Source organism: Pogoniulus pusillus, chromosome Z, assembly GCF_015220805.1.
Source record: "Pogoniulus pusillus isolate bPogPus1 chromosome Z, bPogPus1.pri, whole genome shotgun sequence".
In the NCBI taxonomy this organism is placed as follows: Eukaryota; Metazoa; Chordata; class Aves; order Piciformes; family Lybiidae; genus Pogoniulus; species Pogoniulus pusillus.
Window position 1 is genome coordinate 40,926,675 of NC_087309.1, and position 70,466 is coordinate 40,997,140.

At 50.5% G+C, this 70,466-nt stretch overlaps 1 protein-coding gene across 1 annotated transcript; it reads right to left on the reverse strand.

Moving 5' to 3' along the window:
• Window positions 1-3,712: 3,712 nt before the first annotated feature.
• Window positions 3,713-52,686, reverse strand: PCSK1 (proprotein convertase subtilisin/kexin type 1). Its single transcript, XM_064176469.1, has 14 exons — window positions 52,297-52,686; window positions 49,398-49,502; window positions 44,442-44,552; window positions 39,932-40,078; window positions 39,368-39,444; window positions 35,436-35,524; window positions 25,233-25,405; window positions 20,851-21,063; window positions 17,321-17,421; window positions 15,551-15,784; window positions 12,744-12,901; window positions 10,592-10,725; window positions 7,440-7,601; window positions 3,713-5,162 (listed from the first exon to the last, which is right to left on the reverse strand). The coding sequence occupies exons 1-14, from the start codon at window positions 52,477-52,479 to the stop codon at window positions 4,803-4,805; spliced, it is 2,247 nt and encodes a 748-aa protein (XP_064032539.1). The 5' UTR covers window positions 52,480-52,686; the 3' UTR covers window positions 3,713-4,802.
• Window positions 52,687-70,466: the final 17,780 nt, after the last annotated feature.

Consider the following 70,466-nt stretch of genomic DNA (forward strand, 5'->3'; position numbering starts at 1 on the left):
AAAGTCCCTAAAAAGCAAATTTCCACAGCTGTTTTCAGGGTTCCAGGGTGTATAGAAGGTTCTTTTAATGCCCTCTGGCTTGAAAAGGGGGGAGGGGGGAGATAGGGGAGGAAGTGGGCAGGGAAATAATTATTTTAACTGCTGCTGCTAAGATGCAAGGAAGTGGTGACCTGCATGTTGTATGTGACCTCCTGACTCACTCTGCTCTGTTTCACTGCAGTGCTTCTGACACCTGTGTCTGCATGGGAAACATGTAAGATCCTGTAGTTCACAGCTGCCAGGTCTCAACTCCATCCAAGAGCTGCTGTTCTGGATGCCCAGAGCAGATCTTACTGCAGCTGCAGCTGTGAAAAGCAAGCACTGTGGTGTTTCTGGCCAAGAAATCCTCTGCAAGTCTTCATAGAACCAAAGGATTGGGCTGGAAGGGATCAGTTAGAATCGACCAGGTTGGAAGAGACCTCCAAGATCATCCAGGCCAACCTAGCACCCAGCCCTAGCCAGTCAACCAGACCATGGCACTAAGTGCTTCATCCAGGCTTTTCTTCAACACCTCCAGGGACGGTGACTCCACCACCTCCCTGGGCAGCCCATTCCAATGCCAATCACTCTCTCTGCCAACAACTTCCTCCTAACATCCAGCCTAGACCTCCCCCGGCACAACTTGAGACTGTGTCCCCTTGTTCTGTTGCTGCTTGCCTGGGAGAAGAGACCAACCCCACCTGGCTACAGCCTCCCTTCAGGGAGTTGTAGACCTTCAAGATCATCCAGTTCCAACTCCCTGCCATGAGGAGGGACACCTCCCACCAGCCCAGGTTGTCCAAGGTACTCATAGAATGAGTTGGATTGGAAGGGAACTGGATGATCTTCAATGGGTTACAACCTCCCAGGTTGCTCAAGACTTCATCCAACCCAGTCTGAAACATCTCCAGCAAAGGGGCATCCACAGCCTCCCTGGGCAACCTGTGCAGTGTCTCCCCACATTCATAGGGAACAATTTCCTCCTAATGTCTCATTTCAGTAGGGCTTCTTCCAGTTTGGGGCCATCACCCCTTGTCCTGTCACTCCAAGTCTGTCAACAGTCCCTCCCCAGCTCTCTTGAAGCCCCCTTGAAATCCTGCAAGGCCACCAGAAGGTGTTCGTGGAGCCTTCTCCTCTCCAGGCTGAACACCCCCAACTCTCCCAGCCTGGCCTCACAGCAGAGGGCTTCCAGCCCTGCCAGCACTGCTGTGGCCTCCTCTGGCCCTGCTCCAACAGGTCTCTCTGTGCTGTGCTGAGGACTACAGAGCTGCCCCAGCAATGCAGGGGAGGTCTTAGCAGATCCCAGCAGAGGGGCAGAATCCCCTCCCTGTCCTTGCTGCCCACACTGCTGGGGATCAGCCCAGGGCAGGACTGGCAGTACTCAATGCTGCTCATGTTGAGCTCCTCCCCCAGCATCCCCAAGCCCTTCTCCTCAGCTCTGCTCCCACTCCATTCTCCACCCAGCCTGGATGTGTACTTGGAGACACAGGATATGGGCTCCCAGCTCTGCCTTTTGCCAGCAGCAATATTCATTGATTGCACCCCTCAAGGATCACCCTGACCCCTTGGCACTCGGGTTCGGCACATTTTCTCCACCCAAGCCCCCCCTGGTGCATTTCCTCGGGCCATGATTTTTAGCTCTCTCTTTCCAAGCCGTTTTTTAGGCTTGGGCACTGCTTCTGTGCTCTTCACAAAGGCTACGACCAGACACTGAGCTCTGCTCACACACTGTATTATGCTAGCAGTAGACAACGTTTCACATCACATCACATACATGTTGCAGTTGCTTGTTTTGGGACATGTCTTTTAAAAAATACCTTTATTGGGTGAAATTGCCTCTTTTTTTTTTCCCTTTCTTTTTTTTTTTCCTTTTTTTTTCCCTTTTTTTTATTTTTTTTTTTTTTTTTTTTTTTTTTTTTTTTTTTTTTTTTTGTGCTTTCTTTATTTTATTTTTTTTCCCAAGGAAAAAAAATTTCAGGTTCTTCAATGTAATTTATTATGCCTTTTAAAATCCTCTGTTCAATATTTTTTTTTTTCTTTGCTGTTATAAATACCTGTAAAGAAAATATAATTTAAAATTCGGAGAGATTTTTTTTTCCTCTTTTTTTTTTTTTTTGTCGCTTTTTTGTTTTGTTTTGTTTGTTGTTTTTTTTTTAATATTTTAAAAATTTATTTTTTTTCCCACACAAAACCCACACAGGCACCACAGGAAAGGGGAAAAAAAAAAACCCACTGACAGAAAAAAATAAGTAATTTATCTCCTGGGTATTGGAGAAAACGTTCCAAAAAAAGAGAGATTTTGTGTTGTTTTGGTTTTGTTTTTTTTCCAACTTGTCCTCTGATGAAGCTTTGGTGTCAGCAGGGGAGCTGAGCTTAAAACAAAAGAGAGTCCTCTGTTTTCCACTCCTTTTTTTAACCTGTGCTCTTCCCAAGGGCTGGCTGAGTGTTGCTGTCCTTTCCTCCCTGTCACATAACCTGAGCCTGCCTACAAATCACTGCCCAGCCTCTGGAGCTTCATTGCAGAGGGCTCACTGTGGTCCTGCCTCACCAGATTGGGTGGGGTGGGGGTGGGGGAGTATTTCTCATGGAGGTGAACTCTGAACACCGAACGTGGGTTGGGAGCATTAGTTAGTGCTCTCAGCCCTGCAAGTTAAGACACAAATCTTGTGTGCTTGGTGGGACTGCACAAGAAACCTTTCTGCTTTGGAGCATTTAGAAAAGGTTTGGTTAATCACTTCTCATTCTAAGCAGAGAAGGGATGACAAAGAGACATTCAATGGTGGAGTTGTTGTCCTTGAAATACAGCCTAGGAACATGGAAGAATTCTTCAGATCAGCTAAGCTCAATCTATCTAAAGCTGGCAGGAAAGCAGGCTAAGCCCAAGACAGGCATGAAACCACCACAAAGAGCGAAGAAGCAGAGGTTTTAAAATCTTGTTTGGTAAGACATCCTTCAAAACTGCCTTTGAGCAGTCCCTTTTTTTTTTCCCCATCCAAGGCTTAAGTGCAGTTGCAGGCCACAGATTTACCTTTAAATAGCATCATTTAGCACGAAGTTTGACAAAAAACCTCCTTCTGAACTGAGGAACTGCAAGCCCAAACTGCAAACTTCTTGGGGACGCTGGCATCACTTTAAGGAGTAGGCAGTGCAGGAGAATCGGTCTAGAGTGTCTGGAGAACGCACAGGAGCAGCAGATGAGAGGGAAATAGAAGTCACAAGCAGTTGGCACTGGTTCAGATTATCTGCAGCACTGCAGGGAGGGAACTGTTCCCCTGGGGAGTTTCATTTCCTTGCACCAGACCTCCTCCCATTTCTGAGCATCCAGCTCTGCATGATGGTTGTTAACCACGGAAGGCAAAGTGATGCTAATCCTGACTGGCTTTGAAGAGCTACGTGTAGGGAACTTCCTCCTGTGCTACCGCCAAGGAGCCACCCACCCTTGCTGCTTGCTGGCAGCCACCTGTCTCCTCTGCCACCTGACCCTGCCTCCTCTTCCTCTCCATCCTCCACACTCCATTTGCTCTTTCCCTCTGAGTCCCTTCTCCAGGAATATTATTGGCTTTTTTTCCCACTCAGTGACTTTTAAAGGTGCCCTCCAATCCAAAACATTCTGTAATCTCACACCTCTCCCCATCCACTTTTTTGCCTTAATTTACTAGATATTTGGCAAATTTACCACAGACACTCCAAGAGGGACTCTGCTGGGGCAGTTGCCCTTTCCATTCCACTTTGGTCATAGTTCCAGAGAAGGATAAAGTGATCCCAGCTTTGTTGTCCTGACTACTGCAGACATCAGCATCTCAGAAAGCATTTGTGTTACTTTAGAAATCTACCTGAGGCTCCATAGGTAGGAGGTTGATCCCCATAGCTCATGTAGTCAGTACAAACAGACCAGGGCTCCATCAAGGAATTCAGAGCCAGCCTGAGGACCAGGCAGCTGCTCTGAAAAGCCTTGGTGGGAACCTCTGTCTTCACTGACTTCACGCAGCCTAGAAAGAGTAGGCTCATAATACAGGCACTTCACTTAAGTAGTTGAAGGTCAGGTGGTAAGAACATCATCTCACATCCAGGGATGCCTCATCTGGGGGCTCTTTTATGTTAGTTGCATGTCTGTCTGTGGTCTGCATTGTTAACAACTTCACTGATGCCCCAGCCCAACTCCCAGCTGGTTCCTTTGTGGGAGAAGAGGAGGGTAAGGGACCACTGGAACCGAAACCAAAAGCCTCATGCTGGAAGCAGCACTGGCTGCAAGTATTAAATCTGGAATAAATACCCAAAAAAACCAAACAACAAACCCAAAACCCAAACCAGACAAAATAAAGACTGCAATATTGATCACAAATCTAGGTATGAGAGTATATATCCCCATAGCTTTGGCAGCTGACTTCAAACCAACCAGGTCTGAATCCTGCTGCATGCTAAAACAAAGAGTGTGGAGGAAGAAATCAAGGTGGTTTACAAGAGCACTGCTGTTTCCAGGGGAATACTATTGCATGTCCTGCCTGAGGGGCAAATCTGCTCTGATGGTGATGAGGAGAGGCTGGGAAAACAGCTGTTCCTAAATAGCATCCATTTACTGCCTTATCCTCCCAACCCATTTGCCTTTTGGTGTTGGTTTGTTTCTTTTCTTCCCTCCCTTGATATTTGTATTAAATATGAAGCAATCAAAGCAGCAATCACACAACTAAGAGCACACAACAGACTTCTGAAAAGAAACCACAGGTTGTTTTGGGGGTGCAATGGGGAGAGTGAGGATCCCCAGCTCTGTGCCATGCCCTGTAGGTTCAGTTGCCTTCCTTGATGATGTCGACCAAGGCCTGCAGCAGTCTGTCATCCCTGTGCTTGTATGGTTTGGCATTGTAAAAAAGGTCAACGTAGTCACTGTAGAGGCTTTCCTCTGAGTCTCTCAACTGGGAAGGCTTGTTGAGTTTCTCCAGGGCTTGATAGAAGTGTTCATAGGGGATGCTGGACTTCTCACTGGCAGTCTTCTTGGGCAGTCTCTTGGGAGCCTTCTGTCTGCTAAAAGCACTTTGCAGTAAGTGCAGCATGGCCTCTGATGGGATTTTATCTTCTGCTCTGTCACTGCTGCTGGTCTCTTCTGTAACTTTGGGTTCTGTACTCACACTCTGCTGTGTGGTGTGGTCCTGGAACACAGATTAGCACAAACCAAAACACAAGTTAAGTGTCAAGGAATTACAGAGCCACAGAATGGTCTGGGTTGGAAGGGACTTCCAAAGGTCATCCAGTCCAATCATCCTCCACTAGATCAGGCTGTCCAGAGCTCTGACGGCCTCACCTTGAATACCTCCAGGGATGGGGCTCCAACCACCTCCCTCGCCAACCTGTTGCAGTGTTCCAGCACCCTCCTGGTGCATAACTTGTTTCTCACATCCAATCTAAGTTTGAAGCTATTGTCCCTCATCTTGTCCCTACAGGCCTCTGAGAACAGCTCCTCAGCAGCCTGCTTGTAGCCCCTTCAGGTACTGGAAGGCTGCTCTAAGGTCTGCCTGGAGCCTTCTCTTTTCCAGGCTGAACAACACCAGCTCCCTCGGCCTGCCCTTATAACAGAGGTGCTCCAATTCCCTGATCATTTTTATGGCCTCCTCTGGACCCTCTCCATCAGGTCCATGTCCTTCATGTGTTGAAGGCCGGACCAGATGATCCTTGGAGTCCCTCTGCAGCTACCTGAAAGGACAATATAGAGAGGTAAGTGCTGGTCTCTTCTCACAGGTAATTAGTTTTAGAGCAAGATCTCAAGCTGCTCTGAGGGAGGTTTAGGCTGGGCATTATGAAACACTTTTTTCCCTGAAACAGTGGTCAAGCACTGGAACAGGCTGCCCAGGGCGTCAGCACCCCTGGTGGTGTTTAAAGGTCATTAAGGTGTGGTGTTTAGCAAGTGGTGAACTTGGTAGAGTAGGGTTAATGGCTGGACCAGGTGATCTCAAGGGTCTTTTACAAGCTGAATGATTCTGTGATTCCAGCCTAGCAACCTGTGATTCTGTGAAAAACAGTGAATTAAGACTCCCTCTGATTAGTTACTTCCATCTAGACGTGGACAGATGTTACTACTTCAGTCAGGAGCCACTTGGCACCTAGAAAATAACTAGAATGTTATGGCATTGTGGAAGGGACTGGATTGGTTGGATTGGATGGGGCCTCAAAGATCATCCAGTTCCAACACCCTGCCATAGGCAGGGACACCTCCCACTCGCCTCACCCACCCTGGCCTTGAACACCTCCAGGGAGGGGGACTGTTGAGGTCCCTTCTAACCCAACCCAGTCTGTGACTCCATGAATCTATCAATCCACTTAACCAAACCATCTGCATGAGTGAATTCCTGACCTCTGTTACATCCCTTTGTTACAAATGTCTTCCCAAACTCCCTGAAAGCACTCCAGCAGGCAAAGCTCCTTTTGGATGCCACAATTCTTCTCACCAGAATTATGTCAATTCAGTGTGTCTGTCAGAGGTCTATCCACAGAGTCACAGCCTGCATGGACCTGGAAGATACTCTCAGAGAGCATCGTCTCCAACCCTCTGCAAGCAGCAAGGACACCTCCAACCACAGCAGGATGCACAGGGACACCTCCAGCCTGACCTTCAATGTCTGCAGGGATGGAACCAGGCCAGCCTATGCCAGGGTCTCCCCACCCTCACTCTGCACAACTTCCTCCTGATGTCCAACCTAACTCTGCCCTGCTCCACCTCTATACCATCACCCCTCAGCCTATCCCTACAGGTCCTTCTCAACAGTCCCTCTCCAGCCTGCCTGCAGCTCCCCTGCAGCTATTGAAATGCAGCTCTAAGCTCTCCCTGTGCTTTCTCTTCTCCAGGCTGCACAGCCACAACTCTGCCAGCCTGTGCCCACAGCAGAAGTTCTGCAGCCCTCTGAGCATCCTGGTGGCCTCCTCTGGACCCTTTCCAGCAGCTCCAGGGCTCTCTTGTGTTGGTGGCCCCACAGCTGGACAAAGCCCTGCAGGTGAGGTCTCTCCAGAGCAGAGCAGAGGGGCAGGATCCCCTCTCTCCATCTCTGGCCAGGTGCTTTGGATACAGCCCAGGCTGCCCTTGGCCTTCCAGGCTGCCAGTGCCCATTGCTGGCTCCTCTCTGGCTTCTCACCCACCAGCAAACTCAGTCCTTCCCTGCTTGTACCACCCAGCTGCACTAACTGCGAAACTCACTGCTTGAGGAGCAATATCCTCTTACCACCCTGAAAGCCTTACATGCCAGCACTTGAAAACAGAGACTTAATAAAGATATCAGCTGCTGAGAAGGATGAAATTGCAGTACAGAGCTCAGAAGTGGTCTGGCACTAGATGACACACATACAGAATTGACACACACCTTCCTCCTGTGACAAAACCCTGCTTTCTGTGGCACTGAAAAACAGGTGAGTTAACAAGACAGCTGATCTCAGAGTACCTCTGCAGAGTCTGCCATCTTCTCCACTCCCCTCCTGTCGTTCTGCACAGTGTTGTAGGATGTGTAGACGCGGGGCTGCTTCATGTGCTCAGGCTTGGTGGCAGTGCCATGCAAAATCAGCTTCCAGTTCACAATCCTCCCTTCGTTTTGCATTCTCCTGGACTGCAAGACAAGCGTGGCATTAGTACAGCTCCCCAGGAGAAGGGGAGAAGGGGAGAAGGGGAGAGAGGGTGCTGGGCTGCAAGTCATCACAAACGACTTGAAATAAATGACCAGCTGGTCCCAGGTAGAGGAGGGCAGGTTTAGACTGGACCTTATGAAGAAATTCTTTATCATGAGGGTAGTGTAGTGAGACACCAGAACAGGTTGCCCAGGGAGGTGGTGGAATCTTCATCCCTGGATATTTTCCATAGAATTATAGAATCAACCAGGTTGGAAGAGACCTCCAAGATCATCCAGTCCAACCTAGCACCCAGCCCTATCCAATCAACTAGACCATGGCACTAAGTGCCTCATCCACTCATTTCTTCAACACCTCCAGGGACAGTGACTCCACCACCTCCTTGGGCAGCCCATTCCAATGCCAATCACTCTCTCTGGCAACAACTTCCTCCTAACATCCAGCCTAGACCTCCCCCAGCACAACTTGAGACTGTGTCTCCTTGTTCTGTTGCTGCTTGCCTGGCAGAAGAGACCAACCTCCACCTGGCTTCAGGTAGTTGTAGACAGCAATGAGGTCACCTCTGAGCCTCCTCTTCTCCAGACTAAACAGTCCCAGCTGCCTCAGCCTCTCCTCACAGGGCTGTGCTCCAGGCCCCTCACCAGCTTTGCTGCCCTTCTCTGGACACGTTCCAGCACCTCAACATCTCTCTTGAATTGAGGAGCCCAGAACTGGACACAGTTTAAGGCCAGGCTAGGCCTAGGTTCTGTGGCTCTGAACACTGTGTCTGAACACAGACAGTGATTCACAGGCACCAAAAGACTGGCTTGTCAGAGACAGAGAGTATCAGCAAGTGGGGTTCAGTGCTAAACTTCTCTAATGTCTGCACTTTGGTGCAGCACTAAAAGAATTAATTAATTACATTAAGTAACTGTGTAAGGATCAATGGGGTTTGCCCTAAGCCAGAAGGCTGCAAATGACTGAAGGCTGCAAATGCATGAAGCAGCATTTTGTGTCATTCCCAGCCCTTCACTGAGCCATTCCTTGGCTGCTTACTCTGGAGTGACAGTTTGGAAGGATATTCTGCAGTGCTGTATGACAGCAAGCTGAAGCAGCAGGTGGAAGTGAGCCACAGAGGTTTTGCCCATGAGGTTTGGTGGCATTATTTAAACAGCAGAAGGTGGAAGGAAGACAACAAGCACAGAGGCACTGAAGCTTTTATTTTAACACAGCTTCTTTCACTTTTTTGTTTAGTTTTGGTTTTCTTTTTTTTTTGTTTTCTCAGCCATTGAGTGACTGAAGGTAGCTGCTGGAGCTCTTCCTTCCTAACAGAAGCCTGTATTAAATTTTACACACATCACTAACACGACAACCAAATGATGAGCAACTCTGCATGGGAACCTGTGATTGCATTTGGGGTTTTCATCACAAAACATTACAAGTTGAGGAAATAAAAGGTTCATTGTCCCTTGGGGACAAAAAAACCCCAACAAATCCCAAACCAACCACCCAGCTTGGTTTATTCTAGGGGTCAAGAACCTCTCACTGGAAAATGGAAAATGAGAGATAATTGCAAATCAAAATGCTGCTCTTACCTTTGCTCCAGAAAATGCATTCTATTAATTACACAGAGCAGGGTATCTGTAGCCAGGGGGTTACCTGTGAGCCTGCAGTATTAACACTACACCGCTGATAATAATGTTTACTTCTACAGCCCTGTCCATCTGCCTCGGTTCTTGGCATTACCCTCCCCGTTACAGCTTGAGGCCAAGAGGGGTTGAAGGCTCAGTGTCTGATGGAGGCATTCATTTCCTGACAGGATCTGACCCCTAATTACAAGCTTATTAACAGGCAACTTCACTGCAGCTCTCCAGAGATGAGTGTGCTTTATCATTCTCTCTCTCTGAAGAGAATGATTTTAGAGCTGCTTGTTAGCAGCTTTATTCTGGTAATCCACATCCCCAGGTGATGTCAGCAAACTTACTCATTCCATATCTCTGGATTTCTTGGCTTTAATCTTTTAACGTAGTTCAGCAGTGAAAAAAAAAATAGAGAGAAGATCTCCAGCTCAAGAGGAACAAGGACTTGCTGGAGAGGGTGCAGCAAAAGGCTGCAAAGATGCTAAGGGGCCTGTGGCATCTCTGAGGAGCAAAGGCTGAGAGCCCTGGGGCTGAGAGCCTGGAGGAGAACAGCGCCAAAGGGGATCTGTTCAATGCTGATCAATAATACTTCAAGGGTGAGCGTCAGGAGGGTGGGACCAGGCTGGGTTCAGTGGTACCCAGGGACAAGACAAGGGGTAAGAGACACAAACAGGAGCATCAGCAGCTCCATCTGAACATGAGGAAGAACTTCTGCAACTGAAGGGTGCTGGAGGGCTGGAGCAGGCTGCCTGGAGAGGCTACATCTCTGGAGAAGTCCCAAGCTCACCTGGATATGTTCCTGTGTGACCTCCTCCAGGTGACCCTGCCTTGGCCAGGTGTTTGGACTGGATAATCTCCAGCGGGCCCTTCCAACCCCACCATCCTGTGAGTCTGTACTACTGTGTATGCATCAGACTAGCTCTCTGGGGTTAATTCAAAAGGTTTTGAGCCAATTAACATGCAACAAGAGAAGAGTGGAAATACCCAGTGTTCCTTTCTGCAGAAAAAAAAGCCTAATTAGCAGTTAATGATATGTTAATTTGATTACAGACTTCACTCTGTGAATCACAGAAAATGGCATCAAGTGATTTATTTCAATGACAAATAATGTGTGACAAGCACAGGCAAGAAATCTTTTCTGACAGGTGAGTGACAGTGAAAAGGAGGGAGGTGCTTTGCACTGATGTAAAGAACAAGGAAACCTGAGCCTATTTTCTGTCGTTTTTGTTTAAACAAACCCTTGCTGCTTAAGGAGCAGGCTCAGCCCTCAGCGTGCTGTGGGGGTGGTTCGTGAGCATTTCATCTAAGCAGGCTTCCAAAGGTTGCTCAAGTTAAGGCAGAGACATACTCACCACATCAGTAATCCTCAGCACCCAGGTGCCTGTGGGGTTCTCTCCCCAGGTGTGGACAGACATGAAGTCCCAGTTCTTGAACCCATTTGGAGATTTGTCTCTCTCTCTCTCAGCCAGTAGGACAGTGCTGGTCCCTGTGTTGGTGCAAGAGCAACAGTGGTGACTGCTCACAGGCACCTGGTCTGCCTTCCCATACTGCTCAGCTTGCAGAGTCAGGGGTGGCAGCTGCTGAGGGGTCTGCAGAGCAGGTCCTGTGAGGACAGGCTGGGGGAGGTGGGGTTGTTCAGCCTGGAGAAGAGGAGGCTGAGAGGAGACCTCATGGCTCTCTACAGCTCTCTGATGAAAGGAGGTTGCAGTGAGGCTGGTGTTGGCCTCTTCTCCCGAGCAGCTAATGACAGGACAAGAGGAAATGGCCTCAGGCTGCACCAGGGGAGGCTTAGGTTGGCCATGAGGAACAATTTTTCTGCTGCAAGAGTGGTCAGTGATTGGAACAGGCTGTCCAGGGAGATGGTGGAGGTGTTCAAAGAATGAGTAGATGTGGCACCTGGGGACATGGTCTTGTGATTATGGAAGGTAGAAGGCAAGACTTTATGATCTTAGAGGTCTTCCCAGCCTTACTGATTTTATGACTCTAGAGGTCTTCCCAGCCTTAATGATTCTATGATTCTAGAGGTCTTTCAGCCTTGAGGATTCTATGATTCTCCTGCTTTGTGTTCTAATCTCTAGACAAAAATAAAAGAACATAGTGGATGCACATAAACAGAGATCAGACAGAACCAGTCTTGTGTCACAACACTTCAGGAAACTTCTAATGGGGGCTTTGAAGGCAAACTGGGTTAGAGCAGGGAAAGCAAAGCCTTACCCTGAGTTCATTACTCTATTTGAGGGGCTTCTTGGGTTTGTTTTTTGTGAGTGGATGTAAATGGTTACAGCCTGCAGCTCCAACAGGGTGAGTAGCACTTGCAGTGTTGTTATTATCACCAAAATGCTGAGGCTCAGGAAGCCTTCCTGCAGCAGAAGAGATGCTGCTGCACAGTGGGGAACGTGTTGTGCTTGTTTGCATGTAAGGAGAGAGGAAGGGAGATGTGTTTACATAACAAGGAGCACAGCAGCCCCAGGGAGCCTGCTCACGAGCTATAAATATATTTAAAGGTAATATGGCAAATATAGGAGAGGGATGACACACATTTGGTAACAGTGTTTTGCAGAAGAAGTGGGAAAACAGCAAAGAGAAGAGGAAAAAAAAAAACCAGTTTAACCATGAAGGCAACATGAAGCTATAGTGCAGGCAACAGCACTCAGCTAAGCCCAGGGGAATGCAAACAGAGATGAAGAACATTGCTGAGGTCAATGGTTCAAGCAGGGGATGTTCCTCAAGATGAAGAATAGAATAGGTTGGGTTGGAAGGAACCTCAAAGGTCATCCAGTTCCAACCTCCTGCCATGGGCAGGAAAACGTCCCACCAGCCCAGGTTGTTCAAGGCACTCATGGAATGAGTTGGGTTGGAAGGGACCTTAAAGAGCTTCCAGTTCCAAGTCCCCTGTCATGGGCAAAGCCATAGACTTGGAACTGAATGATCTTCAACCTCTCACCAGCCCAGCTTGCTCAAGGCCTCATCCAATCTGGTCTTGAACACCTCCAAGGAGGGGACATCCACAGCCTCCCTGGGCAACCTGTTCCAGTGTCTCCCCACCCTCACTCTTAACAATTTTTTCCTCATCTCCAGTTTCAATCTCCCCTCTTCCAGCTCAAAGCCATTGTCCCTCATCCTGGCACTCCCAGCCCTTGTCCAAAGTTCCTCCTCAGCTCTCCTGGAGCCCCTTCAGGTATTGCAAGGCTGCTCTAAGGTCTCCCTGAAACCTTCTCTTCTCCAGGCTTCACAGCCCCAACTCTCCCAGCCTGTCCCCACAGCAGAGTTTCTGCAGCCCTCTGAGCATCTTGGTGGCCTCCTCTGGACCCTCTCCAGCAGCTCCAGGTCTCTCTTATGCTGGGGACCCCAGAACTGGAGCCAGTGCTGCAGGTGAGGGTCTCCTGTTGGAGGTCCCTAGCTTTCTCTAAGGATATAAATAGCTTTTTCTAAACCACTGAAGAACACAGACGTAGTTGTTCACTATGGAAATGCTACACAGCAGAGTTTCTTTGTCTCTCCTACCTGATGGAGACACCAGAGTGACATGAAGATCACCTCTACGGGAATACTCGATGGTTGCCTCCAGCTGCACGTGCTCCAGAGATGCAATGGAGTTCTCCTGACCCTCACAGGCTTTTGTGGGGATTTCAATGATGACTTCCTCGTTTGCTCTCAACAACCTGGCAAAATTACAGGAGTTCTCTGATTAGTCACAGAAACCTCTGACTCTAGATCAAGCCTGTGAAATCCAGATCACACACAAGACACTCATTTCACAAGGACAGGAAGTGAAGGAGTGAAGATAAATTCTGCATTCATTGTCTTTGTGCATGCTCCAGTCAAAGTTTTGGGGATTCTGGAAGCCCAGATAACCCTGGAGTGGACAAAGTGATAAGCACTGCATAAGGCAGACTTGTGCAACAGCTCCTAGAAGCAAGCAAGGCTGATCACTAAAGGTTTCTGCCAACAGAGACTATAAACAGCACAGCCTTTGTAAGCAGCTCCACCTCACAGCTCAATCAGACTTACACTTAGCTGCTTGTCAGACCAGGAAAGCTGCTTTGTGGAAAAGAACCTGGGAGTCCTGGTGAAAAACAAGCTGTCCCTGTGCCAGCAGTGTGCCCTCCTGGCCAAAAGGCCAACGGCATAGAATCATAGAATCAGCCAGGTTGGAAGAGACCTCCAAGATCATCCAGTCCAACCTAGCACCCAGCCCTGTCCAGTCAACCAGACCATGGCACTAAGTGCCTCATCCAGGCTTTGCTTGAACACCTCCAGAGATGGTGACTCCACCACCTCCCTGGGCAGCCCATTCCAATGGGAAATCACTCTCTCTGTAAAGAACTTTGTCAGCAGGGCAAAAGAGGTTCTTCTTCCCCCACCTCTGCCCTAGTCAGGCCACAGCTGGAACACTGGGGCTTGGTTCTGAGCCCTCCGGTTCAAGAGAGACAGGGAACTGCTGGAGAGAGGCCAGGGGAGGCCACAAAGCTGCTGAGGGGCCTGGAGCATCTGTGTGAGGAGCAAAGGCTGAGAGCCCTGGGGCTGAGAGCCTGGAGCTCCTGTGCAGAGCTTCCTCTGCAACATTTCCATCACTGCTAATGAGAACAGGCTACCTAAATCTCCACAGAAAGCTTTCTGAGTTCATAGGTGGGTTCTTCATTTTTGTCATGCAAAAGGAAGGCTACAGACTGCAATAAAAACACATAAACAGCAAGCTTTGCAGACAGCAGCCCTGGATCGGCACTGTGTGGGAAGGAGAGAGCTCACAGAAGCAAAGCAGCAACCGGGCAGCATTAATAATGAGGTCATTAAGCAGCCACGCTCAAAAACACTCCAATATGTCCCCACAGACAGCTTTTTGGTGCACTCACACCGAGTCATTTTGATCTTTGAAAGAGCTGCACTGCTTCCAGACAACAAATCCATAAGTGAACAAGTGGAGACAAATGTGGCTAGGTAGCCTTATTGATTAACCAGCTTAGTGACTAATTACAGCTTGCACGCTTTAATTGCCTGTAGTTGGGCTCAGTTTGGGCTCACTGTGCTGGGGGCAGCTGTGAATGTGCCTGGGTGGGTCTGCTCAGTCAGCTTCTGAGACACTTGTGCTTCATAAGAGACATGCTACAGAACCACAGAACAGCTTGGGTGGGAAGGGACCTCAGAGCTCATCTTCCCCAATCTCCCCACCTACAGCAGAGACACCTCTCAATTAGACTCAGCTGCTCAAAGCCTTGAACACTCCCAGGCAGGAGGCATCCACAGTCTCTCTGGGCAGCCTGTTCCAGAGTCTCACCACTCTCCTACTGAACAACTTCTTCCTCAGCTCCAGTCTAACCCTGCTCTCTCTCAGCTTCAAACCATTCCCCCTTGGCCTGTCTCTAGATACCCTCTGGAAAAGTCCCTCTGCAACCTTCCTGCAGGATCCCTTCAGGCACTGCAAGGCAGCTTTAAGGTTCCCTTGGAGCCTTCACCTCTCCGGGCTGAACACCCCCAGCCCCCTCAGCCTGTCCTCACAGCAGAGCTGCTCCAGCCCTTAGATCATCTTTGTGACCTCCTCTGCACTCTCACCAGCAGGGGACACCAGCACTGGAGGCAGGATTGGAGGTGAGGTCTCAGCAGAGCAGAGCCAAGGGGCAGAATCCCCTCTCTTGCCCTGTTGCCCACCCCCCTCTGCGTGCAGCCCAGCACTCAGCTGCCTGTTGGGTTGCATGAGGGCACTGCTGGCTCCTGGGGAGCTGCTCAGGCACCAGCACCCCCAAGGCTCTTTCTTCAGGGCTGCTCTCAACCCACACTGCACCCAGCCTAGATTTGTGCCCAGGGTTGGCCCAACCCAGATGTGCCTCAAGCTCAGTGTATCACCATGAATTCAACAAACACTGTGCCTGCCACAGAAGAATTTCAAGGACTGATTACAGACTCCTTTCCTTTAAAAAGTCTCTGGGAAACTCACTGTGGTATCTTCTTGTTCACCTGACAGCTCTCTAAACATTCATATCTTATCTGACCAGGTTCACGCTCGCAGTAGCATCCACCCACATGATGACTGCACAGGCAGACATAATCATCTTCTTTGCTAAGCCTTCAAGATAGACCTTTTCATCAGCCCCACACTCAAAAAACAAGTAAAAAAATGCTTCTGAGGGATACAGCAGGGCAAAACCAAGTGAATCAGAGGAATGAGGGATGGAATTAGATGATCTTCAAGGCCCTTTCCAATCTTAACCATCCCACCAATCTACGAAGATTCTTGGTGTGGTTCAGAGCAGAATACAATGCTCCAGGCTAGAGAGACCTGAGCTCAGTTCCTGCTAATTAGTAGAGGTTCTTACCTGGGTTCAAAGCTTTTGTCTTTGACAATACACTCTCTCTTCTCTGGGACACCTTTCCATCTTTTGGGATCAGCTAAGTCCACCAAGGCATTGGCATTGAGCAGTCCAAACCCAAATCTGCTGTTGACCATCAGTCCTGCTCCATTCTTCTTCCATCCTGGATTTCCAGCCAGTGGATCATACTCTGAGGTCCACACTACCAGGTGCTGCATATCCCTCCAGGTTAGATCTGGGCTGTGGAGAAAAGGTTCCTGGTCAAGTGTTTCAAGGTTGTCTACCATTATTCTCCCCATCATAGAATCATAGAATCAACCAGGTTGGAAGAGACCTCCAAGATCATCCAGTCCAACCTAGCACCCAGCCCCATCCAGTCAACTAGACCATGGCACGAAGTGCCTCATCCAGGCTTTTCTTGAAGACCTCCAGGGATGGTGCCTCCACCACCTCCCTGGGCAGCCCATTCCAATGCCAATCACTCTCTCTGTGAAGAACTTCCTCCTAACATCCAGCCTAGACCTACCCTGGCACAACTTGAGACTGTGTCCCCTTGTTCTGTTGCTGCTTGCCTGGCAGAAGAGGCCAACCCCCACCTGGCTACAGTGTCCCTTCAGGTAGTTGTAGACAGCAATGAGGTCTCCCCTGAGCCTCCTCTTCTCCAGGCTAAACAACCCCAGCTCCCTCAGCCTCTCCTCATAGAGTTTGTGTTCCAGGCCCCTCACTAGCTTTGTTGCCCTTCTTGGGCCACATTCCAGCACCTCAACATCTCTCTTGAATTGAGGAGCCCAGAGCTGGACACAGGACTCAAGGTGTTCCTGTGTGCCCTTCTCTAGGTGATCCTTCTCTGGCAGGAAGGTTGAGCTGGACAGTCTGCAGAGGTCCCTTCCAAACCCTAACATTCTGTGATTCCGTGGTTGAATCCCCTTCCCTGGGGGTGTTTTCAAGAGGCAGAGACGTGGTGCTGAGGGATGTGGTTTAGCCTCAGCCTCGGTAGAGTTAGAGAATGGTTGGACTGGAGGATCTGAAAGGGCTTTTCCAGAAGAACTGAGTCTGTGATTCCACGATTCCAACTCCACTCTTTAAAATATGACCCTCAGTATGCTGGCTTATGTCACGGAAGGAGCATACAACAGAAAATGGAGCTGAACCTAAGCCTACACGCTGATGCCCGAAGAGTTTTCTGTGAAAAAGCCATTGTCCTGTCCTGACCTGTCCTCTTCTTCCTGTTCTCTCTAATTCATACACTCAGATCCACCTGCACACACCTGCTCTGCTTTGACAGACCTTGGGCACCTTCCATTTCATGTCTCATCGCTGGCAATGGACCTTCTGGGAATTACAAAGGGCAATGACTTCAAACTGGAAGAAGCTGAATCAAGATGAGACGTTAGGAGGAAACTCCTTCCCATGAGGGCTGTGAAGCCCTAGAACAGGTTGTGCAGAGAAGGCTCCAAGTCTTTAAAGTCAGGTTGGATGAGACCTTAGGCAACCTGGTTTAGTGGGAGGTGTCCCTGCCTGTGGCAGGGTGTTAGCTGTGAATGATCTCTCAGGTCCCTCCCAGGCTGTGATTCCACGATTCCCCAGTCACCACATCTTACGTCAGTTCTGCTTTGCTAGGAAGCTGTGGGGCAAGCAGCCACCTGCTTTTGTCATCAGGCTGAGCCCGTCTGACTGACAAGAAGTGGAGCTGCAACAGACAGCAGCAGACACCATCCTGGGGAAGGCAGTGGGGTGTCTGAGAGAGGGGAGGGTTCCAAAGGTGTGACTTCTTACTTGGCCTCCAGCGCCAGGGCGAAGATTCCTGCTGCCAGCGGGGCGGAGGCAGAGGTGCCGGTGTGAGTCTCTGTGCACTCGTTGTGAAGATCAGCGCTTGTCTGACAGGAAAGAACAAACAAACAACCCAGACCCCAGGCTGAAGGAATGAAGCTTTGAATGCAGCCATCCCCACACTCACAAGCACAACCACCTGCCCTTCACCTGGTGCACCTTAACACAGTCCTCACCAGCAGGGAAATGCGAAGGGTGTTTAAATCCCCTACTACCTCAACACGCTCCTTGCGCTTCAGCTCTAATTTCTGTATCAAAACCCTCCTTTGTGTTGGAACAAAATACTCCCACACTGAGTATCTTACACTTTATCCCAAGGCTTTACAGTGAAGTGTTTCAGGCTTGCTGGTGAATCATAAAAAACAGATCATTGTGTTGGGGCTAGAACATTCAAAATTACTGCTTGCTTGGAAATTACTCACAGGATTAGTGTTGGTGTTCTGCTCCCTCCTCAGCGGCAGAACTGTAATTTGCAATGAAACGTGTGCTTTATTTGGAACTTAAACACCAAACTCATCTGCCCATGCATCTACAACACCTTGGCAGTGAGGAGGAGACACTGAGGGAGGCCTGATCTCCTGGCTGACTTGGAATCATGCTGGTTTCCCTCCCAGGTTGATTGCAAAATTAGCAGACAGAGGTACTTCACTGGGAGTTTATCACTGCGGCTTTCTTCAGGGCAGCTGCTGTGGCAGTGGTGGTCTGCTGGAGGGTAGGGAGGGTGTGCAGAGGGATCTGGACAGGGTGAATCTGTGGGCTGAGGTCAATGGGATGAGGTTCAACATAGCTAAGGGCTGGGTCCTGCCCTTGGGTCACAATAACCCCAGGAAGGCTCCAGGCTAGGGCAGAGTGGATGCAACATGCCTAGCAGAAAAGGCCCTGGGGGTGCTGGGTGAAAGCAGCTGGAGACAGTCAGCAGTGCCCAGGTGGCCAAGGAGGGCACCAGCATCCTGGCCTGGATCAGCAAAGGTGTGAGCAGCAGGAGCAGGGGAGGGATTGTGCCCCTGTGCTGGGCACTGCTGAGGCCACAGCTTGAGTGCTGGGTTCAGTTCTGGGGCTCTGACTCCCAGAAGGACATAGAGAGGCTGGAGCAAGTCCACAGAAGGGCAACACAGGTGGTGAAGGTTCTACAGAAGAGGGCTGGGGAGGAGCAGCTGAGGGAGCTGAGGGTGTTTAGTGTGGAGAAGAGGAGGCTGAGGGACATCTCATTGTTCTCTGCACCTCCCTGAGAGGAGGCTGCAGCCAGGTGGGAGTTGGGCTCTGTTCCCTTGTCTTAGGTGATAGAAGGAGAGAAATGGCCTGAAATGGTGCCAGGGGAGGTTGAAGTTGGCCATGAGGAACAGTTTCTGTGCTGCCAGAATGGTCAGGGATTGGCACAGGCTGCCCAGGTTGGTGTTAAGAGTCCCCATGCCTGGAAGTGTTCCAGAAACACATGGCACTCGGGGCTATGGTTTAGTGGACATGGTGGTGTTGGGTGGGTTGGTGTCTGCACTGGATGCTCATGGAGGGCCTTTACAACCCAAACTATTCTGTGATTCTATGGTTCCAAGTTCTTTCTTGGACAGTTAATTAAGGCCCACAGGCTGATGGCCTGCTTGCTGAACAGCTATGTTCCAGGTTAAGCTCAGCCGGGCTGGGGCAGTGGTCTGGAAAATTGATGACCCCAGGTGGGCAGGGACACCTGGCCCCTCCTGTCAAAGTTTTTCCCACTCCCACTTCTTGTCCACAACCCTATATAAGAGGAAATTCGAACTCCTGTCACTCTTTTGCTTCCTGTCTTTGCTGCTGCAGCATCTGTGTGCTGCTGCTGGCTGCAGCCAGCCACATGGTCAGCTAACCACAAGGGCAACCTTGCTACCTCCTGAATCCAGGGACCACCCATCTCAATCCAGAGAATCCACTGCTATCCAACCTGGTTTTGTGTATGTATCTGTAACTAGTCCCTGCCTCTACATCTCTGTCACCTCCCTTTACCTTACATAACCTTTTCTTTATTGTTTAAAAGTTTCCTTTTTAACTTCCAAATGGGTGCAAGACTGGGTGTTTTTACCCCTTTTACCCTTCTTTTTGTGTGAGGGGAAGGGAACAGGGGAAGGCATCCTAAAATTTTTATTCCATTGGGCTTTTGTGGACTCTGGGAAGCTTTAATGGTAATGAGCTGTGCGCTAGTTTGAAGCAGTCTAGAATGTTTTGGTGAGAAGAACTAGATTGTAGGCTGTGCAATCAAAACAATGGTGATGTCTACTCTGCTCACAGTCTTGCTAAGAAGTATGGGAACAAGAAACAAAAACACTGGGCACCATTTTCACTCTTCTGCTGGGGCTGCTGGTTGAGCTGCATCCCTCTAACCTCACCCTCCGTTTTGGCTAACCCACTTTGCTTCTTAACCTCTGGCCAAACCTCCATTCTTTCTTGGCACTGGGGTAAGGTTGAGAGGGGCAGGGGGAAGGTGCAAGGGTGGTTGAGAGCCCCTCCTGGGGACTCAGGTTTCTGGGAGGGGAGTTGTGTTTCTGTATTACCTTTTACCTTGTATATTTCTGTCTATAACTGTATGTACTGTAAATATCCACTTGTACATTGTGCTAGCTGTAAATAAATAGCTTCATTCAATTCCCAGAGCTGGCTGAGTCTAGTCTGGGTGATTTCTAAAGTGTGGGGGGTGGGGTACACCCAAACCATCACAAGCTGGCATGGGTTTGGAATTGCTGCTGTTGCTGTCCTGCGTGGGAACTCGGTCTCACAGAGGGCAGGGGCAAGGCACACCAGAGGTACTGCCTCACAGGCGCACTAACTTCATAAGATCTTCTTCCTTCTACTCTGCACCTCTCTCCACCTGCCCTTTCTGCAGAAGGAGACCGCATCAAACTTCCTGCAGAGACCTCTGAGACACAACAAGAATCAGGCAAACTCAGCAGGCCACTGCTTCCACGCAGCAGAAGACCTTCCAGGGAGGCTGTGACCTCCAGGGTTACACAGCCTTCACCCAGCGCGCGACAGCAGAAAGCAGCAAGTGTGAGCCAGGCGACACGGAGCAGGCAGCTCGGGGACCAAGCAGCGCGCAGCGGCCGCTGCCTGTCTGCGACACGGAGCAGGCAGCTCGGGGACCAAGCAGCGCGCAGCGGCCGCTGCCTGTCTGCGACACGGAGCAGGCAGCTCGGGGACCAAGCAGCGCGCAGCGGCCGCTGCCTGTCTGCGACACGGAGCAGGCAGCTCGGGGACCAAGCAGCGCGCAGCGGCCGCTGCCTGTCTGCGACACGGAGCAGGCAGCTCGGGGACCAAGCAGCGCGCAGCGGCCGCTGCCTGTCTGCGACACGGAGCAGGCAGCTCGGGGACCAAGCAGCGCGCAGCGGCCGCTGCCTGTCTGCGACACGGAGCAGGCAGCTCGGGGACCAAGCAGCGCGCAGCGGCCACTGCCTGTCTGCGCAGACGGAGAGACGTCGCAGTGCTCGGTCTGGGGGCGGCACAAACAAACCTACAATTCTCTGGTCGGTGTAATCCCCGCTGCTGTAGGCTGTGGCCAGGGTGGAGGAGCACTTCTCTGCGTACCAGGGGGACAGGCCCTGCTGGGAAGCACTGCTGATGGAGATGGTGTAGATGCTGTCGGTGTAGCCGTCGCAGTCGCAGTTGTCGCCCTGGCGGCCTCCGTTCCCTGAGGCCCACACGAAGATGGAGCCTTTCCCCCTTCGGCCCTGGAGGAGGTGGAAAGGAGGTGTTTACCCGAGGGACTTCAGCCCTTGGAACACATTCCTAACAATTCCTAACTCCAAAAAAAACCACCCCAGTAATACAGCCAACACTTGGTGTTTAGAAGTCACAGGATCACAGGATGTTAGGGGTTGGAAGGGACCCAAAGAGATCACCGAGTCCAACCCCCTGCCAGAGCAGGGCAATACTACCTGACACAGGTCACAGAGGAACACATCCAGACAGGCCTTGAAAGGCCCCAGAGAAGGAGACTCCACAACCTCTCTGGGAAGCCTGTGCCAGTGCTCTGTGACCCTTACAGTAAAGAAGTTCCCCCTTATGTTGAGGCAGAACCCCTTGTGCTGTTTGGATGTGGTGCTTGGGGACGTGGTTCAGGGTGACCCTTGCAGAGCAGGGATATCAGCTGGACTTGGCAATCCTGAGGGGCTTTTCCAACCGGAGTGTTTCTGTGACGCTGTGATGCAGGTAGGAAAAGGCCATCTTACACAAGCACTGTAGAAGACAGAGACAGATTAAACCACTTGGTTGAATCTCACAGAATGGTTTGGAAGGGACCTCAGAGCTCATCTGCTCCAACCTCTCCACCATGGGCAGGGACTCAGCCACTCAAGGTATCACCCAGCCTGGCCTTGGACACCTCCAAGCAGGAGGCATCCACAGCCTCCCTGGGCAGCCTGTTCCAGAGTCTCACCATCTTCACACGAAAGAGCTTCTTCCTCAGATCCAGTTCTGATGCTGCTTTACTTCAGCTTCAAACCATTCCCCCTTGTCCTGTCTCTAGACACCCTCATGAAAAGTCCCTCTGCAGCCTTCCTGCAGGATTCCTCAGAGAAAGTCCACTAAGGTCTCCTACTCCACATCCTACAGCCCATCCCTTAGCTTGGCTGGTGTAGGGTACGGCAACTGTCATGAGAAGAAGTTTTTAAGTCCAAACTAGGGTCTGTGCTCAGCAGGTAAGTTTTCACCCCACATTCTGATGTTTTTGTCCTGAACAACACTGGATGGGATTTTACTGCATCGGATTGGAAGGGACCCTCAAAGGTCATCTTGCCCAACCCTGAGTTTTAAGACTCAGCTTGACAGGATGCTGGGGCAGCTCATTTCAACTCTACTGTTACCTAGAAAGGTTGGACCAGAGGATCCTTGGGATCCCTCTTTCCATCCTGGCACTCTGTCAGTATTCTTAGGAGGTATATGTTAAAATTGTTTAAGTCTTGACAAGATTCTCAGGGGTGATTTCTCTTGCCTTTACCTTAATCACTGAGATAGAGGTAAGCAGGAGGAACCATCCATAGAGTCACAGAGTCACAGAATGGTTGGGTTGGAAGGGACCTTCAACATCACCCAGATCCAATCCCCCTGCCATGGGCAGGGACACCTCCCTCCAGCCTAGGTTGCTCAAGGCACTCATGGAACAAGTTGGGGTGGAAGGGACCTTGAAGATCACCCAGCTCCAACCTCCTTGCCATGGGCAAAGCCATAGGCTTGGAACTGGATGATCTTCAATCTCCCACAAGCCCAGGTTGCTCAAGGCCTCATCCAGTCTGGCCTTCAACACCTCCAGGGAGGGGACATCTACAGTTTCTCTGGGCAATGTGTTCCAGTGTCTCCCCACCCTCACTCTCAAGAATTCCTTCCTTGCTCATGACAGAAATTTCCCACCAGTCTGCTCAAGGAAGCCATTTGTGGCTGGCACTCACTCCCTGAAACACAGATCATCAGAAGCACCTCTGAGCTAGAACCCTCCCAGATCTGTGGGACAGCACCACCAGACATAGACAGATTTACTCCTTGCTCTGCTCTCCTCTCCATGTGGTGAGGGAGCAGCAGTTAACAGATGCATGCCATGCAGACCATCAGAGAGGACACACAGGTCACCCTGCCCAGTCTGAAGCTCTGCTGCTCCCTCAGAGGGAAGAGAAACTGTTTGATTTGAAGAGCAAAAGCTCCTGTTGTGTTGATTGTTAACACAGGCAGAACCCCTGCAAACAGCAGCTCAAACAGAGATTTTCATCATCCCACTCAGATAAGGTTGGGGGTTACTCATGGAAGCACCAAGTACATTTGCAGCACTTTAAAAGCCAAACATAAAGAGAAGTGAGCTGTGCTCTGTGACACTGGAGTTGGAGTGGGAAGAACAATTACAGAAAATCAGAGAATCACAGAGTGGTTTGGGTTGAAGGCTCCTCCCAAGGTCATCCAGTCCAACTCCCTGCAGTCAGCAGGCTGCTCACAGCCACAACCTGACCTGCAATGGTGCCAGCCATGGGGCACCTCCCACCTCTCTGGGCACCCTGGGCCAGGCTCTCCCCACCCTCAAGGTCAAACCTTTCTCCCTTCTCTCCACTCTCAATCTCCCTCTTTGAGTCAAAACCATCCTCCCTTGGCCTGTCACAACAGACCCTGCTCAAAAGCCTGTCCCCATCTTTCTGCTGGGCCCCTTTAGGCACTGCAAGGCCACCAGGTGTCCCTGGAGCCTTCTCCTCTCCAGGCTGAACACCCCCAACTCTCCCCCTGACCTCACAGCACAGGGCTTCCAGCCTTGCCAGCACTGCTCTGGCCCTGCTCCACCAGGTCCCTCTCTGTGCTGTGCTGAGGACTCCAGAGCTGTCCCAGTACTGCAGGGGGTCTCAGCAGAGCCCAGCAGAGAGGCAGAATCCTCTCCCTGCCCCTGCTGCCCACATTGCTGTGGATCAGCCCAGGATGCAGCTGACAGTCCAGAGCAGCACTGGTAAAAGCTTGCTTGCATTTCACTAGGAAGGCCTCTTAGATACTTAAAGCTAAGCACACACTCGAGTGCTGTACCAGGCCAGCAGTGAAGCTGTCAGGTGTGATGGCTGGTGGCAGCCTCACCTCTGAGGTGAGGCTCACAGGTGCTCACCTCAGGCTGTGAGCAGAATAGAGATGTGTTCAAGAAAAGACTGGATGAGAGCAGAACAGAGACCATCCAGACCTTTGCAGAGGGAAGCCTGAGAAATGGGGAAATCTGCTCCTCTTGAGAAGTGACGTGTACAAAGACAGAGCTTTCACCAAAGAACCTGGTCTTTCAGAGTGAGACCACTGCACACTGCCTCCCCAGTCAGCTCCCTTGCTGCATGCCTATGGGCTTAGACTTCTGTTTACCACCAGCTCACTTCCCATTGTCTCCTCCTGGTCCCCCCTCTTCACTAAGAGTATGGTTGTCAGCTGCCAGAACTCTTGTTTCTCTGCAGCTGCCTGCTGATGCAATTGCCCTTTGCCCAAAATCCTTTCTCTTTGCTTCTGTCCTTCAAGCTTTCCTCCACTTCTCTCCTTGCTCATCTCTGCCTTCTCCTCTCTGTTAGTACCTGTCCATCTTTAGATATCTTTTCACCTCACTGGCATGAGCTGGAGTAGTTTATTAACATACCTCTTGCAGCACTCAGTTTCCACTCTACTCACCACCCAACCAGATCTGAAGAGAACAACATTAAAAGACACCCAAAACACTGTAAAAGCTTTGCTTCCAATTTTCTTCACCATGCATTTTTATTATCCTCACTTTAATTGGATCACCAGTTCAGAAAGTAATGCAATTAACACAAAACAAGCCCATCCACAGGGTGCTTGAGTGCATCACTATTTCACACAGCAAAATATTCACAAGGCTGGAATTCTGTATTAAGATTTATAGCCTTTTTCAGTGAAGAAATCCAATTACTGCTCAGTGCAAAACAAGCAGCAGAGTGGGGGCAGGGCTAGAGAAAGGCAGCCAAAGTAAGGATGGTGGGGGAAAAAAACCACAGAAATCTTCTCTGTGGAGAAGAGCAGCTTCAAACCAGCTTGGAAAGGTCTCTAATGGTGCCTTTGAAAACACCTGCTCCATCTGGTGGTCTCGAACACACATCATTGCTCTGACCTCTGCTATTCATAGAATCAACTGGGTTGGAAGAGACCTCCAAGATCATCCAGTCCAACCTAGCACCCAGCCCTATCCAGTCAACTAGACCATGGCACTAAGTGCCTCATCCAGGCTTTTCTTGAAGACCTCCAGGGATGGTGACTCCATTCAAATCTACCTCCTCCTTTTCAAGCCTAGGAGAGCACAAAGTATTCTCATTTCTTCTCTGGTATCAACCATTTTCAGCTCCTGCACTCTGCCACGTCTCATTGTGCTTTCCCCTCAGCATCATACCTGTTTTATGCCATACTCAAAAGCCTTCTGTGCCAGCCTCCCGGGTCCCTCCACAGTTTTGCCATCATCGTTGGGGCCCCAGCTGGCGCTGTAGATGTCCACATGCTCCGGGTTGAAGCCGATGGAGCTGGCTTCGATGGCATCGGTAACAATCCCATCCAGCATCCTAATGCCTTCATGGAATCACAGAAACACAGAATCAATTCTTTGGGTTGGAGAAGCCCTCTAGGCTCCTCCAGTCCAACCATCAGCTCAACATCACCAGGGTCACTAAACCATGGTCCCAGATGCCATGACCACAGGTTTCTGGAGCACCTCCAGGAAGGGTGACCCTAGACTTACACTCTGTTCCCTTCCCCTTCTCTTTGCTAAACATGTTTGCAAAGTTTCCAGCAAAATTAATCCATAACTATGGATATCCTCATTATCCATACAGGCTGGAGATGATAAGATTGAGAGCAGCCCTGCAGAGAAGTACTTGGGGTGCTGGGGGTGAGAAGCTGGACAGGAGGCAGCAATGGGCACTGGCAGCCCAGAAGGCCAAGGGCAGCCTGGGCTGCAGCCAAAGCATCCTGGCCAGAGATGGAGAGAGGGGATCCTGCCCCTCTGCTCTGCTCAGAGGAGACCTCACCTGCAGGGCTGGGGCCAGCTGTGGGGCCACCAACACAAGAGAGACCTGGAGCTGCTGGAGAGGATCCAGAGAAGGCCACCAAAATGCTCAGAGGGCTTCAAAACCTTTCCTGTGACCACAGGCTGGCAGAGTTGGGACTGTGCAGCCTGGAGAAGAGAAGGCTGCAGGGAGAGCTTAGAGCTGCCTTTCAATAGCTGCAGGGGAGCTGCAGGCAGGCTGGGGAGGGACTGCTGAGAAGGGGCTGTGGGGCTAGGCTGAGGGGCAGTGGTTTGGAAGTGGAGCAGGACAGAGTTAGGTTGGACATCAGGAGGAAGTTGTGCAGAGTGAGGGTGGGGAGACCCTGGCATAGGCTGCCCAGGGAGGTGGTGGAGGCTCCATCCCTGCAGACATTGAAGGTCAGGCTGGAGGTGTCCCTGTGCAGCCTGCTCTGATTGGAGGCATCCCTGCTGCCCTCTGAGCTCCCTGTGAGCCAGTGCATTCTGTGACTCTGTACTGCAGCCACAGCCACTCTGCTCGTGCAGGCAGTACTGAGGGTGGCTCTTGTCAGTGTGAAGCAGGGCAGGTACATTTTGCAAAGCTCAGTGCTCTCCACCAATATTTTTCTTTCAAATTCCTCTTAAAATCATAGAATCATAGAATCAACCAGGTTGGAAGAGACCCCCAAGTTTAGCCAGTCCGACCTACCACAAAATCTTGGCTGCTTCTTCACAAATCTCAGCTACTTCTTCACAATTCTTGGGTACTTCTTCTCTTTCCACAGAGCCCAGAAAAGCTTCTCTTTCTGTCCCTGTTTGGTTTTTTTTTCCTGCTGCTCTGATCTCTTTCTTGCCTCCTCCTGCCTCTCTATTAAACAGACTTCTCAAATTGCTCGCATGCCATCAGAATTAAACAGGGGCTTGGGTTGTGGGGTTTTTTTTTTGGACACTACTTTCAAGAGTTCTAGGAGTTTAAGGTTACAGTTGTAGTTATGTATCTGCTGACTAAACCCCAGTCTTTAAGGTCTTGCTGGCTTTGTGTTATTTCACCAGCTCTTGCATCTTCATAACAAAAATAACAACCTCAGACTGGTTTGGGTTGGTAGGGACCTTCAAGATCATCCAGTTCCAAACCTCTGCCATGGGCAGGGACACTTCCCACTACCCAGGTGGCCCAGGGCACTCATGGAGTGGGTTGGAAGGGACCTTGAAGATCATCTAGTTCCAAGCCCCCTGCCATGGGCTGGCGTTGGCAGAGGGCTTGGAACTAGATGATCTTCAACCATCCACCAACCCAGGTTGCTCAAGGCTTCATCCAGCCTGGCCTTCAACACCTCCACAAAGGGGACATCCATGGCCTCTGTGGACAACCTATTCCAATGTCTCCCCACACTCACTGTCAGGAATTTCTTTAATTTCTGATTTCTGCTTCTAATTTCTGCTTCTAATTTCTTTCTAATTGTCCCCATGCTTTTAGTGCCATGATGGTTTTAGTCCTACTGCAAGCAATCCAGAAAAGCTGGAGATATCTAGCCATTAACATTTTATTAGGAGCTGCATGATTTAATCTTCTCCAGAGCAAGCTTGATCTCAGTGGTACTTAAAATTCAGCAGCAGACAGCAGTTCATCTGCACTGGGTCTTCAAATCCCAGCCTCTGTAGCAGGACTGCAACCACTGCCCAGTGCTGGAGAACAGAAAACAGCAGAAATCTGACAACATTCCCACTGGGCACCACCCTGCAGCAACGCAAGGGGCACAGGACTCAGTCAGTGTTTTCAAAGCAGTAAAATTGCTGGGCTCCCTTGAACCTGGCATGTTAGTACTATGGCAACTGGCAGTAGGTGAATTATTAGTACCTCATTTCTTACTACGTTTCACAAAATGGGCAATTTTTTCCAAAGGGCAGAAGGCAAAATGTGGTGTTCTATGAGAAAAAAAAAATGCCCATAAAAACCCACCCTCACCCCTGCAGCTCACTCTCTGGGTCCTTTTTTCATGCTACCAAAACCCAACCTCACCCCTGCAGCTCAATGCCTGGGTCCTTTTTTCATACCACCAAAACCCAACCTCACCCCTGCAGCTCAATGCCTGGGTTCTTTTTTCATACCACCAAAACCCAACCTCACCCCTGCAGCTCAATGCCTGGGTCCTTTTTTCATACCACCAAAACCCAACCTCACCCCTGCAGCTCACTCTCTGGGTTCCTTTTTCATGCCACCAAAACCCACCCTCACCCCTGCAGCTCACTGCCTGGGTTCCTTTTTCATACTATCAAGCAGGAGAAAAAAAAATAAAAACCCTACTGTAGACATAATTCTTTTCCCAAAGGCTGGCTTCTAAGGCTCATAATACCTCCAAGATAAAGCTGAGCTTAATTATATCATATTAATTAGTGGCAAAAACAGACAAAGGAGCTAATCCGCTCAGCTGCCACCCCTCCGCTATCAGTCACCAGGCTGGGAAATGAACCAAGGTAGATCCTGAGCCTCAGGAAATAAAACCACCACTAAGCCTGGTGGCCTTCAGCTCAGAACATTCTGAACACTCATTCCACCTCTGATGATAAAATGCTGAGAGAATGTGGGCTGTTTAGTCTGGAGAAGACTGAGGAGGAACTCATCAATACTTCAAGGGTGGGTGTCAGGAGAAAAGAATTTACAGAGAGGAAGAATTCCAGTTCAAGAGAGACAAGGACTTGCTGGAGAGAGTGCAGCAAAGGGCTGCAAAGATGCTGAGAGGCCTGGAGCATCAACGTGAGGAGCAAAGGCTGAGAACTTAGAGGAGAGCAGTTCCAGAGGGGTTCTGATCAATGCTGATCAATACTTCGAAGGTGGGTGACAGGAGAGTGGGACCAGGCTGGGTTCAGTGGTACCCAGGGACAAGACAAAGGGTAAGAGACACAAACAGGAGCATCAGCAGCTCCACCTGAACATGAGGAAGAACTTCTGCAATTGAAGGCTGCTGGAGGGCTGGAGCAGGCTGCCTGAAGAGGTGCTGGAGCAGGCTGCCTGAAGAGGTGATGGAGGCTCCATCTCTGGAGAAGTCCCAAGCTCACCTGGATATGTTCCTGTGTGACCTTCTCTAGGTGACCCTGCCTTGGCAGGCTGTTTGGACTGGATGATCTACAGAGGTCACTTCCAACCCCTAACATTCTGTGCTCCCATGATTCTGCAGATGGCAAAGCCAACTCAGAAGATAAACCAAAGAATCCAAGAACCATTTTGGTTGGAAGAGACCTTTAAGGTCACAGAATGCACCCATTAACCCAGCACTGTCAGGTCAACACTAAACCACGTCCCACAGCACATCTCCAGGGCTTTGAAATACCACCAGGGATACTGACTCTAAGCCCAGCTGGCAAAAGAGGGAATGCAGAAAAGATGCTGAAATGCTTTGCCAGCTCTCAACTTGAATCACAGCAGTAGCAAATCTTCACCAAGACAAGTCTTGCAGATCAGAGGGAGTAAAAATAGGGTGATCCAGAAGAGAAAAAGTGAGTGCTTAAGGGTGGGCCTCTGAAATGTCCCTATCCAGATCTCGAGAGAAAGGCAGTGGAGGTATCAAAGACATCACAAAGAGTGGGATATGGTTAAGTAATAAATCACAGAATGGCAGGGGTTGGAAGGGACCTCCAGAAAGTCCAAATCTCCTGCCAGAGCAGGATCACCTAGGGCAGGTCACACAGGAACATATCCAGATGGATCTTGAGGGTCTCCAGAGAGGGAGACTCCACAACCCCTCTGGGCAGCCTGCTCCAGGGCTCCAGCACCCTTACACCAAACAAGTTTCTCCTCCTGTCCAAGCGGAACCTCCTGAGTTCCAGTTGGTGCCCCTTGTCCTATCACAAGAGACCAGTGACAAGAGCCTGGCTCCTTCTTGCCACCCACCCCTCAGATGGTTGTAAACATTCATAAGATCCCCTCTGGGCCTGCTGTTCTCCAGGCTCAACAGCCCCAGGGCTCTCAGCCTTTCCACATTACAAAGAGGTTCCAGCCCCTTCCTCATCCTCATTGCTGCCACTAGAGCATCTCCTGTCCTTCTAGAACTAGGGAGCCCAGAATTGGACTCAGCTCTCCAGATGTGGTCCCACCAGAACAAGTAGAAGAGGAGGAGAACCTTCCTTGACCTGCTGGCCACACTCTTCTTCATGCACCCCAGAATAATGCAGCAAGGAAGAAAACAAGAAAACTGATAACACAGTGGTGAAACTGGAGACAAGAATGATGTCTTGTCTATGTGACTGCTTAAAATCCTGCTTGTGTAACCCAAATCCTGCTTGTTTACCCCAGTCCTGCTTGTTTAAGCCAGCCCTGGGGTTTGGTAACTGCAGTGATGTTTTAAGTAGATTCAATTCCATCTCTTTGCACAAATTCTCCCCTTGCAGATGCTGGCTGCCACCATCAGTCTCATAAAACAGGCAAAGACCAAGGTGATCTCAGACACAGACATGGATCTGCCTGGCAGGATGCTATTTTTAGCGAGAACTCTCAGCCCAGTCCATTGTAAAATGGAGCCTCTTAATCACTTGATTTCCATGGCAGCGCCAGGGAAGTGTCGTTGAGCAGAGCTGGGGCTGGGCATAGAATCACAGAACAGTCTGGGTTTAAAGGAACTCTCAGGATCATGCTGGACAGGCTGCATCCATGGTCTGAGGTCAGTGGGATGAGTCTCAGCAAGGCCAAATGCTGGGTCCTGCCCTTGGGTCACAACAACCCCAGGAAGGCTCCAGGTTGGGGCAGAGTGGCTGGAAAAAAGCAGAAAGGGCCCTGGGGGTGCTGGGTGAAAGCAGCTGGAGATGAGCCAGCAGTGCCCAGGTGGCCAAGAAGGACACCAGCATCCTGGCCTGGATCAGCAAAGGTGTGGGCAGCAGGAGCAGGGCAGGGATTGTGCCCCTGTGCTGGGCACTGCTGAGGCCACAGCTTGAGTGCTGGGTTCAGTTCTAGGGCTGAATCCCAGAAGGACATTCAGGGGCTGGAGGAAGTCCAGAGAAGGGCAACACAGGTGGGAAAGGGTCTGGAGAAGAGGGCTGAGGAGGAGCAGCTGAGGGAGCTGAGGGTGTTTAGTGTGGAGAAGAGGAGACTGAAGGGAGACCTCATTGCTCTCTCCAGCTCCTTGAGAGGAGGCTGCAGCCAGGTGGGGGTTGGGCTCTGCTTCTGAGAAACAAGAGACAGGACAAGAGGAAATGGCTTCAGATTGCACCAGGGCAGGTTTAGGTTGGCTATCAGATGAAACTTCTTCTCTGAAAGGGTTCTCAAGGCTTGGCACAGGCTGCCCAGGGAGGTGGCTGAATCCCCATCCCTGGTGGTGTTTCCAAGAGGCAGAGATGTGGTGCTAAGGGACATGGGTTACCCACAGCCTTGGCAGAGTCAGAGAACAGTTGGGCTGGATCTTTTTCAATTAAAATGATTCCCTGATGCTGTTTTCATGGCAAACAAACTGTTTTGAAGGGAATGCTTAGTTTTACCCCTGAAGGCAAAGACAAGCCAGGCTGTAAAGCTGATGTTTAGAGAACGAGGTGTTCCAGATGTCAGGGTTTCTTCCCTTGGATGCAGCCTGAGGTGTCTGTCAGAGTGAAGGCACCACCTGTGGACCACTGGGTTTATCCAGCATGGCAACTGCTACAAGCAAGCAGCAGATTAAAGAAGTCATCCTGAACTAATGTCAAACACAAGTGTGTAATGTGTCATTTCATGGGCTTTAACCAAAAAAAAAAAGAAAGGAAAAAAAGCCTGTCAAGAAGTGGATCCTGCACAGCTTGGAAGAGCAAAACCAGCCTCCCAAGGTTTAGCCACTCAGAATTTATCTGAACCTTTTGAAGGCTTCTCTGCTCCTGCATTGCTCTTTGAACATAATTCTGCTACATCCCTGTCTTAATCAGGCTGCTAACTTCTATCAGCTGATGATTTCTTTTGGCTTTTCCTTTCTTTCTCCCCCCTCACCTTGCTTTCTGGGTAATTTGGATTCCTGGACTGCTTTTTCCTTCTCTGATTGTCCTTCTCTAGGTGATTAACCCCACACAGATCTGTAGTTTGTAATGCACATGCACGCAGAGCAGAGAGAACCAGACAATCACAGACTCATTTTGGTTGGAAAAGCCCTTCCAGATCCTCTACTCTGACTTTGCCAAGGCTGTGGGTAACCCACATCCCTCAGCACCACATCTTTGCCTCTTGGAAACACTTCCAGGGAAACACAGCCTTGGCAGCATGTGTCAGACTGAGAACCTTTTCAGGGAAGAAGTTTCTTCTCATATTCAACCTAAATCTCCCACGGGGCAACATGAGGTCATTTCCACTCATCCTACCACTTGCTCCTTGGGAGCAGAGCCCAACTGCCAGCTGGCTGCAGCCTCCTCTCAGGGAGCTGCAGAGAGCAATGAGGTCTCTCCTCAGCCTCTTCTTCTCTACACTAAACACCCCCAGCTCCCTCAGCTGCTCCTCCCCAGCCCTGTTCTACAGACCCTCCCCAGCTCCATTGCCCTTTTCTAAACCTGCTCCAGAGTGGCCCAGAACTGAACCCAGCACTCAAGCTATGTCCTCATCATTGCCCAGCACAGGGCCACAATCCCTGCCCTGCTCCTGCTGCCCACACAATTGCTGATGCAGCCCAGGATGCTGGTGCCCTTCTTGGCCACCTGGGCACTGCTGGCTCACCCCCAGGACCCTTTATAAAGGGCACTTTCCAACCACTCTGCCCCAGCCTGGAGCCTTCCTGAGGTTGTTGTGACCCAAGGGCAGGACCCAGCACTTGGCCTTGTTCAACCTCACCCCATTGGCCTCAGCCCATGGATCCAGCTTGGCCAGGTCCTTCTGCAGAGCCTTCCTAGCTTCCATCAGATCAGCACTGGAGCCCGATTTGGTGCAATTTACATAGTCATTTGCATATGCAAATAACCATGGAAGAATGTTCTCTGTGCCTTAAAATATGGGCACAGCAGGCGTGCAGGCGTCTTTGCAGCTCCATCCATCTTACCCTGCTCTGAGGATGTGGCATCTTCCTCTGATGAATGAGATATTTTGTTTAAACAGAGCATGTCAGCAGCGTGCATTACGGCAAAGGCAGGCTGCAGAGCTGACATCTGTGACAGCTCTGTGGAGTAAATGGCATCCTACAAAGAGGAGACTGAAACGGTGCAGTTAAGAGTGTCAAATGCCACTCAGCCCCCTGCTTTTAAGGAAGAAAAAAAGAGGAATAATGGCAAAGCTAGGACTGCACAAGTATCATCCTCTGAGCTCAATGACCATTTGCAACTGATACTTGTGATCATGGCTATTTCATAAACCTCTAATGGATTAAACTTTTAGTCAGTGCTTAAAGAGGGGGGAAAAAAGAAAGGGCAATAGTGACTGACAGGCAAGGGAGACTCCACTTATTGTCAGAATTAACTGATGATGATGGTGGAGAAGTAAGCTGCTGAAACCAAAACCACAGCAGTCTGAGTTTCTTGTCTGGCCTGAGCTTCTGAAGTGATGGTGAAGACATAAACAACATGCTGCAGGCAAGGGTGGGTATAAACTTGTCTATTATTCTCATTCACAGTATCACACAGTATCACAGTATCACCAAGGTTGGAAGAGACCTCACAGATCATCAAGTCCAACCCTTTACCACAGAGCTCAAGGCTAGACCATGGCACCAAGTGCCACGTCCAATCCTGCCTTGAACAGCCTCAGGGACGGCGACTCCACCACCTCCCCGGGCAGCCCATTCCAGTGTCCAGTGACTCTCTCAGTGAAGAACTTTCTCCTCACCTCCAGCCTAAATCTCCCCTGGCGCAGCCTGAGGCTGTGTCCTCTCGTTCTGGTGCTGGCCACCTGAGAGAAGACAGCAACCTCCCCCTGGCCACAACCACCCCTCAGGTAGTTGTAGACAGCAATAAGGTCACCCCTGAGCCTCCTCTTCTCCAGGCTAAACAATCCCAGCCCCCTCAGCCTCTCCTCATAGGGCTTGTGCTTGAGGCCTCTCCCCAGCCTCGTCACCCTTCTCTGGACACACTCAAGCATCTCAATGTCCCTTCTAAACTGGGGGGCCCAGAACTGAACACAGTACTCAAGGTGTGGTCTAACCAGTGCAGAGTACAGGGGCAGAATGACCTCCCTGCTCCTGCTGACCACACCATTCCTGATGCAGGCCAGGATGCCACTGGCTCTCCTGGCCACCTGGGCACACTGCTGGCTCATGTTCAGGCAGGTATCAATCAGCACCCTCAGATCCCTCTCTGTCTGGCTGCTCTCCAGCCACTCCGACCCCAGCCTGTATCTCTGCATGGGGTTGTTGTGGCCAAAGTGCAGCACCCTGCACTTGGAGCTATTGAACCCCATCCCATTGGACTCTGCCCATCTGTCCAGGCGGTCAAGGTCCCGCTGCAGAGCCCTTCTGCCCTCCAACCCAGCCACATCTGCCCCCAGCTTGGTGTCATCTGCAGACTTGCTGATGACTGACTCGATGCCCTCATTCTCATTCTGATCAGTCCATCTCCTCCCCCAGGCCTCTTCCTTCAACTATAAAGTGAGTCCAGCATGCCCTAAAGGATATAGTCTGATGTCTGTGAGCAATAGAGGTCATTGATCTTATCATTGTGATGATTAATCATAATTATAATAGCATTGGAGATGAAAAACACTGCTGAGATCAATCACTCAAAAACAAGGTTATTCCCAAGATGAAGACAGAATGGTTTGGGTTGGAAGGGACCTCAAAGATCACCGAATTCCAAACCCCTGCCATGGGCCGGGACACCTCCTACCAGCCCAAGGTGCTCAAGGACTCATCCAATCTGGCCTTCGACAACTCCAGGGAGCGGGCATCTACAGCAACCTGTGCCAATGTCTCCCCAACCTCGCTCTCAACAACTTCTGCCTCCTCTCCAGTCTCAATCTCCTCTCTCCCAGCTCAAAGTCATTGTTTTTCATCCTGGCACTCCCATCCCTTGTCCAAAGTCTCTCCTCCACTATTCTGAAGCCCCTGCAAGTAATGCCTCTCTAAAGTCTCTCTGGACCCTTCTCTTCTCCAGGTTCAATATCCCAAACTCTCCCAGCCTGTCCCCATAGCAGAGGTTCTCCAGTCCTCTGAGCATCTTGGTGGCCTTTTATGGACCCTCTTCGGCAGCTTTAGGTCCTTCTTGTGCTGTGGGCCCCAGACCTGGAGGCAGTGCTGCAGGTGAGGTCTCAGAAGAGCTGAGCAGAGGTACAGATTCCCCTCTCTGTGCTGCTGCTCTCCCTGCTCTGGCTGCAGCCAGCACACAGCTGCCTGCTGGGCTGCCAGCAACCATTGCTGGCTCATAGGGAGCCCCAAGACTTTCTCCTCAGTTTCTTCCTTATCACCCACATTGTGCTTGCTGTAGCTATACATCATACCTCTGCTCAACTGATAACCTCTCTCCAGAGGGCATGATGGTGCTGAAGGTTTGCTGTCACACAGCGGCAGCACTCTGCACTATGGCCAAACAGGACTTTGTAGACTAAACTTGTAAGACCACTGCTGTCTGAGAGGGGCCAGCCCATCACAGCTCAGACTGATGGTGGCTGAAAGCACTCAGCACTTCACAGGATCTGCCTGGTTTGTGTTCGTGTCAGACTTGTAGCAGTTTTCTTACCTCCAACTCTGGAATTGTAGGCTACTCCAACTCCACATTTTCTGTTGTTGGCTTGCATGGCAATTTCTCCTGCACACCGTGTCCCGTGCCTGAGGAAACAGTGGAAGAATAAGCATCTCATACCATCTTTGTGTATTGTGCACAAAGGCTCACCACTGACATTCCTGATTTGGAGGAAGTCTTCTTCTAAACAAACAGAGTGCACTGGCCTGGAAGGGACCCTCCAAGGGTGTCTTGTCCAACTGCCTGCAGGCAACAGGGACACCTCCAGCCAGAGCAGGCTGCACAGGGACACATCCAGCCTGACCTTCAATGTCTGCAGGGATGAAGCCCCCACGACCTCCCCAGGCTGGCCAGGGTCTCCCCACTCTCACTCTGTACAACTTCCTCCTGATGTCCAACCTAACTCTGCCCTGCTCCACTTCTGAACCACTGCCCCTCGGCCTAGCCTCACAAACCCTTCTCAACAGTCCCTCCCCAGCCTGCCTGCAGCTCCCCTGCAGCTATTGAAATGCAGCTCTAAGCTCTCCCTGCAGCTTTCTCTTCTCCAGGCTGCACAGCAACAACTCTCCCAGCCTGTGCCCACAGCAGAGGTTCTGCAGCCCTTTGAGCATCTTAGTGGCCTCCTCTGGAGGAGAGGTCCAGCAGCTTCAGGTCTCTCTTGTGTTGGTAGTCCCACAGCTGGACACAGCCCTCTGGTGAGGTCTCCTCTGAGCAGAGCAGAGGGGCAAGATCCCCTCTCTCCATCTCTGGCCAGGCTGCTTTGGCTGCAGCCCAGGCTGCCCTTGGCCTTCTGGGCTGCCAGTGCCCATTGCTGCCTCCTGTCCAGCTTCCCCCAACATAGGAAGGACATGAAACTATTGGAGTGAGTCCAATGGAGCAATGGAGTCCACAAAGATGCTCAGAGAGCTGCAGCACCTCTGCTATGAGGACAGGCTACAAGAGTTGGGGCTCTTCACTCTGCAGAAGAGAAGGCTTCGGCTTCCAGGGGACCTTATAGTATCCTTCCGGTATCTGAAGGGGGCCTACAGGAAGGCTGGGGAGGGACTATTTACAAGGTCTTGTAATGACAGGATGAGGGGTAATGGGTTTAAACTGGCAGAGAAGAGACTCAAACTAGATGTTAGGAAAGGGTCCTTTACAGTGAGGGTGGTGAGACACTGGCACAGGTTGCCCAGGGAGGTTGTGGATGATCCCTCCCTGGAGGTATTCAAGGCCAGGTTGGATGAGGCCTTAAGTGACTTGTTCTAGTGGGAGGTGTCCCTGCCTATGGCAGGGGGTTGGAACTGGATGATCCTTGAGGTCCCTTCCAACCTAAACCATTCTGTGATTCTGCAATTCCCACCCCCAGTGCAGTTACTGAATAGATTTTGAGTCGTGTCTACATGAGACAAAATACATTTCTCTTAGGCTTCAACAAACATAATTTTAGCTACTTAGTGACCAAAAGGTCATTGTGATGAGATGATAAACACCTAACTTAAGGCTGCTGAAGCCCACAGACCTGTTAGATACCAACTGAACACTCCTGGGCTGAATTCCATTGACTTATTAATAGAGATTAGAGGTAATGCAGGTAGATTTAAGAGACAAATATCACAGGGAACAGAGGACAATGGCTACTTGCTCTTAAATAACCCTGTAATAAAGTAGAAATTCATTTTTCAGATGTCTCACTCATGGGACATTTATCTTTTGATGGATTGGTTTGTTTTTTTCACCCCATACATTGACTATTGTGTTGTCTGACAGACAAGAGGGAATCAGTGCATCAGCTTCTTTTATTGACTAGGAGCATCCTAATTAGGTTAAGAAATTGACTGCTCCTGTGTACCAGCTCTTTCTAGAAGGCCTATTTTCTTCTCTTTCTGATGGACAAAATCCCTCCCTGAACTCCCTTGGATACATCTAGGTGTGACAGACCCACCAGGATGCTCCACAGAGGACCAAAGAGGGAGCTCTAGAGGAGGCATCACAGAAAATTCCTCTCTCCTTCCAAGACACACAAGTCCACAAAGTGGACTGATTGGTTGTCTTGTGTTCAAGCTTTTTGGCACTTCCTAGTTGTTCCCTCGAGGATATTTAGGCCAAATCTAGTCTAAATAAAGCTTGCAGGTGCCTCAGAAGAGGCAGGAAGATGACTGTAGGAGTGAATATAAGATCCTCCAGAGTCTGACTATGCCATACCCATGTGAGAGCTGCTCAGAGTCATGGCTTCAGCTGTGACTGCGTGCACTGAGCTAGAAGCTGTTCTGTTGGTCCAAAAGGTACTGCCAAAACTGGAACATGTCCTCAGCTACAAATGCTGACCTGATGGGACAGGTTTCTTGATTCCCCTAGGACACAGTCTCTTCAAGAGTGCATCACAGAATCACAGAATGGGTTGGGTTTGAAGTGACCTCCAAAGGGCACCCAGTCTAACCCCCCTGCAGTCAGCAGGGACATCATCCACTAGATCAGGCTGCTCAGAGTCCTGTCAGCCTCACCTCGAATATCTCTAGGGATGGAGCCTCCACCACCTTCCTGGGCAACCTGTTGGCAGCGTTCCAGCACTCTCATGGTGCAGAACTTGTTCCTCACATCCAATCTCAATCTGCTCTGCTCTCATTGCAAACCACTGCCCCCGATCCTGTCACTGCAGGCCTTTGGAAACAGTCTCTCTCCATCCTTCTTGTACCCTTGTACCATTTAGTTACTGGAAGGCCACACTGCTTATCCAACCTCAGTTTGAACACTTCCAGGCTTGGAGCCTCCACAGCTTCTCTGGGCAACCTGTTCCAGTGCCTCACCATCCTCACGGGGAAGAACTTCTTCCTGATGTCCAACTTAGCTTCAGATAATAGGCAAGAGACTTTTTTAAAAAAACATTTCCAGTGCAAAACAGAGAAACTAAATCAAAATCTCTGTAGGGAAGTGAACTTTCAGAAACAGAGGTGGTGACATCAATGGACTGCTCTCTTGACCTTGCAGAACCATCAGGAAGTGACATAAAGAGATGGAAAGAAATTCAGGACATCATAGGGAGTTACGTTCATGAAACTCTTCATCTGAGAATTCCACTGCCTTAGCTCTGTGCCAAAGCTACCTGCAGGTGTTTTTGCCAATTGAAACACCAGACACTCCTTCTAACCATCATGAAACACTTTTTCACTGTGAGGGTGATCAAGCTGTGGTTCAGGTTGCCCAGGGAGGCTGTTGAACCTCTTTTCTTGCAGTTTCCTTCAATAGCTATGTGGATGTGGTCCTGCTTGAGCGAGGGCTGGGACCAGATGGCCTTTAGAGGGTCACAGAATCACAGAATGTCAGGTGCTGGAAGGGACCTCAGTCCCCTTGGACCATCCAGTCCAACCTCCCTGCCAGAGCAGGATCTCCTGTACCAGGTCACACAGGAACACACCCAAGCAGGTTTTGAGTATCTCCAGAGAGGGAGCCTCCACAACTGACCTAGGCAGCCTGTTCCAGTGTTCTGTCACCCTCACACTGAAAAAACTCCTCATCTTTACATGAAACTTCCTATGCCTCAACTTCCACTGACTGCCCCTTGTCCTGTCATCAGGCATCACCAAGCAGAGCCTGGCTCCACCCTCCTGGCACTCATCCTTTGCATATTTATAAACATTGATCACCTCTCAGTCTCTTCTCCAAGCTAAAGAGCCCCAGCTCTCTCAGCCTCTCCTCGTAACAGGGATGTTCCATTCCCACAATCATCTTTGTGGCTGGACTCTCTCAAACAGCTCCATGTCCCTCCTGAACTCGGGGGCTCAGGCTGAGGCTGGATCTTCTCAACCTCAGTCATGCTGTGATTCTGCCACACAAATTCTTCCTTTCATCATCACAAAGGGCACACCTAGCAATTCCTGCAGGCATCTGCTAAGGCACTAATCAGTAGTGCTCTGGATTTGTTCTCTTCACATAGTTTGGAGGCCACTTACTTGTTCTCATTTGTTGGGTCATATCTAGGAAAGGGGTCGTGATCGTTGTCATTGAAATCATAGCTTGCCTGTGGATCCTAGAATTGCCCCCCCCCAGAAAAATAAAGAAGAGTTAGAATTAATTCAGCCAAGCAGAAAACACACTTTAAAGTGTGTAAGAAAATGGATTCTAGACTTTGTGTTTACTTATTTGTTGTGCCTCTCGTTGGCAGCCATCAAGCTGGTAGAATTTGATGGCAATTAAAAGTTCCAACAGTTTTTCACAGAGCTTCAACAATTCAGCTTGAAGCCACTGTATGCAAACATGCCTGGGAATTAAATGCACTGAAGGGGGTGGAGAGAGGGGGAAAGAAGCCACAAGAAACAAATGAAAAAGAACCCACCCCACCACCACTGCTGAGTAACAACTCAGCTCCCTGTGACACAGACCAGGTTCCGAATCACATCTGAGCTGAACATTTCAGTCCCTGTGCTGCAGGAGGTGACTTAGAGAGCAGCAAGGTGGAAGTGAGTGTCTCTGTGTCAAACTTGCCATTCATTAATTGATTTCATGCCCAAACTCACATAGTTAGCATAGATGTCGGTGTGATTCCACTCCAAGCCATCGTCTAGCACGGTGATGACAACTCCCTTGCCTGTAATCCCTTTCTGCCATACAGGAATTACATGGAGATCCAGCTTGGGCAGGGATGGAGTTATTCTGGTGTCTTGCTGGGGGATAGAAAGGATAAAAACACATCAGGGTTATAGAATCTTACAGTCATGGAATTGTTTGGGTTGCCAAGACCCTTCCAAGAGCATCTGATGCAGCCACCAACCCAACCCCACCATGTCCACTAAATGATAGCCCCGAGTGCCACAGCCACACCTTTCTGGAACACCTCCAGCCATGGGGACTCCACCAGCTCCCTGGGCAGCCTGTGCCAATCCCTGACCACGCCAGCAGCACAGAATTTGTTCCTCATGGCCAACCTCAACCTCTCCTGGCACCATTTCAGGCCAGTTCCTCTCCGACCACCTCAAATTAGGCAGAAGAGACCAACTTCCACCCAGCTGCAGCCTCCTCTCAGGGAGCTGCAGAGAGCAGTGAGGTCTCTCCTCAGCCTCCTCTTTTCCACACTAAACACTCCCAGCTCCCTCAGCTGCTCCTCCCCAGCCCCCTTCTCCAGACCCTTCGCCACCTGTGTTGCCCTTCTCTGGACCTCCTCCAGCCCTTCAATGTCATTCTGGGAGCCATAGACCCAGAGGGCTGCTGCACTTCTGCTATGAGGACAGGCTACAAGAGTTGGGGCTCCTCAGCCTCGAAAAGAGAAGGCTTGCAGGGGACCTTATAGTATCCTTCCAGTATCTGCAGGGGGCCGACAGGAAGGCTGGAGAGGGACTATTTACAAGGTCTTGTAATGACAGGAGGAGGGGTAATGGGTTTAAACTGGAAGAGAGGAGATTCAAACTAGATGTCAGGAGGAAGTTCTTTACACAGGGGGTGGTGAGACACTGGTACAGGTTGCCCAGGGAGGTTATGGCTGCTCCCTCCCTGGAGATGTTCAAGGCCAGGTTGGATGAGGCCTTGAGTGACCTGTTCTAGTGGGAGGTGTCCCTGCCTATGGCAGGGAGTTGGAACTGGACGAGCTTTGAGGTCCCTTCCAATCTAAACCATTCTATGATTCTATAATTGAACCCAGCACTCAAGCTGTGGCATCAGCAGTGCCCAGCACAGAGGCACAATCCCTGTCCTGCTCCTCCTGCCCACACCACTGCTGATCCAGGCCAGGATGCTAGTGCCCTTCTTGGTGGCTCACATTTACACAGCTGCCAACCAGCATCCCCAGGGCCTTATATGTCAACATTTTTACCCCCTAACACTACACAGATCCAAAGCACTAAACCATCCCAGCCTGGACTTTGGTATTTTGCTCAAATTTTGTAAAGATAACACAAAAAATCACAGACTCACAGAATGGTCTATGTTGGAAGGAGCCTGCAAAGGTCATCCAGTCCAACCCCCCTGCAGTTAGCAGGGACATCCTCAACTGGATCAGGTTACTCAGATCCCCGTCAAGCCTCACTTTGAGTATCTCCATCAATGGGGCCTCCCTGGGCAACCTGTTGCAGTGTTTCCATTGCTTTCTCCAAATATTTGCAGCACCAAAAGATTTTTACCCCCTTACCCAAAGCCCCCTGGAGAGCATCTCTGAGGAAAGCGCATGGGCATTTAACTGGAGGTAGGCAGCAGGACCCTGGAACTGGTAGGGATGTGCTGCTGAGCCTTGGAACATTAAGTTAATGATCAGACCTGCTAATGTTTGCTCTTTCTCCTAGCTGAGAAACCCCACAGCACGGTGAGCTGTGGTTTCCATCCACGTGTTCTTATATTGGAGACTGGATGAGGCAATTACTACCATGCTTTAGCTAATTAGAAGGTATTAGGTGACAAGTTGGACTTGATGACCTTGAGGAGTTTTCCAACCTGGTTAATTCTGTGATTCTGTGATGGTCCTTTGACGTTCAAGTTAGCCAGAGCAAAATAATTAATGGACAAAACAATTAAGGCAGTCGTTTGGTTAGGAACAACTGTGCTGAATCACAACTTTCTGTTTACTACCCTCCTTACTGTTCTTCTGCTAAATCAGCTGGAAGCATGAATCATCTACAGCCTTCTCTTCCACTGCAGCCTCCCTTGGAAAGCAGCTCCTAAATGGGTCATTTTTCCTCCCCTGAAATCCAAAATTTGCTTATAGCTCCCATAAAAAGGGAGCTTCTCTCCTCACCATTGCATTGCTTGATCACAGGTTATTAATTTCTATGTTTCCAAAGGAATGTAGAAGGAATTTGCTGCGGGAAATAATGTTTTTTCTCCTTTTCCTTTTTTAACTTTTCTGACTGCTGCCGTTCAAGGAATTAGATATCTGAGTTCTCAACTTTTGGTCCCTAGAATCCATCAAACCTCAACATTGTGTTTTTGTGTTGGTTTTTTTTTTCTGGCAAGGTGGAGAAGCTAAAATAAAAATCATAACAATAAGGTAAGAACAAGATGTTTACTACGAGGCAGGGAGCACATTTTGGAATAAAAAGTATTTAACACACTTCTGCATTTAATCAGGAAAAGAAAAAGCAATCCATGCCCTGCAGTTGAAGGTAAGCTTTGTGTTTCTGTGTCTCATGTGGGAAAGCTAGAGGGAAAAGAAGTGAAAAGCAGAGAAAGGTGGGAAAAGGATAATGTCCCCTGGAGAAGCTTTCTTACCAAACCTGCCTCTCTTTGTGTGTGTGTTTCCGTAGCTGCCCTCTTAGACATTTCCTGCTTCCCACTGCAAGCAAGCAAAGAAGCAAAGGGATGCTCAGCATGGGGGGAAAAAGAAATTCTTCCAGAAAAGATGCTTTTATGTTTTTTACCTGGAGAAGAAGGCTGCAGGGATCTTGACAGATATATTTTATGCTGCATGGTCTACAATTTACTGTTCCTTGCTCAAATAAAGGCTAGAGAGGGCAAAGTGCTACACGAACAGCCTAAAGTTCAGTCTGCTCTCTCCATCCTGAACTGGGAAAGAGAAAGGGCTAGACCACATCTGCTGTGAGGACAAGCGGAGGTCGCTGGGGGTGTTTAGCCTGGAGAAGAGAGGGCTTCAAGGCCTTCCAGCACCTGAAGGGATCCTATAGGGAGACTACAGAGGGACTTTTCCTGAGAGTGTCTAAAGATAGGACAAGGGGGAATGGTTTGAAGCTGAAGCAGAGCAGGGTTAGATTGGACCTGAGAAAGTTCTTCAGCCCCAGGGCAATGAGACTCTAGAATAGGCTGCAAGGGAGCTTATTCTAGAGACTCTAGAATAGGCTGTGGATGCCTCCTGCCTGGGAGTGTTACAGGCTTTGAGCAGCTGAGTGTAGTTGAGAGGTGCTCCTGCCCATGGCAGGAGATTGGAGCAGATGAGCTCTGAAGTTTATTCCAATTTACGTCATTCCAGGACTCTGATGATCTCCAGTCACCTTGGCCACATTTGTGTGTGGTCTTTTTTCCTGCTTGTTATACCCACCTTCACCTTTAATCCCACCCCTGTTCTGAGTGAAGGTACAGCTGGATGTGCAGTGGAAATAGACTCTCAGAAGTAACCATGACACACACAAATAATCTGTATTGCTGAGCTGTCACAGGCAGACAGAAATGAGGCTGGAGCCAGGTGGGGGTTGGGCTGCTCTCCCAAGGAGCAAGTGATATAGCATGAGAGGAAATAACCTTAAGTTGCCCCAGGGCAGGTTGAGGTTGGCCATGAGAAACAATTTCTTCTCAAAAAGGGTTGTCAAGGCCTGGCCCAGGCTGCCCAGGGCAGTGGTGAGTTCTCCTCCCAAGCCATGGAGATGTGGTACTGAGGGCTGTGCTTTGGCGGTGACCTGGCAGGGCTGGATTAACAGATGGACTTGATAATCCAAAAGGTCTCTTTTTCAACCCAAGTGGCTTCTAGAACCTTTCTACAACAATATTTTAAAGATAATAGAAGGCTGCCTGGAAACACTGTGCAGAGATTTCATTTTTATAGCTCATTCTAATGAAAGCAGGCTGCCCAGAGAGGTGCTGGGGTCTCCTTCTCTGGAGACGCTCCAAACCCACCTGGACATGTTCCTGTGTGACCTTCTCTAGGTGATGCTGCCTTGGACTGTATGACCTCCAACCCGAAACATTCCATGATTCTGGGAGAAGGTCTCTTCCTTTGCACCTCTCAGCACAGTCTCTCTGGTACTGCAGCTGACAGCACAGCTGGGGGGTGGCCTCTTCTCCCAGGTAACCAGCAATAGAACAAGGGGACACAGTCTCAAGTTGTGCCAGGGGAGGTATAGGCTGGATATTAGGAGGAAGTTCTTCACAGAGAGAGTGATTTCCCATTGGAATGGGCTGCCCAGGGAGGTGGTGGAGGCACCGTCCCTGGGGGTCTTCAAGAAAAGACTGGATGAGGCACTTGGTGCCATGGTCTAGTTGATTGGATAGGGCAGGGTGATAGGTTGGACTGGATGATCTTGGAGGTCTCTTCCAACCTGGTTGATTCTATGATTCTATGATCCCCATATCTACAAGCAAAGAACCTCTTACCAGATACCACTGCTGGTTCCACATGGGATCGTTGAACAGATCTTCTGCCGAGTCTCTCATGGCGCCACGCTTGGTTCTCTTCTTTTCATACTGCTGCTCTGCCCACGACACCTGGAACATGACAAAGACTCTCTAGGTTTGGACTTTCTGGGCTCAGAGAATAAGGAATTTTGTTCTCACAGCCAAAACGTTGATGGCCTGAAGTAAAAGGACCAATGCTTTGATGCAGAGAGGAGGGTTCTTTACACTATGGTGCAGGAGGACTTGGTGGGATCATGATACCACAGCATCCGTGGAAAGGAAATGGTGAGGTATGAGTTAACAGCAGAACTCCTGTGAGTGCCACACAATGCAGACTGTTACATAAATGTGCTGCCTGGTTAGAAGGTCATTGAAGCAGTGGTGGTTACTAAAGCAGGCAAAACCACAGCCTAGGGTTCTTTGTTGGGTTTTTTTTTCTCTCCTACCTACACTTTAATCCCCAGTGATTTCTACTGGAAGTTAAAAGGAAGGATGAAGGATTATCTCTGGCTTTAGTCTAGCAATCCTAATGATGCTGTTACTCATAGCCCATCTGGACCTTCAAGTCTCCTTCCCAGTGGTGTTCTGAAGTGAGCTACAAATATTGGGCTGATTTCATCCCTGGCATGATGCCACTTAAGGCAACTGAAAGCCAAAATACTTCAGAAAAGCAACTTGTTCAGTATGACAGTGCTGGAGGGCTGGAGCAGGCTGCCCAGAGAGGCTGTGGAGTCTCCTTCTCTGGAGAGATTCCAAACCCATCCAGACGTTGTGATCCTGGGCAAGCTGCTGTGGATGACCTGCTGGAGCAGGAGGGTTGGACTGGATCATCTCCAGAGGTCCTTTCCAGCCCCACCATGCTGGGACTGAGGGATTCTTTTGCTAAAGCATCAATAGAAGGAGATATACAGCATTTATGCATGGGCACAGCCACCTCCAAGCCACCAGGCTGCATTTTCAGTGTCCCCCACTCTCTTGCCTCGGGTGCATCATTAAACCCAACTCAAACCAAATCCTGATTCTGGCACCTGTGCCACATCTCCTTTAGATAACAGGGATAAAATGTTACTCATTGCAGCCACACTGCAGCAGATCAAACTGACGCCTGCCACCCTGATTTCCAAAGCAAATTCAGGCTCAACAGGTGGCCGAGACCCCGCTGTAAGCCCTCACATGGAGGATAGCTTGGATCTAACCTTGTTCTTTCAACTTCTGAACAGCTTTCATCATCCTTCTCTACTTGCTTTATGGTCCCTACATCCATCATCATACACATGAAACAACAGTAAGAGTGACTCAGAAATTACAGTGATAAAGAGAAGGACTGCTTTGATTAAAACACAATTTCCTGGAGAGAGGCTAATGAAAATGCAGCAGAAGAACATAAAACCCCCCAAAATGGCAGCTGCAGCAGGGATGTTTACTGAAATCTCTTCAATGCTGTTCCCTTTGCTTAACCCCCTACGGAAGTCACAGAAGAAATGAGGGACAAGAAGTTAGACAGAAATTCCTGGCAGTGAGGGTGGTGAGACACCGGCACAGGTTGCCCAGGGAGGCTGTGGATGCTCTCTCTCTGGAGGTGTTGAAGGCCAGGCTGGATGAGGCCTTGAGCAACCTGGGCTGGTGGGAGGTGTCCCTGTCCATGGTAGGAGGTTTGGAACTGAATAATCTTGAAGCATTCTGTGATTCTACAAATCACCATTTTCTGGAGCTTTTAAGCCCCTGTCTCTGCAATGCATGTGGCTGAAACCAAAGAAAAGTGAACGTGTGCCCACAAACCAGCAGCAATAAATTCTACTTTGGCGGGGGAGGAAAGGCTTTAGTACACACTGGAAGTGTTCAGAGATTATTTAATCTGCAAGAAGTCATAAAATCTGTTACTAAATACAGGAACAGCCTATTGAAGGTCCCCTCGGATTCCAACCATTCTATGGTGCTCAGATAAGCATGCAAATGATTGTCCTAGGTTGGACTCAATGATCTCGAAGGTCTCTTCCAATCGTAACAATTCTAATATTCAAGAAGTAGAAGTATTTTAAATAGCCTGCACCAGTGACATCCAGAGCCAGATGGCTTTGTGTACCGGTTAGAGCAATTTAATAGAACCACAAAATGGTTTGGGTTGGAAGAGACCTTCAAGGTCATCCAGTTCCAACCCCCTGCTATGGGCAGGGACACCTCCCACCAGACCAGGCTGCTCATTCAACTTGGTCTGGAACACCTCCTGGAAGGGGGCATCTACAGCCTTCCTGGGCAACCTGTTCCAGGACCTCATCACCCTCACTGCCAAGAATTTCCTGCTAATCTCCAGTCTAATTTCCTTTCTCTCCCTGTCCCTGTGCCCACAAGCAAGGCTGGGCCTCTCCATCACCCAGCAGTAATTAACAACTGACAACTTCCACACTCCTCGTTTTTTTCCCAGCATGGACAACCATGCTGAGGGAAATGAGCTGAAACCACCCAGCCCATATGCCAGGCAAACAAGCCAAGTGTTTGTCACTTGGCAGATGGGTGAGGTTCCAACCATCATCCATCTACAGCAAAAGCTGGAGGCCCTCTGCCAAGCCTCCAGCCACCGAAAACAATCCTGACCGGGGAGGCTCTTGCAGGAAAGATGTGCAAAGTAGCGTGAACACTGGAAGAACTTAGTGAAGCAGGGAACTGTATCCCTGCAGGCTGTTCACAACACTGGGGCATCTACAGGAAGCAGGTAAACGTTGGGATCAGAGCCAAACTTTCAATTTAGCCCCAGCTTTCACACTTGGTGTACCCTGAAATTCACACAAACAAAAGCAGGATTCCCTTTCCCTCTCTCCCTCTCACCCCCACCTCCCCACCTCCCCTTTTCCCCCAACTCCCCCTCCCTCCCCCCACCTTTTTTTTTCTTAATAAACAGATTGCTGCTGAAGAGGAGCAGCTCGTGGGAGCAAAGGTCCATGTATAACCACACAGCATTACATGATTGCTTTGTGTTTATGCACTTCCATAATGACATAATTACATCTCATCCATTCACATGGTTAATTTGCATACTAGATGGTAAATAAAAGGGAAATTGGAGCAAATTTAGTAAATCACCTGCAGCACTCAGAAGCTCTGAGTTTGGATCTCAGCACCAAAGTCTGCAGCGACATTTGGTGTGTAAGACGACTGCTTCCTTTCCGCTTGAGGCATTAGAATTCAGGTTACTAATTTTAACTGTACCATTATTTAAACTCCACTGTTACCTAGAAAGGTTGTACTAGATGAGCCCCAGGGTCCCTTCCAAGCTGGCATTCTGTGATTAAACAGTCGTACTCCCTTGTGGAAAGAGGCTCTATGCAGGAAAGCAGGGAAAATGGAAGAACTGCAACCAAAACTCCATCGCTAAACCTTTTGCTATGATGGCGTTGATTACAGGTGCAGGGATAAATTATAACCCTAATTTATCCCAAAGCTGCAGGTTTAAATGTCTGGAGAAGAGAAGGCTCCAAAGAGACCTTATTGTGGCCTTCCAGTATCTGAAGGGGGCCTACAGGAGAGCTGGCGAAGGACTATTTAGAGTGTTGGGCTGTGATAGGACGGGGGGGAACGGAGCAAAACTGGAAGTGGGTAGATTCAGATTCGATATTAGGAAGAAGTTCTTCACCGTGAGGGTGGTGAGATGCTGGAACAGGTTGGAAGCCCCATCCCTGAAGTCTTTCAGGCCAGGGTGGATGTGGCTCTCAGTAACCTGAGGTGCCCCTGCCCATGGCAAGGGGGTTGGAACTGGATGATCCTTGAGGCCCCTTCTAGCCTGGACAATTCTATGACTCTATGAATGCCCCATTTTAGAATTATTTCACCTAGAAGACTTCAACCAACATCTGCAAGGAGATAGAGTCTCCCATATTCAAATCTTGTTGGCTGTGAGACAGCACAGGCAAAACAAATACCCTTCCCCACCTCCTCCTTTAATTCCCCTAGCTGCAGACAAAATATTTCATCCCAGATGACATTTGCATCCAAACCCACCCCCCCCCCACCCCCCATATAACACTCCATAACTGATAATTCATCCCCCAGTGATCTGTCCTCCTGTGATCAATTCCTGGTTTTCACAACAAGGTTGCTTCATGTTTTGGGCTTCTCCTATTTTTAACACTGATTTGAAATTCAAATTTCCCCATTCTGAGATGTGCCAGAGATTGATTTTAAGAGGGGCTGGCAGCATTCTGGTCTGCTCCTTATTAAATGTGCCACCCACATCAGCTTTTCAGTGTGCTCACAGGTTGCATCAGGTTAGAAGGGACCCACAAAGGTCATCTTATCCAACCCCCCTGCTTTCAGCAGGGACACCCCTGACTAAAGCAGGGCTTTTCTCTTCAATAAAGTCAAATAAACGTGGAGTCTGCTTCATCAGTGGACCACACAGGAGATTCCTGTGCCTGTACTCTGATTGCAGTAGAATCCCACTACAAATCTGCAACGTGTGGTGGATCCTTTGAGAAGCAGTTTCAGCTTGTCATAGAAGCAGCGCATCCAGCAAAACCTCAGCCCTTTCCCCTGGCTCTGTGTGGAGATTTTTTTTAAATTAATATTCAATCTCAAACCTAATTCTCATGGTAACTGCACAAGCACGGCCTGATTAAACTTACTGCGTCTTGGAGCCAGTTCCCCTCGTTTATCTTTTCATCAGCACCACATCGACATCTGAAATGCCTCTGCAGTGCTGCACATCTTAAAGCTTAATCTGGAAAGCACCAGCGCAAAAATATGGGCAAGAGAGGGTGAGACTCTGCCTGTTAATGACAGAATAATGAAGCGTTCTCCAGCAGGGGCAGGGATGGGTGAATACATTAAGACTTTCAGAAGGAAGAGAGCCTGCCTGTGACCCCATTACAAAGCCAGCAATAAAACAGCAGGGGGCGGGGGGCAGAAAAAAACAAAGAAGAACGTCAGAAATGTGACACTTACCCTCTCATCATCATAAAGTCTCTTGGTGATGTGAATGGCACTTCTCCGAGACCGCTGTGGATGGCTCTTGTGCCTGAACAGGTAGTGATTTTTGAGTGATCCAATCTGTAAGACAAGGGGAAGCTCCTTAACCATCTAGAGGTATTTCCCCACCACAAGCACACGCCAGCAACTACAACCTCACCCGGTGTCCCTTCTGCTTACAAAGAGAAAGGGACTAAAAGAGGAAGGCAATGAGCCTTGAGGTATTCTAGTACAAGCTCTAAAAATCACTCTCCACCTAAGGAGTGCCTGTCACAGCCTCTGTGCTGACAGAAGAAAGTGGCTTCATTTAAGCTAGAGAAATAGCAGAGGTTACTACTACAGTACTCAGTAGTTTTAGTGGTGACCAGCAGGCAGGCACACAGACACAGAATCATGGAACAATGAGAGCTGTCCGGGTTAGAAAAGCCCTCTGAAGATCATCCAGCCCAACCACCAACCCAACACCAACATGGCCACTAAACCAGGGCCTCAAGTGTCACGGCCATACATTTCTTGAACCCCTTCAGGGATGGAGACTCCACCACCACCCTGATTGCTCCAATCCCTGACCACTCCTTTTAATGGTCACATACTAATTTATCTGCTTTTCTTTTCTTATTATCTTTTTCCTTTCCTTACTCTCTTTTCCCTTCCCTCCCTTTCCCTTTCCCTTTCCCTTTCCCTTTCCCTTTCCCTTTCCCTTTCCCTTTCCCTTGTGTAAAAATCTCCCTGTCGCTTCTCAAACCTCATTAGAGGGTTTGTTGTCCTGGTTTTGAACCGGTATTTTACCAGCTGGCCATCCAGAGAGCTGGCTGCACCCCACCAGCTTTAAACACCCCTCTTTCCTGAGGAGGGGACATTTGAAACTATCAGGGGCACATTCCCTGATTCCAAAGGCAGAAAGATCAACCCCACAGAGGTAGCATCACACCTAGGTCTGAGAGTCTGAAGAACATGACCATGCCCACGAAGTGAGGCTGCCCAGCCTGGGCAGAGGGTCATAAAGGGGCTGCACAGAGCCCCAGTCCCACCAGAGGAGGGATGACCTGCACCCTGCGGGGCTGCAGGACAGGCAATGGGAGGGCAGCAGCCGGCAGCCGGGGTCTCCCGCGCTGCCAGACACGCTGCCGGGCATGGGACCCTGGTCTGGAGGTGGGATGCGGCTGCTACCCAGGGGTGGTTACTCATCCCTGACAACGCTGACGTCACGGCATCCCAAAACGGCGCCGGGAGGGCCTGGTGGAGTGCAGCCCTGCCACGGCGATGGAGCCACGGGATGGCAGTGGGCCAGGGTGGGGGTGTTAGGGGACAGAGCCACTGCTGGCCGCATCTTATCGTGCCAGGTCCCCTTAGGGACAGCGCGGGGATGTCTGTCCGGTCCCCTCAGGAACAGCAGAATGTCGCCCGTTCCCCTCAGGGACAGCGGGAGTGCCTCCGCGATCCCCGCAGGGGCAGCGCGGGTGTCTGCCCGGTACCCTCAGGAATAGCTGGGATGTCTGCCCGGTCCCCTCATGGATAGCAAGGGCGCCTGTTCGGCACCCTTAGGGACAGCGCGGGTGTCTGCCCGGTCCCCTCAGGGACAGCGGAGATGTCTGCCCGGTCCCCTCAGGGACAGCAGGGGTGTCTGCCCGGTCCCCTTAGGGACAGCAGGGGTGTCTGCCCGGTCCCCTCAGGGACAGCAGGGGTGTCTGCCCGGTCCCCTTAGGGACAGCAGGGGTGTCTGCCCGGTCCCCTCAGGGACAGCAGGGGTGTCTGCCCGGTCCCCTCAGGGACAGCGGAGATGTCTGTCCGGTCCCCTCAGGGACAGCAGGGGTGTCTGCCCGGTCCCCTTAGGGACAGCAGGGGTGTCTGCCCGGTCCCCTCAGGGACAGCGGAGATGTCTGTCCGGTCCCCTCAGGGACAGCAGGGGTGTCTGCCCGGTCCCCTTAGGGACAGCAGGGGTGTCTGCCCGGTCCCCTCAGGGACAGCAGGGGTGTCTGCCCGGTCCCCTCAGGGACAGCAGGGGTGTCTGCCCGGTCCCCTCAGGGACAGCGGAGATGTCTGCCCGGTCCCCTCAGGGACAGCGGAGATGTCTGCCCGGTCCCCTCAGGGACAGCGGAGATGTCTGCTCGGTCCCCTCAGGGACAGCAGGGGTGTCTGCCCGGTCCCCTCAGGGACAGCGGAGATGTCTGTCCGGTGCCCTCAGGGACAGCGGAGATGTCTGCCCGGTCCCCTCAGGGACAGCGGAGATGTCTGCCCGGTCCCCTCAGGGACAACAAGGATGTCTGCTCGGTCCCCTCAGGGACAGCGTGGAAGCCTATCCGATCCCCTCAAGGACAGCAGAGGTGCCCGGACCCTACTCGGTCTCTCTGGGGAGAGGGGGGACACCCTGCCCAGACCTCTCACAGAGACCGGTGGAGTCCTGACCAACTCTGCCCGGTACCCTCAAGGAGAACGAGAGTGCCTTGCCTGGTTCACTCAGAGGGAGCTGGGATGTCCTGACCGGCCCTGCCTGGTCTCCGAGGGCATCACGGGGGTGTCCTGCCTGATCCTGCCCTGCCTGGACCCTGCAGGGAAGAGTAAAGCGCCCTGCCCGACCCTGCCCGCTGCCCTCAGGGAGAACCAAGCCGCCTTGCCCGTTCCGCCCCGGGGGAGAACCGAGCCGCCTGCCTGCTCCCCTCAGGCAGAGTCGTCCCCTCCTGAGTCCCGCGGTCGCGGTGCTCCTCACCCAGCGCGGAGCCGAGGCTGGGGAGGGCGGGAAGGAGCCTGAAACTCCCCGGAGCCCCCCGAGCGGTAGCCAGACACAAGTTTCGACGCAGTCCTGAGGGGAGGAAATGAAGGAAGGAGGGAAGGTGAGCGGGAGAGGAGCTGCGGGCTGCCTCCCACCCGGCTGTACCTGCCCCACGAGGTCGTAGTCCAGCTCCTCCGCGATGGCTCTGGCGGCGTCGGGGCCCGCCGGGATCTCCGCCGCCCACTCGTTGAGGAACTGCCGCTCGGCGCTGCCGCCGCGGGCCAGGCAGCAAGCGAGCAGCAGCAGCGCCAGGGCCGCGCACCGGCCGGCACGGCCGCTGCCGTCCATGGCCGCGGGGCTCGGGGGAGCGGCGGCGAAGGGCGGCGGGGCTGCGGCGGGTCCGCCGCGTTGCTAGGCGAGCGGAGCGGGGCGGGCGCGAAGCGGCGGCGGTCTGGCGCGGGTCTCTCTCCTGCCTGCCGGCGCGGCGCAGCTCGGCTCGGCTCGGCGCGTCTGCCCGGGGCTGCGCCAGACCCTCCGGAGCCGGAATGGAAATGAGTGTTTACACGTCAAAACGACGACAGCCACCCTGACGTCAAGTGTACCTGGCCTCCGGGCTAGGGGGGGTGGGCGGTGGGTGGTAATCCCCTGAGGGGCGGGCACGGAAAGAGCGGGAGGGATGCGGGCGGCCGGCGAGGGCGAAGCTTTGCCGGGTCCCGGAGGACTTGAGAGCGGGGAGATGATCTCTGCGGTGCCAAGTTGGCAGAATTCTACTCCCTCTCCCTGCGGTCCGGCGTGAGGGTTGAGGAGTGGTCTCGGTGCCCCTGGGCAGGGGGGCTTTGCTTTTTTACCATTATTGGCCATAACTGGCACGATTTTTCCCGAACCGAAGGTGAGGCAGGAGCGGGGACTTCATGCTCCCCTCGCAGCTCAGTGGTCGCGGGTGGATTTCCCTCCTACTCTCCCCCACCAAGCCCTAAAGTGTATTTATGAGGAGCATCTCTCAACATCCGCCTCGGGCAAGGGGAGAGATTTGCAGATAAAGCCTTTCGGGTTTTGGTTTGTTGGCTTGGTTTAGGTTGTTTTAGTTTTGTTTGTTTGTTTGTTTTGTTGGTTTGTTTTTTTTTCTCCCCCAGTTAAGCTCTTTTCCAGCCTATGATTCCATGAATACCCTAGGCCCCACCGCGGGGCAACGCTTGGTGACTACACGGCGCCCTGAATCGAAGATCACAGCTGCATCCTTTGCCACCACTGCCCACTCCATTGTGTAACAAGCATCTTCATCCCCGCGTACAATGGCTCATTTTAAACTCACTTACAATCCTCTCTTTAAGATACTTTATATTTTCTCCTTTCTGTCACATCCAGGGGTCTGCACATCGCACTTTCTCAGCCAGTACTGAAGTTTGTTAAATACATATAGCCATTTTTTCAACATGCATCTGCATTTCCCTGTCTTCTCCTGTTTGATTTCCTACAACCATTTCATTGTCTCTCCTCACACGTCAGAAAATGCCTTTAATGATTTCCTAATACCCCCTAAAATCTCTTGCTGCTGCCTCTGAAGCTCAGCCTTCAGTTTATAGTTAACCTTTTTTTTTTGGTTGGGTTTTTTTTTTTCCCAAGTCTTCCGAGTTTTAAAACTGGGAATTTTGTTAAGATGCTTTTCAGTATCAGAGCTGAGCTTCAGTACAGCTTTCCTCCTCCTCCTGCGTGTTTTAGAGTGACAGATGTGCCTGCCCACCTCTTCACTGGCTCCTAAAATAGGGAGATGACGGAAAACATAACTACAAAACAGTGAGGAATGGAAAATGTTGTAGCAGGCCAGCATTTCCAATGTTCCTGAAATCTCACCCTTGGTCATCATCAGGATGGGTACAGCTCTGAGAGCCTCCTAAGGACCTCTGTGTCCTATGGGGATCGGTAGGTAACCAACACAGTTGAAGTAAATATAGAGGAGCACAAAGTAACAGGGATCTGAATGGATCAAAGGAGGAGAAAAGCATGAGAATAGGATAAGGATACCAGAAACCTCGAGAAAATGTCAATAGATATCAATACAGAGTAGAATGTCACTGTCATCACCTTCCAGTAGTTAAAAGATGGCCCAGGGAGATGGTGGAGGCACCGTCCCTGGAGGTGTTCAAGAAAAGACTGGATGAGGCACTTAGTGCCATGGTCTAGTTGACTGGATGGGGCTGGGTTCTAGGTTGGCCTGGATGATCTTGGAGGTCTCTTCCAACCTGGTTGATTGATTCTATGATTCTATGATTCTATGATCAATGAGGATGCAGACTCCCTTTTTAGGAGCCACATGGAAAAGACAACGGGTAATGAGTAGGGACAGTTTAGTCCTGGGGAGATTCCCGTGGGGCACATGGGGACAATTTTTCAACACAAGGACAGTCAGCCATTGGAATAACCTCCAGAGGGAAGTGGTGCAGTCCCCAGCACTGGATTCTGTTAAGACTCAGCTGGACAGGGTGCTGGTCCAGCTTGCCTAAACTGGGCTTTGGCCAAGAAAGGTTGGACCAGATGATCACAGAATCACAGAATCCATCAGATTGGAAAGGTACCCTCAGAGGGCATCTTGTCCAACTCCTTGCACTCAGCAGGGACACCTCCACATCAGGTTGCTCAGGCCCTACCAAGTGACCTTGCATGTCTGCAGGGATGGGGCAGGTTGTCTCTGGACAAGCTATGCCAGGGTCTCCCCACCCTCACTCTGCACAACTTCCTCCTGATGTCCAACCTAACTCTGCCCTGCTCCACTTCCAAACCACTGCCCCTCAGCCTATCCCCACAGGCTCTTCTCAACAGTCCCTCCCCAGCCTGCCTGCATCTCCCCTGCAGCTATTGAAATGCAGCTCTAAGCTCTCACTGCAGCCTTCTTTTCCCCAGGCTGCACAGCCACAACTCTCCCAGCCTGTGCCCACAGCAGAGGTTCTGCAGCCCTCTGAGCATCTTGGCCTCCTCTGGACCCTCTCCAGCAGCTCCATGTCTTGGAAGTCCCTGCTATTCCATGATTGAAAATGATGCTTCAGCACCTTCCTGGCACTGACCCACACTCAGTGTTCTGCAGCATGCGGTAACGACGGTGCAGGGTCTGTCAAAGTCAAGCTAGCCATGAGAACATGTCTTTGCTGTTCATTTTAATTTATTGTGTTCCCTGCATGCCTTTCTCAGTGTTCACTGCCAAAAAAAATATATATTTTCTTCCCTTTCCTGGACAGATGCCTTAAAGATGCCTCTGATCCATTTTTAGCAATGGGTTTCTGAGGCTTTCTTGCAGCCTGGTTGTCTCACCAGCCCACTGCTGGGTCACAAAGGCAGTTTCCTGTGTCAGTTGTGCCTCTGCTGTTCTGCTCAAAACACTCAAAAGGGCTTTCTGCCTCTCAATCCTCATCTCCAAGGCTGCAGCTTGGCTTGAATTTTACATTTTGCATTAAGGATCTCTGTCTCTGGAGACACTCCAAACCCACCTGGGTGTACTCTTGTGCAGCTTTCTTTAGGTGAAGTTGCCTTGGCAGGGGAGTTGGACTGGGTAATCTGCAGAGCTCCCTTCCAACCCCACCATTCTGTGACTCTGCAGAAATAGCATCCTGAGATAGAATTTATATCAGAGCCATGTGTGTGTACAGCAACAATTTATATTTCCAGGCCTGAAGTAGCAGTTAGGATATCTACATCCCAAAGACTACTTTAAGAACCTCACTCATCTGCTCTAAATGATTCACTTTCCATGCCTGCCTTTATTTTGGCACTGCCTCCCATAACATCCCTGTGAGCAAGCTCAGGATGTGTGGCTTTGAGGAATATCCATTTCTTATGGATGGAGAGCTGGCTAAACAACAGAGCTCAGAGGACTGTGATCAACATGTCAGAGTCCAGTTGCAGACCTGGGGTTCCTTACGGGTCAGTGTGGGGCCCAGCCTTATCCAAGGTCTCCATTAAGAACCTGGATGAGGGGACAGAGTGGACCCTCAGACAGTTTGATGATGCTACCAGCCTGGGAGGAATGGCTCTTAGACCATCAGGCTGTGCTGCCACCCAGCATGACCTGGCAAGGCTGGGCAGAAGGAACCTCATGAGGTTCAACAAGAACGAGTGCCCTGAAGCTGGGGAGGAACAACCTCCTGCAGCAGTACAGCTGAGGGGGAGAAAGAACTTGGAGTCCTGGTGGACAGCAAGTTCTCCAAGGGACAGCAATGTGCCCCTGTGGCCTGAAAGACCAATGGTCTCCTCCTCAAGAAAAGTGTGGCCAGCAGGGCAAGGGAGGTTCTCCTACCCCTCTTCTCTGCCCTGGTGAGACCGCATCTGGAGTAATGTGTCCAGTTTTGGGATTCTCAGTTCAGGAGGGACAGGGAACTACTGGAGAGTGTCCATATGAGGCTAAGAGGATGATCATAGAATCATAGAATCAACCAGGTTGGAAGAGACCTCCAAGATCATCCAGTCCAACCTAGCACCCAGCCCTAGCCAGTCAACCAGACCATGGCACTAAGTGCCTCATCCAGTCTTTTCTCCAACACCTCCAGGGATGGTGCCTCCACCACCTCCCTGGGCAGCCCATTCCAATGCCAATCACTATCTCTGGCAACAACTTCCTCCTAACATCCAGCCTATGCCTCCCCTGGCACAACTTGAGACTGTGTCCCCTTGTTCTATTGCTGGTTGCATGGGAGAAGAGGCCACCCCCCACCTGCCTACACTGGAACATCTGTCTGAGAAGGAAAGGCTGAAATCCTTGGTGCTGTTGAGTCTGGAGAAGAGCAGCCCCAGAGGAGATAAGATCAATGTTTACAAAGACCTGAAGGGTGGCGGGCAAGAAGCAGGGGCCAGGTTCTTGTCAGTGATGTCCTGCATTAGGACAAGGGACAAGGGGCACAAACTGGAACTCAGGAAGTTCCAACTCAGTGTGAGGAGGAACTTGTTTGTTGTGAGGGTGCTGGAGGGCTGGGGCAGGCTGCCAAGAGAGGTTGTGGAGTCTCCTTGTCTGGACAATTTCCAGCCCCTCTGGATGTGCTCCTGTGTGACCTGTCTTAGGTGACCCTGCTTGAGCAGGTGAATTGTACTCAACGACCTCCAGAGATCCCTTCCAACCCCTACCATTCTATGATTTGTTGGAGTAACCTCCCCTGCAGGCCTCCAGCTGGCTGTGCTGTGCCAAGAGTCTGGGGCTGTGCTGGAGAATGAGCTACGTGCCACACAAACTCAGTTATCCCATCCATTAGTAGCACTCCTTAGAGTTGGAAGGGACCTTTAAAGGTCCATTAATGAAGGATGTTGTCCAATCTGCTGCATTCCCATCTAATAATAGCTGGATAAGAAGGAACAGCTTGCTCAGCAGCATCAGGTGGAGTGGGAGATAATTGTTTCATGCTCCATAAACAGTTCAGGTTTGCTGTTTGTGAGTGAGAGATTGCACGAGCCCCCAGCGCACCCAGCGGCATTCGGCCCCGGAGTGCAATCAGAGGCAGGCACAGGAGCAATTGTAAAAACATTATTTCAGGTCTGTAACTTCAGCTTAACCTGAAATCTGAGGTACACGGGCTTCCAGGGGATCTGCCTTCTGATAAGGGCTTCTCTGCATCTGCTGGAAAACGGCAAGGACAGCAGCTCCTGGAGGTTGGGGTTTTTATCCCAGCATTTGGTGGTGCCTGAGTGGGGATCATTAAATTTCCCAGGCTGAAGTGTCTTCCTCTGCAGCAAATGCAAAATGCTTCTTTGCACCTAGGTAAGTTGTTCAGACAGCCACAGAATGCATCAGGTTGGAGAGGTACCCTCCAAGGGCATCTTCTCCAACTCCTTACAGGCAACAGGGACACCTCCAGCCAGAGCAGGATGCACAAGGTCACCTCCAGCCTGACCTTGAATGGCTCCAGGGATGGAGCCTCCACCACCTCCCTGGGCAGCCTATGCCAGGGTCTCCCCACCCTCACTCTGCACAACTTCCTCCTGATGTCCAACCTAACTCTGTCCTGCTCCACTTCCAAACCACTGCCCCTCAGCCTAGCCCCACAGCCCCTTCTCAGCAGTCCCTCCCCAGCCTGCCTGCAGCTCCCCTGCAGCTGTTGAAATGCAGCTCTAAGCTCTCCCTGCAGCTTTCTCTTCTCCAGGCTGCACAGCCACAACTCTCCCAGCCTGTGCCCACAGCAGAGGTTCTGCAGCCCTCTCAGCATTTTGGTGGCCTCCTGTGGACCCTCTCCGGAAGCTCCAGGTCTCTCTTGTGCTGGTGGCCTCACAGCTGGCCCCAGCCCTGCAGGTGAGGTCTCAGCAGAGCAGAGCAGAGCAGAGCAGAGCAGAGCAGAGCAGAGCAGAGCAGAGCAGAGGGGCAGGATCCCCTCTCTCCATCTCTGGCCAGGCTGCTTGGGATGCAGCCCAGGCTGCCCTTGGCCTTCTGGGCTGCCAGTGCCCATTGCTGCCTCCTGTCCAGCTTCTCACCCCCAGCACCCTGAGTACTTCTCTGCAGGGCTGCTCCCAGTCTCATCAGGGCTGCTCTGACCCAGCTGAAGGATCTTGCACTTGGCTTTGTTGAATCTCAGGAAGTTCTCCTAAGCCATCTCTGCAGCCTGTCCAAGTCCCTCTGGATGTCAATCTCCTTCACTCTTTTTAACTGCTGCAGCAATACAGCCTGTAACACAGACCATGAAATCATAGAATCAATCATAGAATCATAGAATCAACCAGGTTGGAAGAGACCTCTAAGATCATCCAGGCCAACCTATCCCCCAGCCCTAGCCACTCAACTAGACCATGGCACTAAGTGCTTCATCCAGTCTTTAAATCCTTACCCTCAAAGGACTGTGGCCACTGTTTGCAGAAGAGCTGTGAATGAAACCCCTCAGTCCTGATTCTGACCTAAGGAGGGTGTATATTGTCAGTGATTACTACAATAAATTAACTCAGAACCTGTGGGGCAAAGGTCTCTTCTCAAATCTGATATTGCTTCAGCTAGTAGAGATACACCATCTTCATTGTCTGTGAACTCCAAGAAGGACACTGAAGGGCTGGAACTGGTCCAGAGAATGGCAGGTGAGGAAGGATCTGGAGAAGAGGACTGGGAAGGAGCAGCTGAGAGAAATGGGGATGTTTAGTGTGGAGAAGAGGAGGCTGAGGGAGACCTCATTGCAGGGGGGTTGGACTGGATGGACTTTCAAGGTCCCTTCCAGTTCTGACATTCTGTGATTCTGTGACCAGATCCTCTCTGGTGCTGCCCTTCTCCAGGCTCCACAGCCTCAGGGCTCTCAGCCTTTGCTCTTCACAGAGGTCTAAACCCAGAGATTCTTATTTAAGGCTCAAGTCCATTCCTTCTTCTTTGAGCATCTTGCAGAAGAGGAACAATTATCTTCCTTGCCGAGTCAAAAAATGAAAGAGCAGAGCTGGAGAGGAACAGAGTGTAAGAACACCAAAAGCAGGTAGAAGAATGAAGATTGTTTGCAGAAAAGATCAAAAGGTTTCAGGGCAATGCCATCAGCTGCAAGGTAATGGCTGGAGAAGAAATTCATCTTTGGTGTTGCTTCATGAAATCACAGAATCACAGAACAAGTTGGGCTGGAAGGGACTTCAAAGATCATCCCCCAGCTCTGCTCCATCAGGTCCCTCTCTGTGCTGTGCTGAGGAATCTAGAGCTGGCCCAGCACTGCAGAGTCCAGCAGAGGAGTTGAATCCTCTCCCTGCTGAGGATTGGCCCAGGGCAGGAATGGCTCTGGAGTGGCAGTGCTCAGTGCTGGCTCCTCTCCAGCTGTGCACACCAGTACCCACAAACCCTCAGCTCTGCTGCCCATCCATTCTCCACCCAGCCTGGATTTGTGCTTGCACACACAGGATGTGGTCTCCCAGCTCTGCCTTTTCCCAGCAGCAGTATTCGCTGGTTCACTGATTGGGTTGGGAAGGACCCTCAAAGGTCATCTTGTCCAAGTATGTCCAGTGTGCTTCATGGGAGATTTGCCTTTTCTAGTGATTGCATTATTCATAGACTCACAGAACGCTTTGGGTTAGAAGGGACCTTCAAGATCACCCAGTTCCAACCCCCTGCTGTGGGCAGGGACACCTCCCACTAGACCAGGTTGCTGGGCATAGCCAAGGCAATCACAGAATGAGTTGGGTTGGAGGGGACCTTCGGAAGCCTTTGCTCATGTCAGGGGGCTTGGAACTAGATGATCTTCAACCTCCCACCAGCCCAGGTTGCTCAAGGCCTTATCCAACCTGGCCTTCAATACCTTCGGGGAGTGGGCATCCATAACCTCCCTGGGCAACCTGTGCCAGTGTCTGCCCACCCACACTCTCAAGAATTTCTTCCAATTTCTTCCTCCTCCCCACTGTCAATCTCCCTTCCTGCTGTTCTGCTGGGCTCTTACATGTCTCCATCAGCCCTGCCCATGCATTTTCCAGGCTTCTCTTGCCTGAGTTATTTGGAGCCGCAGAGCAAACAGAATTATCCAGGTTGCTACAAATGGGTGATCATTGGCCAACTGCTTCCTGCTTGCCCAGGAGCGTGCAGTGAGTGCTGCCTGGTGTCATTAGGAGCCTCTCTGAGCACAGGTGGGGCCAGCAGGGCATGTTTGAGTTTCATTTATGGAGATCTGATTAAGCTGTTCTCAGTGCACCTCCGCTGTAAAGCCCTGCTCATGCACTATTGCCCAGGATAAACCTGGTGCCCCCAGAGCAAACACCCCCCCGCTGGCTGGCAGGCTGTAATTGAGGGGAAAACAGGTGTTCCCCATGCTCTCTGTGATTGCCTACACATATGGCCTCTTTTACGTCACCCTTCAATGGCGCTGCGGCGTTGGCTCCAACAGGAGAAGAAGAGTGGGCTTCGGGAGTGTTCCTTGCTCCACAGTCAAATCCAAGGCAAGCAGCTCCTTTCAGCATTTAAATAATTAAACTGCAGCAGCTACCACATCCCCTTCAGCCATCAAACTGCAGGTCCTCTCACTCCAAATCGTGGAGCTCTGACTCGGCAAAGTACAGCCGTTTCTAGCACAAATCCCCTTTCTAATCACAGAGTGTTAAGGGTCAGAAGGGACCTCTGGAGATCATCCACTCCAACCCCCTTGCTCCAGCAGGGCACCCACAGCAGCTTGCCCAGGATCACAACATCCGGGTGGGGTTAGGAGCTCTCCAGAGTAAGAGACTCTACAACCTCTCTGGGCAGCCTGCTCCAGCCCTCCAACTCCTCACACCAAACAAGTTGCTCCTTCTGCTCAGTTGCAAACTCCTGGGCTCCAGTTTGTGCCTGTTGTCCTGTCCTTGGGCACCACTGAACAGAATCTAGCCCTGTCCTCTCACCCTGGACAGCCCCTTTAGCCCTTGCTGAGCACTGACCAAATCCCCTATGGGGCTGCTCTTCTTCAGTCTCTCAGCCCCAGGATTCTCAGCCTTTGCTCCTCACAGAGGTCTAAACCCAGAAATTCTTATTCAAGGCCCATGGCAGGGGGCTTGGAACTGGATATCTTCAACCTCCCACCAGCCCAGCTTGCTCAAGGCTTCATCCAGCCTGGCTTTGAACACCTCCAGGGAAGAGGCATCCACAGCCTCCCTGGGCAACCTGTGCCAGTGTCTCCCCACCCTCACAACAATTTCTTCCTCCTCTCCACTCTCAATCTCCCCTCTCCCAGCTCAAAGTCATTGCTTTTGTTTGAGAACCCATCCCTGGAAGAGTTTCAGAGAGGCAGAGATGTGCTGCTGAGAGATGTAGTTTAGCCCCAGCCCCGGTGGAGTTAGAGAGTGGTTGGACTGGAGGAGCTTAAAGATCTTTTCCAGACAAAAACAACTCTGTGGTTCTCTGATCCTACAGAGATACAAACCTTTATATTCTTAAAATTCTACCTCTTTGGTTCACAACAATTTCCTCAGAGTAAAGAACATTGTTGTCCTCACTTCAACGAACACCCCATGGAGGGCCAACAGATTCATCAGCCGCTGATGTATTTTATCGACAGCATGGATGGAAAAAAGACACTGCTGAGAGCTCAAAAATTGCTGGTGGTTTTTTTTCCCTACACATTTAATTTTGAGAGGGTGGAAGTTGTAGAAGTCTTCTTTAGGAGACAAGGTACATTGATTAATGGTTTGTAAATGGCTTTTCTCCGGTGCGCTTCCTCTCCGTGTTTCATCTCAAGTGGGATGAGAAGAGGGAAGAGAAGAGACCGGAAAGAACAGAGAGCACAAACAGAGGAGGGGAGAGCAAAAATACAGAGGCAAAACAGATTAAATTCTACTCAGGGATGGAGGAAAAGTTACTAATGGAAGTTGTTTTGGTTGGAAAATGTCTTTGAGGTCACCCAGTCCAACCTTCATAGAATCACAGAATCATAGAATCAACCAGGTTGGAAGAGACCTCCAAGATCATCCAGGCCAACCTAGCACCCAGCCCTGTACAGTCAACCAGACCATGGCACTGAGTGCCTCATCCAGGCTTTTCTTGAACACCTCCAGGGATGGTGACTCCACCACCTCCCTGGGCAGCCCATTCCAATGCCAATCACTCTCTTTGTAAAGAACTTCCTCCTAACATTCAGCCTAGACCTCCCCTGGCACAACTTGAGACTGTGTCCCCTTGTTCTGCTGCTGGTTGCCTGGGAGAAGAGGTCAACCCCCACCTGGCTCCAGCCTCCCTTCAGGTAGTTGTAGACAGCAATGAGGTCAGTCCTGAGCCTCCTCTTCTCCAGGCTAAACACCCCCAGCTCCCTCAGCCTCTCCTCACAGGGTTTGTGTTCCAGGCCCCTCACCAGCTTTGTCGCCCTTCTCTGGACACATTCTAGTATCTCAACATCATCCTTCAACATCACACCAGCATGGCTGTGGTCTGTTCCTTCTCTGCTTCTGGGCTTTTGAGGAGGGTTTTTTTGGTGTTTGTTTGGTTTTTTTTTAACTTAGGAGTAAGCAACAAAAAGTGGCAGTAAACAAAGACTTTAGGCTTAAAACTTAAGGAGAGGGCAGGCTCACTGAAGAAAACTGTGAGAAAATATAAATTACTAGTGTGTCCTGTCAAGGGCAGGGCTGGCCCATAGGAAAAGAGTCACAGATGAGAACAGAATCATAGAATCACAAAATCACATAATGCTGAAGGCGGAAGGGACCTCTGGAGATCACCCAGCACCATCCTCTTCTTCAGCAGGGCACCCACAGCAGCTTTCCCAGGAGCACAATGGCCAGGGGGAGATGGAAGCTCTGCAGACAAGGAAATTTCACAGCCTCTCTGAGCAGCCTGCTCCAGCCCTCCAGCACCCTCACAACAAACAAGTCTCTCCTTCTGCTCACCTGCAACCTCCTGGGTTCCAGTTTGTGCGCCTTGCCCCTTGTCTTGTCCAAGCACACCACTGAACAGAATTTGGCCCCATCCTCTTGCCCCCTGCAGCCCTTTAGCTCTTGCTGAGCATTGATCAGACCCCCTCTGGGGCTGCTCTTCTCCAGGCTCTCAGCCCCAGGTCTCTCAACCTTTACTCCTTGCAGAGATACTCCAGGACCCTCAGCATCCTCGTTGACTTTGCTGGTGTGTCAGCCACTCCTCCCAGTTTGGCCTCATCATCAGACTGACAGCAAACCTAGATGCCCTTTCCCAGGTACCAGAAGGGCAGTGTGAGCTCTCCTGGTCTCTTGATTGTTCTCAAAGTGCTCCTTAGTAATTGAAATTAAATGCCATTGAAGGCTGAACCGTTTAGGAATTTGTTTTGGTTTTACATGAAGAGTTACTATTGAAATGGTTCTTGTTACAGGGAGCAAAACTTCCACCTGCTGTGATTTGGCTGGGCGGGGGAAGAGCCCTACTCACATTGTCATTTTAGTGGCAGGAGCCTCCTCTTAAAACCCAGCCCTTTGCCCAGGTCAGAGGTGGACTTTTCATCTTGGAGGCAGACTTAGCACTTTCATTATAATGGTCCCCTTTTAGTCAAGCAGCATAACCCTGTTGCATGCTAGGCTCCAGGATACAGTAAAATACAGATCAGCAGTCACCAGGGATTTGATATTTTTGTGGGAGAAAATGGTGAAAAAAGAAAAAATAAAAAGAAAGAAAAAGAAAAAAGAAGAAGAAATGTAAAAAGAAAAAGGCAAAAATAAGGAAAAAAAAGAAAAAAGGGGGGAAAAGAGAAGAAAATGATAAAAAAAGAAGAAAAAATAAAAACAAAAGAAAAAAGAAGAAAAAGAAAAAAGGAAGAAAAAATAAAAAAGAAGAAAAAAGAAGGAAAAAGAAAAAAAGAAAAAAGAAGGGGGAAAAAGGGGAAAAAAGAAAATAAGAAAAAAGGAAAAAGGAAAAAGAAAAGAAAAAAAGAAAAAAAGAAAAGAAGGAAAAAAGGGGGGAAAAAAGAAGAAAGAAGGAAAAAAGGGAAAAAAGAAAATAAGAAAAAAGGAAAAAGGAAAAAGAAAAAAAAAAGAAAAAAGAAAAGAAGGAAAAAAGGGGGAAAAAAGAAGAAAAGAAAAAAAGAAAAAAGAAAAGAAGAAAGAAGAAGGAAAAAGGAAAAAAAGAAAAAAGAAGGGAAAAAAGGAAAAAAGAAAAAAGAAAATAAGAAAAAAGGAAAAAGAAAAGAAAAAAGAAAAAGAAAAAAGAAAAGGAAAAAAGGGGGAAAAAGAAGAAAGAAGCAAAAAAAGAAAAAAGAAAAGAAAAAGAAGAAAAAAGAAAAAAGAAAAGAAAAAAAAGGAAAAGGAAAAAGAAAAGAAAATAAGAAAAAAGAAAAGAAAAAAAGGAAAAGGAAAAAGAAAAAATAAAAGAAGAAAAAAGAAAGAAAAGAAGAAAAAATGGAAAAGAAAAAAGGAAAAAGAAGAAAGAAGAAAAAACAGAAAAAAAGAAAAGGAAAAAGAAAAAAATAAAAGAAGAAAAATGAAGAAAGAAAAAAAGAAAAAAGAGAGAGAAGAGGTGGGAAGGAAGGGGAACGTCTACAGCAGTGCAAAGACGAGCTGCTGTGTCCTGCTTCTGTATTGATTTTGCTGCCTGCTTAGCAACAGGATTTCTTGCTGCCCATCTGAAAACCCTGAGGAGGCTGCAAATACTCTCTTTGCTGAATAAAGGAACAAAACCCGAAACATAAAAACCCAACCAAAAAACCCAACAACCCAACACCCAAAAATCCATGGAAAAACACCCAACAGAATTACTCCAACCTGGTTGATTCTATGATCTAGGACAACCTGATGCAGACACACTGCTAGCGTACACCTTAGGTGGATGGTTACTAGCAGGGAAAGGTTGGGCCATAAAGCAGAAAGCCAACGTGTCTGATCTGTGGGGAACTCACTGGAAGCAGCTGTTTGCATCTGGGGAAGGGGAAAAAAAAAAAAAAGAGGCTTTGTCTTAATTTGATTAAATGAGTCTTTATATGGAGTCCTGCTCAAGCATATCAGAGACAGCAGAAGACTGAAGACAAAGAGGGTGGGTTGATGGAAAGCAGCCTGGAGGAGAAAAGTAGGCTGTCTGTCATGTCATATTTCAGAGCAGAGGGTTTATTAAACGTGATCTAAAGCTGCAAGATAAAGCAAGAATTTCTGTTTATGCAGTTCCACAGCACCTCCCAGGCTGGGAGGAGAGCTGGGGCTGTGCAACCTGCAGAAGAGAAGGTTCCAGGGAGACCATAGAGCAGCCTTCCAGTAGCTGCAGGGGCTCCAGGAGAGCTGGGGATGGTCTTGGGGCAAGGGCTGGGAGTGCCAGGATGAGGGACAATGACTTTGAGCTGGGAGAGGGGATATGGAGCCTGGAGAAGAGGAAGAAATTGTTGAGAAGGTGGGGACACACTGGCACAGGCTGCCCAGGCAGGCTGTGAACACCCCTTTCCTGGAGGTGTTAAAGGCCAGGTTGGGTGAGGCCCCTCAGCAACCTGGGCTAGTGGGACCAGCTTGTGATTCCATGGTGGCAGCACACAGCTTGGCTTGGGTTCTTCTGACCCAGAATATCCTAATCAATGCCCTCTGGCCTGGTGGCAGTCAGAAGCCTGCCAGATCATCGACTCGGGATGATTGCCCTGAAGTTCCAAGTGCATTTGCTTTGATTTCTCTGCCCTTTACATCTCCTGCCTAACGACATTCAGCAGCAGCAGTAGCAGCAGCAGCTGTCACCAGAACTCAGTTTAGCTTGCTGGGAGCTGCATTTTCTTTGGTTACAGGATCAGCCTCCTGGACCCTGCATGGTCCTGTCTCCTGCCTCTCTCACCCCATGGTGCCACAGTTCTCCTTGAATTGCCTTTCCTTAGAGAAGAGGCTGGGAAATTGCTTTTCTCTGGGCCCAGCAGCCGGGGAAATCACAACATCCTTTGTGTTGCAGGAGCAAGAAATCGCTGTGACTATTTGGAGTGGGGAAGGTGATTGAGAGAAGATTGCCTTTGAGACATCAGCCCTGCTCCTTCTTTTGTGGCTTCCCCCTAAACACAGAGTAACTCATCGGCTGACATTTGAGGCTGGTGTTTTTGTTCAGGGTGAAGGAAATGGCTCTCCAGAGAGCTGGCTGCTGCCCCGTGGCAGAAAAGAGGGACAGAGCTGGGCTCAGGTTCAGTGCTCAGCTGAGCAGCCCTGCAGTGTGTGCCCTGGGGTGGTGTTCTGCCTCTTCAAAGGACACAGCACCTCCTTGGTGGCCCTCCATCCCAGCTCACTGCTCCTTGGATGGCTGTTGGTCCCTGGTTGGCAGGGATCACCTCTCTCATGGAAGCAAACACACAGAGAATGCTTAGGGTGGGAAGGGACTTTCCAAGCTCATCCAGTCTAACACCCTGGACTCAGTAGGGACACCTCCAACCAGAGCTTGTTGCTTACAGTGACAAACAACCTGACCTGCGATAGTGCCAGGTATGAGGCAGCACCCAACTCTCTGGGCATCCTGGGGCAGGCTCTCCCCTCCTTCAGGGTCAAAAATGTCTTCCTTCACCCTTTTTGTTCAGGGTAGTGTCCTGTGTTTATTAATTTGGAGTCATATTGCCTGCTGAAACTCCTCTGGGGAGACATCTCATGAGTACAGCAGATGCAGAGCCCAGCAAAGCAGAATCACAGCTGAGGAGGTACACATGGCAAGAGAAACATTTCCTTCACATCCTCTTCCAGGATCCAGAGAAGTCTCTTCTGAGCAGACAGTGCAGTCCCAAGGGGGATGGAGATAGGCAGATGGACACTGAACACTGTTAGCTGGAGGGGATGCTCGGCTCTGTGACTCTGCTGTGGGAAGCCTCAGATTTTACCCCTGCAGCTTCAAAGCATTCTCTACAATGCAGCAGCACAGAAGGGGGACCTGCTGGGAAGCAGCTCCGAGGAGAAGGAGCTGGGAGTGCTGGGGGAAAACAAGTCCTCCATGGGACAGCAATGTGCCATCATGGCCAAGAAGGCCAAGGCTGTCCTGGGGTGCCCGGACAAGAGTGTGGCCAGCAGGGAAAGAGAGGTTCTCCTGCCTCTCCGTGTTTCCCTCATTTGGAGTCCTGGGTCCATCTCTGGGCTCCCCAGTTCAGGAGCAGCAGGGAACTGCTGGACAGAGTCCAGGGGAGGCTACAAAGCTGCTGAGGAGCCTGGGGCAGCTCTGTGAGGAGCAAAGGCTGAGAGCCCTGGGGCTGAGAGCCTGGAGAAAAGCAGCCCCAAAGGGGATCTGATCAATGCTCAGCAAGAGCTAAAGGAACTGTGGGGAGCAAGAAGATATGGGCAGACTCTGCTCAGTGGTGCCCAGGGACAGGACAAGGAGTAAAGGACACAAACTGGAGCCCAGGAGGTTCCACCTGAACAGGAGGAGAAAGTTGTTTGTTGTGAGGGTGCTGGAGGGCTGGAGCAGGCTGCCCAGAGAGGTTGTGGAGCCTCCTTCTCTGCAGAGCTTCCAGCCCTCCTCTGGCCGTTATGCCCCAGGCCAAGCCGCTGTGGGTGCCCTGCTGGAGGAGGGAGTTGGACTGGATGATCTCCAGAGGTCTCTTCCTATCCCACCATGTTGGGATCATGGGATACACTCTCCTTAGGACAACCATGCTGCAAAGCCTTTCCTGCACCACTGACTGTCAATCTGGGCAAAAAATCAACTCCTTTACTTCTTCAGGCTGGAAATTCCTCTTGGCACTTGTGAGGACATAAAGGAAACACAAAAATATTCCACCCTGAGTACCCAGGCCAGAAATAAACATCTCGTGATGGAGCAGATATAGCACAGCTTCTGCTGTATCAAAAAGGGTGATTAATTCACACACTCTACCCTTACAAAAGTTATTTTGGAAGGAGTGTGAGCAATGCATGCCTGGAAATTCCCAATTAGATTCGAGAGCTGCTGGAGTGAGTAAGCTCACACCCACTGGAGCAGATGTTTGTTTGCACTGTCACTGTGCCTCTGTCACCAACCCAGCCAACTTCAGAGGCAAGATGGGGTGGTAAGGTGGTGATGCTGAATCCAAGGTGGCCCTGTCGTGGTGACCTTCGTGGTTGCACACCTCAAAATAAGCCATGCCTGGGGAAAACTGCAGAACAAAAGGCAAATCATAGAATCAGTCAGGGTTGGAAGGGAACACAAGCATCATCTAGTTCCTAACCCTCTGACACAGGCAGGGACACCCTACCCTAGAACAGGCCAGCCAGAGCCCATCCAGCCTGGCCCAGGGATGGGGCCTCAACCACCTCCCTGGGCAACCCATTCCAGGCTCTCACCACTCTCACGCTCAACAACCTCCTCCTCACGTCCAGCCTGAACCTACCCATCTCCAGCTTTGCTCCATGCCCCCTAGTCCTGTCACTCTCTGGTAGCCTGAAAAGTCCCTCCCCAGCTGTTTTGCAGCCCCCTTTCAGATTCTGGAAGGCCACAAGAAGGTCGCCTCACAGCCTCCTCTTCTCCAGGCTGAGCAGCCCCAACTCTTTCAGTCTGTCCTCACAGCAGAGCTGCTCCAGCCCTCTGAGCATCCCAGTGGCCCTTCTCTGGACACTCCAGCACATCCACATCCCTCTTGTAATGGGAGCTCCAGAACTGGGTGCAATACTCCAGGTGGGGTCTCAGCAGAGCAGAGCAGAGCAGAGCAGAGCAGAGCAGAGCAGAGCAGAGCAGAGAGGGAGAATCACCTCCCTCCACCTGCTGGCCACACTTCTCCTGATGCAGCCCAGGCTCTGCTTGGCTTTCTGGGCTGCAAGTGCACACTGCTGGCTCCTGTTGAGCTTCTCCTCCACCAGCACCCCCAAGTCTCTCTCCTCAGGGCTGCTCTCCAGCCACTCACTGCCCAGCCTGGATTTGTGCCTGGGATTGCCTCGACCCAGATGCAGGACCTTGCACTTGGTCTTGTTGAACCTCCTGAGGTTGGCTTGTGCCCACCTCTCCAGCCTCTCCAGGTCCCTCTGCATGGCATCCCTGCCCTCCAGCCTGCCTGCTGCTCCACACAGCTTGGTGTCATCAGCAAACTTGCTGAGGCTGCACTCAGTGCCTCTGTCCATGGCACTGACAGAGATGTTGAACAAGACTGGTCCCAGGACTGACCTCTGAGGGACTCCACTTGTCACTGGCCTCCACTTGGACATGGGCCCATTGACAGCCACTCTTTGGGTGCAGCCATCAAGCCAATTCTTTATCCATCTCGTGCTGCACCCATCAAACCCCTGTGTCACCAGCTTGGAGACCAGGACGTGGTGTGGGACAGTGTCAGAGGCCTTGCTCAGCTCCAGGTAAATGATGTCAGTTGCTCCCCACCTCATCTATTCATGTTGTGAGCTGTTGACAGAAGGCCACAGGTTTGTCAGGCAGGATTTGCCCTTGGTGAAGCCATGCTTTGGGGGTGAGGCTTTCAGGAAAATAAAATAATTCTATTTTTATAATTCCTGATTTGGCCACATTAATTCCCTGCCTCCACAACAAGACTGAGCACCTAAAAATCAAAGCTGCCGTGCAGAAGCCTCACATTGGGGAAGATGTGACTCTGGGCTTGCTTTACCATTCAATAAGTCTCTCAAACAAAGCGAGGCAGTCTCCTACAGCCAGGGACATTGTTGGCTGGCTGTGTCACCTGGACAGCATCAGCTCTCCCTGTCTGTCCACTGCATGGCCCCAGCTGGGTGGCTTTGCACCCCAGGGGAAGCAGAGAATCACTAAGGCTGGAAAGACCAGTCCAGCATCAGCACAACTCCACTGTGGCCACTAAACCATGGCCTCAGCTGCCATGGCCACACCTTTCTGGAACACCTCCAGGCATGGGGACTCCACCATGGAATTAGCCAGGTTGGAAAAGACCTTCACAATCACTGAGTCCAACCTATCACCTAACCTTTCTAATTAACTAAACCATGGCAATAGGTTCCTCATCCAGCCTCCTTTTAAACACCTCCAGGAATGGTGACTCCACCACCTCCCCGGGCAGCCCATTCCAATGCCAATCACTCTCTGTGAAGAACTACTTCCTAACATCCAACCTAAACCT

Coding starts and splice junctions, on each gene's coding strand:
- PCSK1 (XM_064176469.1), bottom strand. CDS start 52,479: ATGGACGGCAGCGGCCGTGCCGGCCGGTGCGCGGCCCTGGCGCTGCTG. Junction 39,445..39,931: donor CCGACATCTATGCTAACTAT/GTGAGTTTGGGC, acceptor GGGCAATTCTAG/GATCCACAGGCAAGCTATGA. Junction 15,785..17,320: donor GCCCTGGCGCTGGAGGCCAA/GTAAGAAGTCAC, acceptor TTTTCTCCACAG/CCCAGATCTAACCTGGAGGG.